A 69,597-nucleotide genomic window follows, 5' to 3' on the forward strand; every position below is an offset into this window, starting at 1 on the left:
TGCAGATTCAGAGTGCAGAGTGCAGATTCAGAGTGCAGATTCAGAGTGCAGATTCAGAGTGCAGATTCAGAGTGCAGATTCAGAGTGCAGAGTGCAGAGTGCAGATTCAGAGTGCAGATTCAGAGTGCAGATTCAGAGTGCAGATTCAGAGTGCAGAGTGCAGATTCAGAGTGCAGAGTGCAGATTCAGAGTGCAGTGTGCAGATTCAGAGTGCAGAGTGCAGATTCAGAGTGCAGAGTGCAGATTCAGAGTGCAGAGTGCAGAGTGCAGATTCAGAGTGCAGATTCAGAGTGCAGATTCAGAGTGCAGATTCAGAGTGCAGATTCAGAGTGCAGATTCAGAGTGCAGAGTGCAGATTCAGAGTGCAGAGTGCAGATTCAGAGTGCAGAGTGCAGATTCAGAGTGCAGATTCAGAGTGCAGAGTGCAGATTCAGAGTGCAGAGTGCAGAGTGCAGATTCAGAGTGCAGAGTGCAGATTCAGAGTGCAGATTCAGAGTGCAGAGTGAAGATTCAGAGTGCAGAGTGCAGATTCAGAGTGCAGAGTGCAGATTCAGAGTTCAGATTCAGAGTGCAGATTCAGAGTTCAGATTCAGAGTGCAGAGTGCAGATTCAGAGTGCAGATTCAAAGTGCAGAGTGCAGATTCAGAGTGCAGATTCAGAGTTCAGAGTGCAGATTCAGAGTTCAGATTCAGAGTGCAGATTCAGAGTTCAGAGTGCAGATTCAGAGTGCAGAGTGCAGATTCAGAGTGCAGAGTGCAGATTCAGAGTGCAGAGTGCAGATTCAGAGTGCAGAGTTCAGAGTGCAGATTCAGAGTGCAGAGTGCAGATTCAGAGTGCAGAGTGCAGATTTAGAGTGCAGAGTGCAGATTCAGAGTGCTGAGTGCAGATTCAGAGTGCAGAGTTCAGAGTGCAGATTCAGAGTGCAGAGTGCAGATTCAGAGTGCAGAGTGCAGATTCAGAGTGCAGAGTGCAGATTCAGAGTGCAGAGTGCAGATTCAGAGTGCAGATTCAGAGTGCAGATTCAGAGTGCAGATTCAGAGTTCAGATTCAGAGTGCAGATTCAGAGTGCAGAGTGCAGATTCAGAGTGCAGAGTGCAGATTCAGAGTGCAGAGTACAGATTCAGTGTGCAGAGTGCAGATTCAGAGTGCAGAGTGCAGATTCAGAGTGCAGAGTGCAGATTCAGAGTGCAGAGTTCAGATTCAGAGTGCAGAGTTCAGAGTGCAGATTCAGAGTGCAGATTCAGAGTGCAGATTCAGAGTGCAGATTCAGAGTGCATATTCAGAGTTCAGATTCAGAGTTCAGAGTGCAGATTCAGAGTTCAGATTCAGAGTGCAGATTCAGAGTGCAGAGTGCAGATTCAGAGTGCAGAGTGCAGATTCAGAGTGCAGAGTGCAGATTCAGAGTGCAGATTCAGAATGCAGAGTGCAGATTCAGAGTGCAGATTCAGAGTGCAGATTCAGAGTGCAGAGTGCAGATTCAGAGTGCAGAGTCAGAGTGCAGAGTGCAGATTCAGAGTGCAGAGTGCAGATTCAGAGTGCAGAGTGCAGATTCAGAGTGCAGAGTGCAGATTCAGAGTGCAGAGTGCAGATTCAGAGTGCAGAGTTCAGATTCAGAGTGCAGATTCAGAGTGCAGATTCAGAGTGCAGATTCAGAGTGCAGAGTGCAGATTCAGAGTGCAGAGTGCAGATTCAGAGTGAAGAGTGCAGATTCAGAGTGCAGAGTGCAGATTCAGAGTGCAGAGTGCAGATTCAGAGTGTAGATTCAGAGTGCAGAGTGCAGATTCAGAGTGCAGATTCAGAGTGCAGATTCAGAGTGCAGATTCAGAGTGCAGATTCAGAGTGCAGATTCAGAGTTCAGATTCAGAGTGCAGATTCAGAGTTCAGATTCAGAGTGCAGATTCAGAGTTCAGAGTGCAGATTCAGAGTGCAGAGTGCAGATTCAGAGTGCAGAGTGCAGATTCAGAGTGCAGAGTGCAGATTCAGAGTGCAGAGTTCAGAGTGCAGATTCAGAGTGCAGAGTGCAGATTCAGAGTGCAGAGTGCAGATTTAGAGTGCAGAGTGCAGATTCAGAGTGCTGAGTGCAGATTCAGAGTGCAGAGTTCAGAGTGCAGATTCAGAGTGCAGAGTGCAGATTCAGAGTGCAGAGTGCAGATTCAGAGTTCAGAGTGCAGATTCAGAGTGCAGATTTAGAGTGCAGATTCAGAGTTCAGATTCAGAGTTCAGAGTGCAGATTCAGAGTTCAGATTCAGAGTGCAGATTCGAAGTGCAGAGTGCAGATTCAGAGTGCAGAGTGCAGATTCAGAGTGCAGAGTGCAGATTCAGAGTGCAGAGTGCAGATTCAGAGTGCAGATTCAGAGTGCAGAGTGCAGATTCAGAGTGCAGATTCAGAGTGCAGAGTGCAGTTTCAGAATGCAGAGTCAGAGTGCAGAGTGCAGATTCAGAGTGCAGAGTGCAGATTCAGAGTGCAGAGTGCAGATTCAGAGTGCAGAGTGCAGATTCAGAGTTCAGATTCAGAGTGCAGATTCAGAGTTCAGATTCAGAGTGCAGAGTGCAGATTCAGAGTGCAGATTCAGAGTGCAGATTCAGAGTGCAGAGTGCAGAGTGCAGATTCAGAGTTCAGAGTGCAGATTCAGAGTGCAGAGTGCAGATTCAGAGTGCAGATTCAGAGTGCAGATTCAGAGTTCAGATTCAGAGTGCAGAGTGCAGATTCAGAGTGCAGATTCAGAGTGCAGAGTGCAGAGTGCAGATTCAGAGTTCAGAGTGCAGATTCAGAGTGCAGAGTGCAGATTCAGAGTGCAGATTCAGAGTGCAGATTCAGAGCTCAGAGTGCAGATTCAGAGTGCAGAGTGCAGATTCAGAGTGCAGAGTGCAGATTCAGAGTGCAGAGTGCAGATTCAGAGTGCAGAGTGCCGAGTGCAGATTCAGAGTGCAGATTCAGAGTGCAGATTCAGAGTGCAGAGTGCAGATTCAGAGTGCAGAGTGCAGATTCAGAGTGCAGATTCAGAGTGCAGATTCAGAGTGCAGAGTGCAGATTCAGAGTGCAGATTCAGAGTGCAGAGTGCAGATTCAGAGTGCAGATTCAGAGTGGAGAGTGCAGATTCAGAGTGAAGGGTGCAGATTAAGAGTGCAGATTCAGAGTGCAGATTCAGAGTGCAGAGTGCAGATTCAGAGTGCAGATTCATAGTGCAGAGTGCAGATTCAGAGTGCAGATTCAGAGTGCAGAGTGTAGATTCAGAGTGCAGATTCAGAGTGCAGAGTGCAGATTCAGAGTGCAGATTCAGAGTGCAGAGTGCAGATTCAGAGTGCAGATTCAGAGTGCAGATTCAGAGTGCAGATTCAGAGTGCAGATTCAGAGTGCAGAGTGCAGAGTGCAGATTCAGAGTGCAGATTCAGAGTGCAGATTCAGAGTGCAGAGTGCAGATTCAGAGTGCAGAGTGCAGATTCAGAGTGCAGTGTGCAGATTCAGAGTGCAGAGTGCAGATTCAGAGTGCAGAGTGCAGATTCAGAGTGCAGAGTGCAGAGTGCAGATTCAGAGTGCAGATTCAGAGTGCAGATTCAGAGTGCAGATTCAGAGTGCAGATTCAGAGTGCAGAGTGCAGATTCAGAGTGCAGAGTGCAGATTCAGAGTGCAGAGTGCAGATTCAGAGTGCAGATTCAGAGTGCAGAGTGCAGATTCAGAGTGCAGAGTGCAGAGTGCAGATTCAGAGTGCAGAGTGCAGATTCAGAGTGCAGATTCAGAGTGCAGAGTGAAGATTCAGAGTGCAGAGTGCAGATTCAGAGTGCAGAGTGCAGATTCAGAGTTCAGATTCAGAGTGCAGATTCAGAGTTCAGATTCAGAGTGCAGAGTGCAGATTCAGAGTGCAGATTCAAAGTGCAGAGTGCAGATTCAGAGTGCAGATTCAGAGTTCAGAGTGCAGATTCAGAGTGCAGATTCAGAGTTCAGAGTGCAGATTCAGAGTGCAGATTCAGAGTGCAGAGTGCAGATTCAGAGTGCAGATTCAGAGTGCAGAGTGCAGATTCAGAGTGCAGATTCAGAGTTCAGAGTGCAGATTCAGAGTGCAGAGTGCAGAGTGCAGAGTGCAGATTCAGAGTGCAGATTCAGAGTGCAGATTCAGAGTGCAGATTCAGAGTGCAGAGTGCAGATTCAGAGTGCAGATTCAGAGTTCAGATTCAGAGTACAGATTCAGAGTGCAGATTCAAGGTGCAGATTCAGAGTGCAGAGTGCAGATTCAGAGTGCAGAGTGCAGAGTGCAGATTCAGAGTGCAGAGTGCAGATTCAGAGTGCAGATTCAGAGTTCAGAGTGCAGATTCAGAGTGCAGATTCAGAGTGCAGAGTGCAGATTCAGAGTGCAGATTCAGAGTGCAGAGTGCAGAGTGCAGAGTGCAGATTCAGAGTGCAGAGTGCAGATTCAGAGTTCAGATTCAGAGTGCAGATTCAGAGTGCAGATTCAGATTGCAGATTCAGAGTGCAGAGTGCAGATTCAGAGTGCAGAGTTCAGAGTGCAGAGTGCAGATTCAGAGTGCAGAGTGCAGATTCAGAGTTCAGAGTGCAGATTCAGAGTGCAGATTCAGAGTGCAGAGTGCAGATTCAGAGTGCAGATTCAGAGTTCAGAGTGCAGATTCAGAGTGCAGATTCAGAGTGCAGAGTGCAGATTCAGAGTGCAGATTCAGAGTTCAGAGTGCAGATTCAGAGTGCAGAGTGCAGATTCAGAGTGCAGATTCAGAGTGCAGATTCAGAGTGCAGAGTGCAGATTCAGAGTGCAGATTCAGAGTGCAGAGTGCAGATTCAGAGTGCAGAGTGCAGATTCAGAGTGCAGAGTGCAGATTCAGAGTGCAGATTCAGAGTTCAGAGTGCAGATTCAGAGTGCAGATTCAGAGTTCAGAGTGCAGATTCAGAGTGCAGATTCAGAGTGCAGAGTGCAGATTCAGAGTGCAGAGTGCAGATTCAGAGTGCAGAGTGCAGATTCAGAGTGCAGAGTGCAGATTCAGAGTGCAGAGTGCAGAGTGCAGATTCAGAGTGCAGATTCAGAGTGCGGAGTGCAGATTCAGAGTGCAGATTCAGAGTGCAGATTCAGAGTGCAGAGTGCAGATTCAGAGTGCAGATTCAGAGTGCAGAGTGCAGATTCAGAGTGCAGATTCAGAGTGCAGAGTGCAGAGTGCAGATTCAGAGTGCAGAGTGCAGATTCAGAGTGCAGATTCAGAGTGCAGAGTGCAGATTCAGAGTGCAGAGTGCAGATGCAGAGTGCAGATTCAGAGTGCAGAGTGCAGATTCAGAGTGCAGATTCAGAGTGCAGATTCAGAGTGCAGAGTGCAGATTCAGAGTGCAGAGTGCAGAGTGCAGATTCAGAGTGCAGAGTGCAGATTCAGAGTGCAGAGTGCAGATTCAGAGTGCAGAGTCAGAGTGCAGATTCAGAGTGCAGTGTGCAGATTCAGAGTGCAGAGTGCACATTCAGAGTGCAGAGTGCAGATTCAGAGTGCAGAGTGCAGATTCAGAGTGCAGAGTGCAGATTCAGAGTGAAGATTCAGAGTGCAGATTCAGAGTGCAGATTCAGAGTGCAGAGTGCAGAGTGCAGAGTGCAGATTCAGAGTGCAGATTCAGAGTGCAGATTCAGAGTGCAGATTCAGAGTGCAGATTCAGAGTGCAGAGTGCAGATTCAGAGTGCAGAGTGCAGATTCAGAGTGCAGAGTGCAGATTCAGAGTGCAGATTCAGAGTGCAGATTCAGAGTGCAGAGTGCAGATTCAGAGGGCAGATTCAGAGTGCAGAGTGCAGATTCAGAGTGCAGATTCAGAGTGCAGATTTAGAGTGCAGATTCAGAGTGCAGAGTGCAGATTCAGAGTGCAGAGTGCAGATTCAGAGTGCAGAGTGCAGATTCAGAGTGCAGATTCAGAGTGCAGATTCAGAGTGCAGATTGAGAGTGCAGATTCAGAGTTCAGATTCAGAGTTCAGATTCAGAGTTCAGATTCAGAGTGCAGATTCAGAGTTTAGAGTGCAGATTCAGAGTGCAGAGTGCAGATTTAGAGTGCAGAGTGCAGATTCAGAGTGCAGAGTGCAGATTCAGAGTGCAGAGTTCAGATTCAGAGTGCAGATTCAGAGTGCAGATTCAGAGTGCAGATTCAGAGTGCAGAGTGCAGATTCAGAGTGCAGAGTGCAGAGTGCAGATTCAGAGTGCAGAGTGCAGATTCAGAGTGCAGATTCAGAGTTCAGAGTGCAGATTCAGAGTGCAGATTCAGAGTGCAGAGTGCAGATTCAGAGTGCAGATTCAGAGTGCAGAGTGCAGAGTGCAGAGTGCAGATTCAGAGTGCAGAGTGCAGATTCAGAGTTCAGATTCAGAGTGCAGATTCAGAGTGCAGATTCAGATTGCAGATTCAGAGTGCAGAGTGCAGATTCAGAGTGCAGAGTTCAGAGTGCAGAGTGCAGATTCAGAGTGCAGAGTGCAGATTCAGAGTTCAGAGCGCAGATTCAGAGTGCAGATTCAGAGTGCAGAGTGCAGATTCAGAGTGCAGATTCAGAGTTCAGAGTGCAGATTCAGAGTGCAGATTCAGAGTGCAGAGTGCAGATTCAGAGTGCAGATTCAGAGTTCAGAGTGCAGATTCAGAGTGCAGAGTGCAGATTCAGAGTGCAGATTCAGAGTGCAGATTCAGAGTGCAGAGTGCAGATTCAGAGTGCAGATTCAGAGTGCAGAGTGCAGATTCAGAGTGCAGAGTGCAGATTCAGAGTGCAGAGTGCAGATTCAGAGTGCAGATTCAGAGTTCAGAGTGCAGATTCAGAGTGCAGATTCAGAGTTCAGATTCAGAGTTCAGAGTGCAGATTCAGAGTGCAGATTCAGAGTGCAGAGTGCAGATTCAGAGTGCAGAGTGCAGATTCAGAGTGCAGAGTGCAGATTCAGAGTGCAGAGTGCAGATTCAGAGTGCAGAGTGCAGAGTGCAGATTCAGAGTGCAGATTCAGAGTGCGGAGTGCAGATTCAGAGTGCAGATTCAGAGTGCAGAGTGCAGATTCAGAGTGCAGATTCAGAGTGCAGAGTGCAGAGTGCAGATTCAGAGTGCAGAGTGCAGATTCAGAGTGCAGATTCAGAGTGCAGAGTGCAGATTCAGAGTGCAGAGTGCAGATTCAGAGTGCAGAGTGCAGATTCAGAGTGCAGATTCAGAGTGCAGATTCAGAGTGCAGAGTGCAGATTCAGAGTGCAGAGTGCAGAGTGCAGATTCAGAGTGCAGAGTGCAGATTCAGAGTGCAGAGTGCAGATTCAGAGTGCAGAGTCAGAGTGCAGATTCAGAGTGCAGAGTGCAGATTCAGAGTGCAGAGTGCACATTCAGAGTGCAGAGTGCAGATTCAGAGTGCAGAGTGCAGATTCAGAGTGCAGAGTGCAGATTCAGAGTGAAGATTCAGAGTGCAGATTCAGAGTGCAGATTCAGAGTGCAGAGTGCAGAGTGCAGAGTGCAGATTCAGAGTGCAGATTCAGAGTGCAGATTCAGAGTGCAGATTCAGAGTGCAGAGTGCAGATTCAGAGTGCAGAGTGCAGATTCAGAGTGAAGATTCAGAGTGCAGATTCAGAGTGCAGATTCAGAGTGCAGAGTGCAGAGTGCAGAGTGCAGATTCAGAGTGCAGATTCAGAGTGCAGATTCAGAGTGCAGATTCAGAGTGCAGAGTGCAGATTCAGAGTGCAGAGTGCAGATTCAGAGTGCAGAGTGCAGATTCAGAGTGCAGAGTGCAGATTCAGAGTGCAGATTCAGAGTGCAGATTCAGAGTGCAGATTCAGAGTTCAGATTCAGAGTGCAGATTCAGAGTGCAGAGTGCAGATTCAGAGTGCAGAGTGCAGATTCAGAGTGCAGAGTACAGATTCAGTGTGCAGAGTGCAGATTCAGAGTGCAGAGTGCAGATTCAGAGTGCAGAGTGCAGATTCAGAGTGCAGAGTTCAGATTCAGAGTGCAGAGTTCAGAGTGCAGATTCAGAGTGCAGATTCAGAGTGCAGATTCAGAGTGCAGATTTAGAGTGCAGATTCAGAGTTCAGATTCAGAGTTCAGAGTGCAGATTCAGAGTTCAGATTCAGAGTGCAGATTCAGAGTGCAGAGTGCAGATTCAGAGTGCAGAGTGCAGATTCAGAGTGCAGAGTGCAGATTCAGAGTGCAGATTCAGAGTGCAGAGTGCAGATTCAGAGTGCAGATTCAGAGTGCAGATTCAGAGTGCAGAGCGCAGATTCAGAGTGCAGATTTAGAGTGCAGAGTGCAGATTCAGAGTGCAGAGTGCAGATTCAGAGTGCTGAGTGCAGATTCAGAGTGCAGAGTGCAGATTCAGAGTGCAGAGTGCAGATTCAGAGTTCAGATTCAGAGTGCAGATTCAGAGTTCAGATTCAGAGTGCAGAGTGCAGATTCAGAGTGCAGATTCAGAGTGCAGATTCAGAGTGCAGAGTGCAGAGTGCAGAGTGCAGATTCAGAGTTCAGAGTGCAGATTCAGAGTGCAGAGTGCAGATTCAGAGTGCAGATTCAGAGTGCAGATTCAGAGCTCAGAGTGCAGATTCAGAGTGCAGAGTGCAGATTCAGAGTGCAGAGTGCAGATTCAGAGTGCAGAGTGCAGATTCAGAGTGCAGAGTGCAGATTCAGAGTGCAGAGTGCAGAGTGCAGATTCAGAGTGCAGATTCAGAGTGCAGATTCAGAGTTCAGAGTGCAGATTCAGAGTGCAGATTCAGAGTGCAGAGTGCAGATTCAGAGTGCAGATTCAGAGTGCAGAGTGCAGAGTGCAGATTCAGAGTGCAGAGTGCAGATTCAGAGTTCAGATTCAGAGTGCAGATTCAGAGTGCAGATTCAGATTGCAGATTCAGAGTGCAGAGTGCAGATTCAGAGTGCAGAGTTCAGAGTGCAGAGTGCAGATTCAGAGTGCAGAGTGCAGATTCAGAGTTCAGAGCGCAGATTCAGAGTGCAGATTCAGAGTGCAGAGTGCAGATTCAGAGTGCAGATTCAGAGTTCAGAGTGCAGATTCAGAGTGCAGATTCAGAGTGCAGAGTGCAGATTCAGAGTGCAGATTCAGAGTTCAGAGTGCAGATTCAGAGTGCAGAGTGCAGATTCAGAGTGCAGATTCAGAGTGCAGATTCAGAGTGCAGAGTGCAGATTCAGAGTGCAGATTCAGAGTGCAGAGTGCAGATTCAGAGTGCAGAGTGCAGATTCAGAGTGCAGAGTGCAGATTCAGAGTGCAGATTCAGAGTTCAGAGTGCAGATTCAGAGTGCAGATTCAGAGTTCAGAGTGCAGATTCAGAGTGCAGATTCAGAGTGCAGATTCAGAGTGCAGAGTGCAGATTCAGAGTGCAGAGTGCAGATTCAGAGTGCAGAGTGCAGATTCAGAGTGCAGAGTGCAGATTCAGAGTGCAGAGTGCAGAGTGCAGATTCAGAGTGCAGATTCAGAGTGCGGAGTGCAGATTCAGAGTGCAGATTCAGAGTGCAGAGTGCAGATTCAGAGTGCAGATTCAGAGTGCAGAGTGCAGAGTGCAGATTCAGAGTGCAGAGTGCAGATTCAGAGTGCAGATTCAGAGTGCAGAGTGCAGATTCAGAGTGCAGAGTGCAGATTCAGAGTGCAGAGTGCAGATTCAGAGTGCAGATTCAGAGTGCAGATTCAGAGTGCAGAGTGCAGATTCAGAGTGCAGAGTGCAGAGTGCAGATTCAGAGTGCAGAGTGCAGATTCAGAGTGCAGAGTGCAGATTCAGAGTGCAGAGTCAGAGTGCAGATTCAGAGTGCAGAGTGCAGATTCAGAGTGCAGAGTGCACATTCAGAGTGCAGAGTGCAGATTCAGAGTGCAGAGTGCAGATTCAGAGTGCAGAGTGCAGAGTGCAGATTCAGAGTGCAGATTCAGAGTGCAGATTCAGAGTGCAGAGTGCAGATTCAGAGTGCAGAGTGCAGATTCAGAGTGCAGATTCAGAGTGCAGATTCAGAGTGCAGAGTGCAGATTCAGAGTGCAGATTCAGAGTGCAGAGTGCAGATTCAGAGTGCAGATTCAGAGTGGAGAGTGCAGATTCAGAGTGAAGGGTGCAGATTAAGAGTGCAGATTCAGAGTGCAGATTCAGAGTGCAGAGTGCAGATTCAGAGTGCAGATTCAGAGTGCAGAGTGCAGATTCAGAGTGCAGATTCAGAGTGCAGAGTGCAGATTCAGAGTGCAGATTCAGAGTGCAGAGTGCAGATTCAGAGTGCAGATTCAGAGTGCAGATTCAGAGTGCAGAGTGCAGAGTGCAGATTCAGAGTGCAGATTCAGAGTGCAGATTCAGAGTGCAGAGTGCAGATTCAGAGTGCAGAGTGCAGATTCAGAGTGCAGTGTGCAGATTCAGAGTGCAGAGTGCAGATTCAGAGTACAGAGTGCAGATTCAGAGTGCAGAGTGCAGAGTGCAGATTCAGAGTGCAGATTCAGAGTGCAGATTCAGAGCGCAGATTCAGAGTGCAGATTCAGAGTGCAGATTCAGAGTGCAGAGTGCAGATTCAGAGTGCAGAGTGCAGATTCAGAGTGCAGAGTGCAGATTCAGAGTGCAGATTCAGAGTGCAGAGTGCAGATTCAGAGTGCAGAGTGCGGAGTGCAGATTCAGAGTGCAGAGTGCAGATTCAGAGTGCAGATTCAGAGTGCAGAGTGCAGATTCAGAGTGCAGATTCAGAGTGCAGATTCAGAGTGCAGATTCAGAGTGCAGATTCAGAGTGCAGAGTGCAGAGTGCAGATTCAGAATGCAGATTCAGAGTGCAGATTCAGAGTGCAGATTCAGAGTGCAGAGTGCAGATTCAGAGTGCAGAGTGCAGATTCAGAGTGCAGAGTGCAGATTCAGAGTGCAGAGTGCAGATTCAGAGTGCAGATTCAGAGTGCAGATTCAGAGTGCAGAGTGCAGATTCAGAGGGCAGATTCAGAGTGCAGAGTGCAGATTCAGAGTGCAGATTCAGAGTGCAGATTCAGAGTGCAGATTCAGAGTGCAGATTCAGAGTGCAGAGTGCAGATTCAGAGTGCAGAGTGCAGATTCAGAGTGCAGAATGCAGATTCAGAGTGCAGATTCAGAGTGCAGATTCAGAGTGCAGATTCAGAGTGCAGATTCAGAGTGCAGAGTGCAGATTCAGAGTGCAGAGTGCAGATTCAGAGTGAAGAGTGCAGATTCAGAGTGCAGAGTGCAGATTCAGAGTGCAGAGTGCAGATTCAGAGTGTAGATTCAGAGTGCAGAGTGCAGATTCAGAGTGCAGATTCAGAGTGCAGATTCAGAGTGCAGATTCAGAGTGCAGATTCAGAGTTTAGATTCAGAGTGCAGATTCAGAGTTCAGATTCAGAGTGCAGATTCAGAGTTCAGAGTGCAGATTCAGAGTGCAGAGTGCAGATTCAGAGTGCAGAGTGCAGATTCAGAGTGCAGAGTGCAGATTCAGAGTGCAGAGTTCAGAGTGCAGATTCAGAGTGCAGAGTGCAGATTCAGAGTGCAGAGTGCAGATTTAGAGTGCAGAGTGCAGATTCAGAGTGCTGAGTGCAGATTCAGAGTGCAGAGTTCAGAGTGCAGATTCAGAGTGCAGAGTGCAGATTCAGAGTGCAGAGTGCAGATTCAGAGTGCAGATTCAGAGTGCAGATTCAGAGTGCAGATTCAGAGTTCAGATTCAGAGTGCAGATTCAGAGTGCAGAGTGCAGATTCAGAGTGCAGAGTGCAGATTCAGAGTGCAGAGTACAGATTCAGTGTGCAGAGTGCAGATTCAGAGTGCAGAGTGCAGATTCAGAGTGCAGAGTGCAGATTCAGAGTGCAGAGTTCAGATTCAGAGTGCAGAGTTCAGAGTGCAGATTCAGAGTGCAGATTCAGAGTGCAGATTCAGAGTGCAGATTTAGAGTGCAGATTCAGAGTTCAGATTCAGAGTTCAGAGTGCAGATTCAGAGTTCAGATTCAGAGTGCAGATTCGAAGTGCAGAGTGCAGATTCAGAGTGCAGAGTGCAGATTCAGAGTGCAGAGTGCAGATTCAGAGTGCAGAGTGCAGATTCAGAGTGCAGATTCAGAGTGCAGAGTGCAGATTCAGAGTGCAGATTCAGAGTGCAGATTCAGAGTGCAGAGTGCAGTTTCAGAGTGCAGAGTCAGAGTGCAGAGTGCAGATTCAGAGTGCAGAGTGCAGATTCAGAGTGCAGAGTGCAGATTCAGAGTTCAGATTCAGAGTGCAGATTCAGAGTTCAGATTCAGAGTGCAGAGTGCAGATTCAGAGTGCAGATTCAGAGTGCAGATTCAGAGTGCAGAGTGCAGAGTGCAGATTCAGAGTTCAGAGTGCAGATTCAGAGTGCAGAGTGCAGATTCAGAGTGCAGATTCAGAGTGCAGATTCAGAGCTCAGAGTGCAGATTCAGAGTGCAGAGTGCAGATTCAGAGTGCAGAGTGCAGATTCAGAGTGCAGAGTGCAGATTCAGAGTGCAGAGTGCAGAGTGCAGATTCAGAGTGCAGATTCAGAGTGCAGATTCAGAGTGCAGAGTGCAGATTCAGAGTGCAGAGTGCAGATTCAGAGTGCAGATTCAGAGTGCAGATTCAGAGTGCAGAGTGCAGATTCAGAGTGCAGAGTGCAGATTCAGAGTGCAGATTCAGAGTGGAGAGTGCAGATTCAGAGTGAAGGGTGCAGATTAAGAGTGCAGATTCAGAGTGCAGATTCAGAGTGCAGAGTGCAGATTCAGAGTGCAGATTCAGAGTGCAGAGTGCAGATTCAGAGTGCAGATTCAGAGTGCAGAGTGTAGATTCAGAGTGCAGAGTGCAGATTCAGAGTGCAGATTCAGAGTGCAGAGTGCAGATTCAGAGTGCAGATTCAGAGTGCAGATTCAGAGTGCAGATTCAGAGTGCAGAGTGCAGAGTGCAGATTCAGAGTGCAGATTCAGAGTGCAGATTCAGAGTGCAGATTCAGAGTGCAGAGTGCAGATTCAGAGTGCAGAGTGCAGATTCAGAGTGCAGTGTGCAGATTCAGAGTGCAGAGTGCAGATTCAGAGTGCAGAGTGCAGATTCAGAGTGCAGAGTGCAGAGTGCAGATTCAGAGTGCAGATTCAGAGTGCAGATTCAGAGTGCAGATTCAGAGTGCAGATTCAGAGTGCAGATTCAGAGTGCAGAGTGCAGATTCAGAGTGCAGAGTGCAGATTCAGAGTGCAGAGTGCAGATTCAGAGTGCAGATTCAGAGTGCAGAGTGCAGACTCAGAGTGCAGAGTGCAGAGTGCAGATTCAGAGTGCAGAGTGCAGATTCAGAGTGCAGATTCAGAGTGCAGAGTGAAGATTCAGAGTGCAGAGTGCAGATTCAGAGTGCAGAGTGCAGATTCAGAGTTCAGATTCAGAGTGCAGATTCAGAGTTCAGATTCAGAGTGCAGAGTGCAGATTCAGAGTGCAGATTCAAAGTGCAGAGTGCAGATTCAGAGTGCAGATTCAGAGTTCAGAGTGCAGATTCAGAGTGCAGATTCAGAGTTCAGAGTGCAGATTCAGAGTGCAGATTCAGAGTGCAGAGTGCAGATTCAGAGTGCAGATTCAGAGTGCAGAGTGCAGATTCAGAGTGCAGATTCAGAGTTCAGAGTGCAGATTCAGAGTGCAGAGTGCAGAGTGCAGAGTGCAGATTCAGAGTGCAGATTCAGAGTGCAGATTCAGAGTGCAGATTCAGAGTGCAGAGTGCAGATTCAGAGTGCAGATTCAGAGTTCAGATTCAGAGTACAGATTCAGAGTGCAGATTCAAGGTGCAGATTCAGAGTGCAGAGTGCAGATTCAGAGTGCAGAGTGCAGAGTGCAGATTCAGAGTGCAGAGTGCAGATTCAGAGTGCATATTCAGAGTTCAGAGTGCAGATTCAGAGTGCAGATTCAGAGTGCAGAGTGCAGATTCAGAGTGCAGATTCAGAGTGCAGAGTGCAGATTCAGAGTTCAGATTCAGAGTGCAGAGTGCAGATTCAGAGTTCAGATTCAGAGTGCAGATTCAGAGTGCAGATTCAGATTGCAGATTCAGAGTGCAGAGTGCAGATTCAGAGTGCAGAGTTCAGAGTGCAGAGTGCAGATTCAGAGTGCAGAGTGCAGATTCAGAGTTCAGAGTGCAGATTCAGAGTGCAGATTCAGAGTGCAGAGTGCAGATTCAGAGTGCAGATTCAGAGTTCAGAGTGCAGATTCAGAGTGCAGATTCAGAGTGCAGAGTGCAGATTCAGAGTGCAGATTCAGAGTTCAGAGTGCAGATTCAGAGTGCAGAGTGCAGATTCAGAGTGCAGATTCAGAGTGCAGATTCAGAGTGCAGAGTGCAGATTCAGAGTGCAGATTCAGAGTGCAGAGTGCAGATTCAGAGTGCAGAGTGCAGATTCAGAGTGCAGAGTGCAGATTCAGAGTGCAGATTCAGAGTTCAGAGTGCAGATTCAGAGTGCAGATATAGAGTTCAGAGTGCAGATTCAGAGTGCAGATTCAGAGTGCAGATTCAGAGTGCAGAGTGCAGATTCAGAGTGCAGAGTGCAGATTCAGAGTGCAGAGTGCAGATTCAGAGTGCAGAGTGCAGATTCAGAGTGCAGAGTGCAGAGTGCAGATTCAGAGTGCAGATTCAGAGTGCGGAGTGCAGATTCAGAGTGCAGATTCAGAGTGCAGATTCAGAGTGCAGAGTGCAGATTCAGAGTGCAGATTCAGAGTGCAGAGTGCAGATTCAGAGTGCAGATTCAGAGTGCAGAGTGCAGAGTGCAGATTCAGAGTGCAGAGTGCAGATTCAGAGTGCAGATTCAGAGTGCAGAGTGCAGATTCAGAGTGCAGAGTGCAGATTCAGAGTGCAGAGTGCAGATTCAGAGTGCAGAGTGCAGATTCAGAGTGCAGATTCAGAGTGCAGATTCAGAGTGCAGAGTGCAGATTCAGAGTGCAGAGTGCAGAGTGCAGATTCAGAGTGCAGAGTGCAGATTCAGAGTGCAGAGTGCAGATTCAGAGTGCAGAGTCAGAGTGCAGATTCAGAGTGCAGAGTGCAGATTCAGAGTGCAGAGTGCACATTCAGAGTGCAGAGTGCAGATTCAGAGTGCAGAGTGCAGATTCAGAGTGCAGAGTGCAGATTCAGAGTGAAGATTCAGAGTGCAGATTCAGAGTGCAGATTCAGAGTGCAGAGTGCAGAGTGCAGAGTGCAGATTCAGAGTGCAGATTCAGAGTGCAGATTCAGAGTGCAGATTCAGAGTGCAGAGTGCAGATTCAGAGTGCAGAGTGCAGATTCAGAGTGCAGAGTGCAGATTCAGAGTGCAGAGTGCAGATTCAGAGTGCAGATTCAGAGTGCAGATTCAGAGTGCAGAGTGCAGATTCAGAGGGCAGATTCAGAGTGCAGAGTGCAGATTCAGAGTGCAGATTCAGAGTGCAGATTCAGAGTGCAGAGTGCAGATTCAGAGTGCAGAGTGCAGATTCAGAGTGCAGAGTGCAGATTCAGAGTGCAGAGTGCAGATTCAGAGTGCAGAGTGCAGAGTGCAGATTCAGAGTGCAGATTCAGAGTGCGGAGTGCAGATTCAGAGTGCAGATTCAGAGTGCAGATTCAGAGTGCAGAGTGCAGATTCAGAGTGCAGATTCAGAGGGCAGAGTGCAGATTCAGAGTGCAGATTCAGAGTGCAGATTCAGAGTGCAGATTCAGAGTGCAGATTCAGAGTGCAGAGTGCAGATTCAGAGTGCAGAGTGCAGATTCAGAGTGCAGAATGCAGATTCAGAGTGCAGATTCAGAGTGCAGATTCAGAGTGCAGATTCAGAGTGCAGATTCAGAGTGCAGAGTGCAGATTCAGAGTGCAGAGTGCAGATTCAGAGTGAAGAGTGCAGATTCAGAGTGCAGAGTGCAGATTCAGAGTGCAGAGTGCAGATTCAGAGTGTAGATTCAGAGTGCAGAGTGCAGATTCAGAGTGCAGATTCAGAGTGCAGATTCAGAGTGCAGATTCAGAGTGCAGATTCAGAGTTTAGATTCAGAGTGCAGATTCAGAGTTCAGATTCAGAGTGCAGATTCAGAGTTCAGAGTGCAGATTCAGAGTGCAGAGTGCAGATTCAGAGTGCAGAGTGCAGATTCAGAGTGCAGAGTGCAGATTCAGAGTGCAGAGTTCAGAGTGCAGATTCAGAGTGCAGAGTGCAGATTCAGAGTGCAGAGTGCAGATTTAGAGTGCAGAGTGCAGATTCAGAGTGCTGAGTGCAGATTCAGAGTGCAGAGTTCAGAGTGCAGATTCAGAGTGCAGAGTGCAGATTCAGAGTGCAGAGTGCAGATTCAGAGTGCAGATTCAGAGTGCAGATTCAGAGTGCAGATTCAGAGTTCAGATTCAGAGTGCAGATTCAGAGTGCAGAGTGCAGATTCAGAGTGCAGAGTGCAGATTCAGAGTGCAGAGTACAGATTCAGTGTGCAGAGTGCAGATTCAGAGTGCAGAGTGCAGATTCAGAGTGCAGAGTGCAGATTCAGAGTGCAGAGTTCAGATTCAGAGTGCAGAGTTCAGAGTGCAGATTCAGAGTGCAGATTCAGAGTGCAGATTCAGAGTGCAGATTTAGAGTGCAGATTCAGAGTTCAGATTCAGAGTTCAGAGTGCAGATTCAGAGTTCAGATTCAGAGTGCAGATTCGAAGTGCAGAGTGCAGATTCAGAGTGCAGAGTGCAGATTCAGAGTGCAGAGTGCAGATTCAGAGTGCAGAGTGCAGATTCAGAGTGCAGATTCAGAGTGCAGAGTGCAGATTCAGAGTGCAGATTCAGAGTGCAGATTCAGAGTGCAGAGTGCAGTTTCAGAGTGCAGAGTCAGAGTGCAGAGTGCAGATTCAGAGTGCAGAGTGCAGATTCAGAGTGCAGAGTGCAGATTCAGAGTGCAGAGTGCAGATTCAGAGTGCAGATTCAGAGTTCAGATTCAGAGTGCAGAGTGCAGATTCAGAGTGCAGATTCAGAGTGCAGATTCAGAGTGCAGAGTGCAGAGTGCAGATTCAGAGTTCAGAGTGCAGATTCAGAGTGCAGAGTGCAGATTCAGAGTGCAGATTCAGAGTGCAGATTCAGAGCTCAGAGTGCAGATTCAGAGTGCAGAGTGCAGATTCAGAGTGCAGAGTGCAGATTCAGAGTGCAGAGTGCAGATTCAGAGTGCAGAGTGCAGAGTGCAGATTCAGAGTGCAGATTCAGAGTGCAGATTCAGAGTGCAGAGTGCAGATTCAGAGTGCAGAGTGCAGATTCAGAGTGCAGATTCAGAGTGCAGATTCAGAGTGCAGAGTGCAGATTCAGAGTGCAGAGTGCAGATTCAGAGTGCAGATTCAGAGTGGAGAGTGCAGATTCAGAGTGAAGGGTGCAGATTAAGAGTGCAGATTCAGAGTGCAGATTCAGAGTGCAGAGTGCAGATTCAGAGTGCAGATTCAGAGTGCAGAGTGCAGATTCAGAGTGCAGATTCAGAGTGCAGAGTGTAGATTCAGAGTGCAGAGTGCAGATTCAGAGTGCAGATTCAGAGTGCAGAGTGCAGATTCAGAGTGCAGATTCAGAGTGCAGATTCAGAGTGCAGATTCAGAGTGCAGAGTGCAGAGTGCAGATTCAGAGTGCAGATTCAGAGTGCAGATTCAGAGTGCAGATTCAGAGTGCAGAGTGCAGATTCAGAGTGCAGAGTGCAGATTCAGAGTGCAGTGTGCAGATTCAGAGTGCAGAGTGCAGATTCAGAGTGCAGAGTGCAGATTCAGAGTGCAGAGTGCAGAGTGCAGATTCAGAGTGCAGATTCAGAGTGCAGATTCAGAGTGCAGATTCAGAGTGCAGATTCAGAGTGCAGATTCAGAGTGCAGAGTGCAGATTCAGAGTGCAGAGTGCAGATTCAGAGTGCAGAGTGCAGATTCAGAGTGCAGATTCAGAGTGCAGAGTGCAGACTCAGAGTGCAGAGTGCAGAGTGCAGATTCAGAGTGCAGAGTGCAGATTCAGAGTGCAGATTCAGAGTGCAGAGTGAAGATTCAGAGTGCAGAGTGCAGATTCAGAGTGCAGAGTGCAGATTCAGAGTTCAGATTCAGAGTGCAGATTCAGAGTTCAGATTCAGAGTGCAGAGTGCAGATTCAGAGTGCAGATTCAAAGTGCAGAGTGCAGATTCAGAGTGCAGATTCAGAGTTCAGAGTGCAGATTCAGAGTGCAGATTCAGAGTTCAGAGTGCAGATTCAGAGTGCAGATTCAGAGTGCAGAGTGCAGATTCAGAGTGCAGATTCAGAGTGCAGAGTGCAGATTCAGAGTGCAGATTCAGAGTTCAGAGTGCAGATTCAGAGTGCAGAGTGCAGAGTGCAGAGTGCAGATTCAGAGTGCAGATTCAGAGTGCAGATTCAGAGTGCAGATTCAGAGTGCAGAGTGCAGATTCAGAGTGCAGATTCAGAGTTCAGATTCAGAGTACAGATTCAGAGTGCAGATTCAAGGTGCAGATTCAGAGTGCAGAGTGCAGATTCAGAGTGCAGAGTGCAGAGTGCAGATTCAGAGTGCAGAGTGCAGATTCAGAGTGCATATTCAGAGTTCAGAGTGCAGATTCAGAGTGCAGATTCAGAGTGCAGAGTGCAGATTCAGAGTGCAGATTCAGAGTGCAGAGTGCAGATTCAGAGTTCAGATTCAGAGTGCAGAGTGCAGATTCAGAGTTCAGATTCAGAGTGCAGATTCAGAGTGCAGATTCAGATTGCAGATTCAGAGTGCAGAGTGCAGATTCAGAGTGCAGAGTTCAGAGTGCAGAGTGCAGATTCAGAGTGCAGAGTGCAGATTCAGAGTTCAGAGTGCAGATTCAGAGTGCAGATTCAGAGTGCAGAGTGCAGATTCAGAGTGCAGATTCAGAGTTCAGAGTGCAGATTCAGAGTGCAGATTCAGAGTGCAGAGTGCAGATTCAGAGTGCAGATTCAGAGTTCAGAGTGCAGATTCAGAGTGCAGAGTGCAGATTCAGAGTGCAGATTCAGAGTGCAGATTCAGAGTGCAGAGTGCAGATTCAGAGTGCAGATTCAGAGTGCAGAGTGCAGATTCAGAGTGCAGAGTGCAGATTCAGAGTGCAGAGTGCAGATTCAGAGTGCAGATTCAGAGTTCAGAGTGCAGATTCAGAGTGCAGATATAGAGTTCAGAGTGCAGATTCAGAGTGCAGATTCAGAGTGCAGATTCAGAGTGCAGAGTGCAGATTCAGAGTGCAGAGTGCAGATTCAGAGTGCAGAGTGCAGATTCAGAGTGCAGAGTGCAGATTCAGAGTGCAGAGTGCAGAGTGCAGATTCAGAGTGCAGATTCAGAGTGCGGAGTGCAGATTCAGAGTGCAGATTCAGAGTGCAGATTCAGAGTGCAGAGTGCAGATTCAGAGTGCAGATTCAGAGTGCAGAGTGCAGATTCAGAGTGCAGATTCAGAGTGCAGAGTGCAGAGTGCAGATTCAGAGTGCAGAGTGCAGATTCAGAGTGCAGATTCAGAGTGCAGAGTGCAGATTCAGAGTGCAGAGTGCAGATTCAGAGTGCAGAGTGCAGATTCAGAGTGCAGAGTGCAGATTCAGAGTGCAGATTCAGAGTGCAGATTCAGAGTGCAGAGTGCAGATTCAGAGTGCAGAGTGCAGAGTGCAGATTCAGAGTGCAGAGTGCAGATTCAGAGTGCAGAGTGCAGATTCAGAGTGCAGAGTCAGAGTGCAGATTCAGAGTGCAGAGTGCAGATTCAGAGTGCAGAGTGCACATTCAGAGTGCAGAGTGCAGATTCAGAGTGCAGAGTGCAGATTCAGAGTGCAGAGTGCAGATTCAGAGTGAAGATTCAGAGTGCAGATTCAGAGTGCAGATTCAGAGTGCAGAGTGCAGAGTGCAGAGTGCAGATTCAGAGTGCAGATTCAGAGTGCAGATTCAGAGTGCAGATTCAGAGTGCAGAGTGCAGATTCAGAGTGCAGAGTGCAGATTCAGAGTGCAGAGTGCAGATTCAGAGTGCAGAGTGCAGATTCAGAGTGCAGATTCAGAGTGCAGATTCAGAGTGCAGAGTGCAGATTCAGAGGGCAGATTCAGAGTGCAGAGTGCAGATTCAGAGTGCAGATTCAGAGTGCAGATTCAGAGTGCAGAGTGCAGATTCAGAGTGCAGAGTGCAGATTCAGAGTGCAGAGTGCAGATTCAGAGTGCAGAGTGCAGATTCAGAGTGCAGAGTGCAGAGTGCAGATTCAGAGTGCAGATTCAGAGTGCGGAGTGCAGATTCAGAGTGCAGATTCAGAGTGCAGATTCAGAGTGCAGAGTGCAGATTCAGAGTGCAGATTCAGAGGGCAGAGTGCAGATTCAGAGTGCAGATTCAGAGTGCAGAGTGCAGAGTGCAGATTCAGAGTGCAGAGTGCAGATTCAGAGTGCAGATTCAGAGTGCAGAGTGCAGATTCAGAGTGCAGAGTGCAGATTCAGAGTGCAGAGTGCAGATTCAGAGTGCAGAGTGCAGAGTGCAGATTCAGAGTGCAGATTCAGAGTGCAGATTCAGAGTGCAGAGTGCAGATTCAGAGTGCAGAGTGCAGAGTGCAGATTCAGAGTGCAGAGTGCAGATTCAGAGTGCAGAGTGCAGATTCAGAGTGCAGAGTCAGAGTGCAGATTCAGAGTGCAGAGTGCAGATTCAGAGTGCAGAGTGCACATTCAGAGTGCAGAGTGCAGATTCAGAGTGCAGAGTGCAGATTCAGAGTGCAGAGTGCAGATTCAGAGTGAAGATTCAGAGTGCAGATTCAGAGTGCAGATTCAGAGTGCAGAGTGCTGAGTGCAGAGTGCAGATTCAGAGTGCAGATTCAGAGTGCAGATTCAGAGTGCAGAGTGCAGATTCAGAGTGCAGAGTGCAGATTCAGAGTGCAGAGTGCAGATTCAGAGTGCAGAGTGCAGATTCAGAGTGCAGATTCAGAGTGCAGATTCAGAGTGCAGAGTGCAGATTCAGAGGGCAGATTCAGAGTGCAGAGTGCAGATTCAGAGTGCAGATTCAGAGTGCAGATTTAGAGTGCAGATTCAGAGTGCAGAGTGCAGATTCAGAGTGCAGAGTGCAGATTCAGAGTGCAGAGTGCAGATTCAGAGTGCAGAGTGCAGATTCAGAGTGCAGATTCAGAGTGCAGATTCAGAGTGCAGATTCAGAGTGCAGATTGAGAGTGCAGATTCAGAGTTCAGATTCAGAGTTCAGATTCAGAGTTCAGATTCAGAGTGCAGATTCAGAGTTTAGAGTGCAGATTCAGAGTGCAGAGTGCAGATTCAGAGTGCAGAGTGCAGATTCAGAGTGCAGAGTGCAGATTCAGAGTGCAGAGTTCAGATTCAGAGTGCAGATTCAGAGTGCAGATTCAGAGTGCAGATTCAGAGTGCAGAGTGCAGATTCAGAGTGCAGAGTGCAGAGTGCAGATTCAGAGTGCAGAGTGCAGATTCAGAGTGCAGATTCAGAGTTCAGAGTGCAGATTCAGAGTGCAGATTCAGAGTGCAGAGTGCAGATTCAGAGTGCAGATTCAGAGTGCAGAGTGCAGAGTGCAGAGTGCAGATTCAGAGTGCAGAGTGCAGATTCAGAGTTCAGATTCAGAGTGCAGATTCAGAGTGCAGATTCAGATTGCAGATTCAGAGTGCAGAGTGCAGATTCAGAGTGCAGAGTTCAGAGTGCAGAGTGCAGATTCAGAGTGCAGAGTGCAGATTCAGAGTTCAGAGTGCAGATTCAGAGTGCAGATTCAGAGTGCAGAGTGCAGATTCAGAGTGCAGAGTGCAGATTCAGAGTTCAGATTCAGAGTGCAGATTCAGAGTGCAGAGTGCAGATTCAGAGTGCAGATTCAGAGTTCAGAGTGCAGATTCAGAGTGCAGAGTGCAGATTCAGAGTGCAGATTCAGAGTGCAGATTCAGAGTGCAGAGTGCAGATTCAGAGTGCAGATTCAGAGTGCAGAGTGCAGATTCAGAGTGCAGAGTGCAGATTCAGAGTGCAGAGTGCAGATTCAGAGTGCAGATTCAGAGTTCAGAGTGCAGATTCAGAGTGCAGATTCAGAGTTCAGAGTGCAGATTCAGAGTGCAGATTCAGAGTGCAGATTCAGAGTGCAGAGTGCAGATTCAGAGTGCAGAGTGCAGATTCAGAGTGCAGAGTGCAGATTCAGAGTGCAGAGTGCAGAGTGCAGATTCAGAGTGCAGATTCAGAGTGCGGAGTGCAGATTCAGAGTGCAGATTCAGAGTGCAGATTCAGAGTGCAGAGTGCAGATTCAGAGTGCAGATTCAGAGTGCAGAGTGCAGATTCAGAGTGCAGATTCAGAGTGCAGAGTGCAGAGTGCAGATTCAGAGTGCAGAGTGCAAATTCAGAGTGCAGATTCAGAGTGCAGAGTGCAGATTCAGAGTGCAGAGTGCAGATTCAGAGTGCAGAGTGCAGATTCAGAGTGCAGAGTGCAGAGTGCAGATTCAGAGTGCAGATTCAGAGTGCAGATTCAGAGTGCAGAGTGCAGATTCAGAGTGCAGAGTGCAGAGTGCAGATTCAGAGTGCAGAGTGCAGATTCAGAGTGCAGAGTCAGAGTGCAGATTCAGAGTGCAGAGTGCAGATTCAGAGTGCAGAGTGCACATTCAGAGTGCAGAGTGCAGATTCAGAGTGCAGAGTGCAGATTCAGAGTGCAGAGTGCAGATTCAGAGTGAAGATTAGGAGTGCAGATTCAGAGTGCAGATTCAGAGTGCAGAGTGCAGAGTGCAGAGTGCAGATTCAGAGTGCAGATTCAGAGTGCAGATTCAGAGTGCAGAGTGCAGATTCAGAGTGCAGAGTGCAGATTCAGAGTGCAGAGTGCAGATTCAGAGTGCAGAGTGCAGATTCAGAGTGCAGATTCAGAGTGCAGATTCAGAGTGCAGAGTGCAGATTCAGAGGGCAGATTCAGAGTGCAGAGTGCAGATTCAGAGTGCAGATTCAGAGTGCAGATTTAGAGTGCAGATTCAGAGTGCAGAGTGCAGATTCAGAGTGCAGAGTGCAGATTCAGAGTGCAGAGTGCAGATTCAGAGTGCAGAGTGCAGATTCAGAGTGCAGATTCAGAGTGCAGATTCAGAGTGCAGATTCAGAGTGCAGATTGAGAGTGCAGATTCAGAGTTCAGATTCAGAGTTCAGATTCAGAGTTCAGATTCAGAGTGCAGATTCAGAGTTTAGAGTGCAGATTCAGAGTGCAGAGTGCAGATTCAGAGTGCAGAGTGCAGATTCAGAGTGCAGAGTGCAGATTCAGAGTGCAGAGTTCAGATTCAGAGTGCAGATTCAGAGTGCAGATTCAGAGTGCAGATTCAGAGTGCAGAGTGCAGATTCAGAGTGCAGAGTGCAGATTCAGAGTGAAGAGTGCAGATTCAGAGTGCAGAGTGCAGATTCAGAGTGCAGAGTGCAGATTCAGAGTGCAGATTCAGAGTGCAGAGTGCAGATTCAGAGTGCAGATTCAGAGTGCAGATTCAGAGTGCAGATTCAGAGTGCAGATTCAGAGTTCAGATTCAGAGTGCAGATTCAGAGTTCAGATTCAGAGTGCAGATTCAGAGTTCAGAGTGCAGATTCAGAGTGCAGAGTGCAGATTCAGAGTGCAGAGTGCAGATTCAGAGTGCAGAGTGCAGATTCAGAGTGCAGAGTTCAGAGTGCAGATTCAGAGTGCAGAGTGCAGATTCAGAGTGCAGAGTGCAGATTTAGAGTGCAGAGTGCAGATTCAGAGTGCTGAGTGCAGATTCAGAGTGCAGAGTTCAGAGTGCAGATTCAGAGTGCAGAGTGCAGATTCAGAGTGCAGAGTGCAGATTCAGAGTGCAGAGTGCAGATTCAGAGTGCAGAGTGCAGATTCAGAGTGCAGATTCAGAGTGCAGATTCAGAGTGCAGATTCAGAGTTCAGATTCAGAGTGCAGATTCAGAGTGCAGAGTGCAGATTCAGAGTGCAGAGTGCAGATTCAGAGTGCAGAGTACAGATTCAGTGTGCAGAGTGCAGATTCAGAGTGCAGAGTGCAGATTCAGAGTGCAGAGTGCAGATTCAGAGTGCAGAGTTCAGATTCAGAGTGCAGAGTTCAGAGTGCAGATTCAGAGTGCAGATTCAGAGTGCAGATTCAGAGTGCAGATTCAGAGTGCATATTCAGAGTTCAGATTCAGAGTTCAGAGTGCAGATTCAGAGTTCAGATTCAGAGTGCAGATTCAGAGTGCAGAGTGCAGATTCAGAGTGCAGAGTGCAGATTCAGAGTGCAGAGTGCAGATTCAGAGTGCAGATTCAGAGTGCAGAGTGCAGATTCAGAGTGCAGATTCAGAGTGCAGAGTGCAGATTCAGAGTGCAGAGTCAGAGTGCAGAGTGCAGATTCAGAGTGCAGAGTGCAGATTCAGAGTGCAGAGTGCAGATTCAGAGTGCAGAGTGCAGATTCAGAGTGCAGAGTGCAGATTCAGAGTGCAGAGTTCAGATTCAGAGCGCAGATTCAGAGTGCAGATTCAGAGTGCAGATTCAGAGTGCAGATTCAGAGTGCAGAGTGCAGATTCAGAGTGAAGAGTGCAGATTCAGAGTGCAGAGTGCAGATTCAGAGTGCAGAGTGCAGATTCAGAGTGTAGATTCAGAGTGCAGAGTGCAGATTCAGAGTGCAGATTCAGAGTGCAGATTCAGAGTGCAGATTCAGAGTGCAGATTCAGAGTGCAGATTCAGAGTTCAGATTCAGAGTGCAGATTCAGAGTTCAGAGTGCAGATTCAGAGTTCAGAGTGCAGATTCAGAGTGCAGAGTGCAGATTCAGAGTGCAGAGTGCAGATTCAGAGTGCAGAGTGCAGATTCAGAGTGCAGAGTTCAGAGTGCAGATTCAGAGTGCAGAGTGCAGATTCAGAGTGCAGAGTGCAGATTTAGAGTGCAGAGTGCAGATTCAGAGTGCTGAGTGCAGATTCAGAGTGCAGAGTTCAGAGTGCAGATTCAGAGTGCAGAGTGCAGATTCAGAGTGCAGAGTGCAGATTCAGAGTGCAGAGTGCAGATTCAGAGTGCAGAGTGCAGATTCAGAGTGCAGAGTGCAGATTCAGAGTGCAGATTCAGAGTGCAGATTCAGAGTGCAGATTCAGAGTTCAGATTCAGAGTGCAGATTCAGAGTGCAGAGTGCAGATTCAGAGTGCAGAGTGCAGATTCAGAGTGCAGAGTACAGATTCAGTGTGCAGAGTGCAGATTCAGAGTGCAGAGTGCAGATTCAGAGTGCAGAGTGCAGATTCAGAGTGCAGAGTTCAGATTCAGAGTGCAGAGTTCAGAGTGCAGATTCAGAGTGCAGATTCAGAGTGCAGATTCAGAGTGCAGATTTAGAGTGCAGATTCAGAGTTCAGATTCAGAGTTCAGAGTGCAGATTCAGAGTTCAGATTCAGAGTGCAGATTCGAAGTGCAGAGTGCAGATTCAGAGTGCAGAGTGCAGATTCAGAGTGCAGAGTGCAGATTCAGAGTGCAGAGTGCAGATTCAGAGTGCAGATTCAGAGTGCAGAGTGCAGATTCAGAGTGCAGATTCAGAGTGCAGAGTGCAGTTTCAGAATGCAGAGTCAGAGTGCAGAGTGCAGATTCAGAGTGCAGAGTGCAGATTCAGAGTGCAGAGTGCAGATTCAGAGTGCAGAGTGCAGATTCAGAGTTCAGATTCAGAGTGCAGATTCAGAGTTCAGATTCAGAGTGCAGAGTGCAGATTCAGAGTGCAGATTCAGAGTGCAGATTCAGAGTGCAGAGTGCAGAGTGCAGATTCAGAGTTCAGAGTGCAGATTCAGAGTGCAGAGTGCAGATTCAGAGTGCAGATTCAGAGTGCAGATTCAGAGTTCAGATTCAGAGTGCAGAGTGCAGATTCAGAGTGCAGATTCAGAGTGCAGAGTGCAGAGTGCAGATTCAGAGTTCAGAGTGCAGATTCAGAGTGCAGAGTGCAGATTCAGAGTGCAGATTCAGAGTGCAGATTCAGAGCTCAGAGTGCAGATTCAGAGTGCAGAGTGCAGATTCAGAGTGCAGAGTGCAGATTCAGAGTGCAGAGTGCAGAGTGCAGATTCAGAGTGCAGATTCAGAGTGCAGATTCAGAGTGCAGAGTGCAGATTCAGAGTGCAGAGTGCAGATTCAGAGTGCAGATTCAGAGTGCAGAGTGCAGATTCAGAGTGCAGATTCAGAGTGCAGAGTGCAGATTCAGAGTGCAGATTCAGAGTGGAGAGTGCAGATTCAGAGTGAAGGGTGCAGATTAAGAGTGCAGATTCAGAGTGCAGATTCAGAGTGCAGAGTGCAGATTCAGAGTGCAGATTCAGAGTGCAGAGTGCAGATTCAGAGTGCAGATTCAGAGTGCAGAGTGTAGATTCAGAGTGCAGATTCAGAGTGCAGAGTGCAGATTCAGAGTGCAGATTCAGAGTGCAGAGTGCAGATTCAGAGTGCAGATTCAGAGTGCAGATTCAGAGTGCAGATTCAGAGTGCAGATTCAGAGTGCAGAGTGCAGAGTGCAGATTCAGAGTGCAGATTCAGAGTGCAGATTCAGAGTGCAGATTCAGAGTGCAGAGTGCAGATTCAGAGTGCAGAGTGCAGATTCAGAGTGCAGTGTGCAGATTCAGAGTGCAGAGTGCAGATTCAGAGTGCAGAGTGCAGATTCAGAGTGCAGAGTGCAGAGTGCAGATTCAGAGTGCAGATTCAGAGTGCAGATTCAGAGTGCAGATTCAGAGTGCAGATTCAGAGTGCAGATTCAGAGTGCAGAGTGCAGATTCAGAGTGCAGAGTGCAGATTCAGAGTGCAGAGTGCAGATTCAGAGTGCAGATTCAGAGTGCAGAGTGCAGATTCAGAGTGCAGAGTGCAGAGTGCAGATTCAGAGTGCAGAGTGCAGATTCAGAGTGCAGATTCAGAGTGCAGAGTGAAGATTCAGAGTGCAGAGTGCAGATTCAGAGTGCAGAGTGCAGATTCAGAGTTCAGATTCAGAGTGCAGATTCAGAGTTCAGATTCAGAGTGCAGAGTGCAGATTCAGAGTGCAGATTCAAAGTGCAGAGTGCAGATTCAGAGTGCAGATTCAGAGTTCAGAGTGCAGATTCAGAGTTCAGATTCAGAGTGCAGATTCAGAGTTCAGAGTGCAGATTCAGAGTGCAGAGTGCAGATTCAGAGTGCAGAGTGCAGATTCAGAGTGCAGAGTGCAGATTCAGAGTGCAGAGTTCAGAGTGCAGATTCAGAGTGCAGAGTGCAGATTCAGAGTGCAGAGTGCAGATTTAGAGTGCAGAGTGCAGATTCAGAGTGCTGAGTGCAGATTCAGAGTGCAGAGTTCAGAGTGCAGATTCAGAGTGCAGAGTGCAGATTCAGAGTGCAGAGTGCAGATTCAGAGTGCAGAGTGCAGATTCAGAGTGCAGAGTGCAGATTCAGAGTGCAGATTCAGAGTGCAGATTCAGAGTGCAGATTCAGAGTTCAGATTCAGAGTGCAGATTCAGAGTGCAGAGTGCAGATTCAGAGTGCAGAGTGCAGATTCAGAGTGCAGAGTACAGATTCAGTGTGCAGAGTGCAGATTCAGAGTGCAGAGTGCAGATTCAGAGTGCAGAGTGCAGATTCAGAGTGCAGAGTTCAGATTCAGAGTGCAGAGTTCAGAGTGCAGATTCAGAGTGCAGATTCAGAGTGCAGATTCAGAGTGCAGATTCAGAGTGCATATTCAGAGTTCAGATTCAGAGTTCAGAGTGCAGATTCAGAGTTCAGATTCAGAGTGCAGATTCAGAGTGCAGAGTGCAGATTCAGAGTGCAGAGTGCAGATTCAGAGTGCAGAGTGCAGATTCAGAGTGCAGATTCAGAATGCAGAGTGCAGATTCAGAGTGCAGATTCAGAGTGCAGATTCAGAGTGCAGAGTGCAGATTCAGAGTGCAGAGTCAGAGTGCAGAGTGCAGATTCAGAGTGCAGAGTGCAGATTCAGAGTGCAGAGTGCAGATTCAGAGTGCAGAGTGCAGATTCAGAGTGCAGAGTGCAGATTCAGAGTGCAGAGTTCAGATTCAGAGTGCAGATTCAGAGTGCAGATTCAGAGTGCAGATTCAGAGTGCAGAGTGCAGATTCAGAGTGCAGAGTGCAGATTCAGAGTGAAGAGTGCAGATTCAGAGTGCAGAGTGCAGATTCAGAGTGCAGAGTGCAGATTCAGAGTGTAGATTCAGAGTGCAGAGTGCAGATTCAGAGTGCAGATTCAGAGTGCAGATTCAGAGTGCAGATTCAGAGTGCAGATTCAGAGTGCAGATTCAGAGTTCAGATTCAGAGTGCAGATTCAGAGTTCAGATTCAGAGTGCAGATTCAGAGTTCAGAGTGCAGATTCAGAGTGCAGAGTGCAGATTCAGAGTGCAGAGTGCAGATTCAGAGTGCAGAGTGCAGATTCAGAGTGCAGAGTTCAGAGTGCAGATTCAGAGTGCAGAGTGCAGATTCAGAGTGCAGAGTGCAGATTTAGAGTGCAGAGTGCAGATTCAGAGTGCTGAGTGCAGATTCAGAGTGCAGAGTTCAGAGTGCAGATTCAGAGTGCAGAGTGCAGATTCAGAGTGCAGAGTGCAGATTCAGAGTTCAGAGTGCAGATTCAGAGTGCAGATTTAGAGTGCAGATTCAGAGTTCAGATTCAGAGTTCAGAGTGCAGATTCAGAGTTCAGATTCAGAGTGCAGATTCGAAGTGCAGAGTGCAGATTCAGAGTGCAGAGTGCAGATTCAGAGTGCAGAGTGCAGATTCAGAGTGCAGAGTGCAGATTCAGAGTGCAGATTCAGAGTGCAGAGTGCAGATTCAGAGTGCAGATTCAGAGTGCAGAGTGCAGTTTCAGAATGCAGAGTCAGAGTGCAGAGTGCAGATTCAGAGTGCAGAGTGCAGATTCAGAGTGCAGAGTGCAGATTCAGAGTGCAGAGTGCAGATTCAGAGTTCAGATTCAGAGTGCAGATTCAGAGTTCAGATTCAGAGTGCAGAGTGCAGATTCAGAGTGCAGATTCAGAGTGCAGATTCAGAGTGCAGAGTGCAGAGTGCAGATTCAGAGTTCAGAGTGCAGATTCAGAGTGCAGAGTGCAGATTCAGAGTGCAGATTCAGAGTGCAGATTCAGAGTTCAGATTCAGAGTGCAGAGTGCAGATTCAGAGTGCAGATTCAGAGTGCAGAGTGCAGAGTGCAGATTCAGAGTTCAGAGTGCAGATTCAGAGTGCAGAGTGCAGATTCAGAGTGCAGATTCAGAGTGCAGATTCAGAGCTCAGAGTGCAGATTCAGAGTGCAGAGTGCAGATTCAGAGTGCAGAGTGCAGATTCAGAGTGCAGAGTGCAGATTCAGAGTGCAGAGTGCCGAGTGCAGATTCAGAGTGCAGATTCAGAGTGCAGATTCAGAGTGCAGAGTGCAGATTCAGAGTGCAGAGTGCAGATTCAGAGTGCAGATTCAGAGTGCAGATTCAGAGTGCAGAGTGCAGATTCAGAGTGCAGATTCAGAGTGCAGAGTGCAGATTCAGAGTGCAGATTCAGAGTGGAGAGTGCAGATTCAGAGTGAAGGGTGCAGATTAAGAGTGCAGATTCAGAGTGCAGATTCAGAGTGCAGAGTGCAGATTCAGAGTGCAGATTCAGAGTGCAGAGTGCAGATTCAGAGTGCAGATTCAGAGTGCAGAGTGTAGATTCAGAGTGCAGATTCAGAGTGCAGAGTGCAGATTCAGAGTGCAGATTCAGAGTGCAGAGTGCAGATTCAGAGTGCAGATTCAGAGTGCAGATTCAGAGTGCAGATTCAGAGTGCAGATTCAGAGTGCAGAGTGCAGAGTGCAGATTCAGAGTGCAGATTCAGAGTGCAGATTCAGAGTGCAGAGTGCAGATTCAGAGTGCAGAGTGCAGATTCAGAGTGCAGTGTGCAGATTCAGAGTGCAGAGTGCAGATTCAGAGTGCAGAGTGCAGATTCAGAGTGCAGAGTGCAGAGTGCAGATTCAGAGTGCAGATTCAGAGTGCAGATTCAGAGTGCAGATTCAGAGTGCAGATTCAGAGTGCAGAGTGCAGATTCAGAGTGCAGAGTGCAGATTCAGAGTGCAGAGTGCAGATTCAGAGTGCAGATTCAGAGTGCAGAGTGCAGATTCAGAGTGCAGAGTGCAGAGTGCAGATTCAGAGTGCAGAGTGCAGATTCAGAGTGCAGATTCAGAGTGCAGAGTGAAGATTCAGAGTGCAGAGTGCAGATTCAGAGTGCAGAGTGCAGATTCAGAGTTCAGATTCAGAGTGCAGATTCAGAGTTCAGATTCAGAGTGCAGAGTGCAGATTCAGAGTGCAGATTCAAAGTGCAGAGTGCAGATTCAGAGTGCAGATTCAGAGTTCAGAGTGCAGATTCAGAGTGCAGATTCAGAGTTCAGAGTGCAGATTCAGAGTGCAGATTCAGAGTGCAGAGTGCAGATTCAGAGTGCAGATTCAGAGTGCAGAGTGCAGATTCAGAGTGCAGATTCAGAGTTCAGAGTGCAGATTCAGAGTGCAGAGTGCAGAGTGCAGAGTGCAGATTCAGAGTGCAGATTCAGAGTGCAGATTCAGAGTGCAGATTCAGAGTGCAGAGTGCAGATTCAGAGTGCAGATTCAGAGTTCAGATTCAGAGTACAGATTCAGAGTGCAGATTCAAGGTGCAGATTCAGAGTGCAGAGTGCAGATTCAGAGTGCAGAGTGCAGAGTGCAGATTCAGAGTGCAGAGTGCAGATTCAGAGTGCAGATTCAGAGTTCAGAGTGCAGATTCAGAGTGCAGATTCAGAGTGCAGAGTGCAGATTCAGAGTGCAGATTCAGAGTGCAGAGTGCAGAATGCAGAGTGCAGATTCAGAGTGCAGAGTGCAGATTCAGAGTTCAGATTCAGAGTGCAGATTCAGAGTGCAGATTCAGATTGCAGATTCAGAGTGCAGAGTGCAGATTCAGAGTGCAGAGTTCAGAGTGCAGAGTGCAGATTCAGAGTGCAGAGTGCAGATTCAGAGTTCAGAGTGCAGATTCAGAGTGCAGATTCAGAGTGCAGAGTGCAGATTCAGAGTGCAGATTCAGAGTTCAGAGTGCAGATTCAGAGTGCAGATTCAGAGTGCAGAGTGCAGATTCAGAGTGCAGATTCAGAGTTCAGAGTGCAGATTCAGAGTGCAGAGTGCAGATTCAGAGTGCAGATTCAGAGTGCAGATTCAGAGTGCAGAGTGCAGATTCAGAGTGCAGATTCAGAGTGCAGAGTGCAGATTCAGAGTGCAGAGTGCAGATTCAGAGTGCAGAGTGCAGATTCAGAGTGCAGATTCAGAGTTCAGAGTGCAGATTCAGAGTGCAGATTCAGAGTTCAGAGTGCAGATTCAGAGTGCAGATTCAGAGTGCAGAGTGCAGATTCAGAGTGCAGAGTGCAGATTCAGAGTGCAGAGTGCAGATTCAGAGTGCAGAGTGCAGATTCAGAGTGCAGAGTGCAGAGTGCAGATTCAGAGTGCAGATTCAGAGTGCGGAGTGCAGATTCAGAGTGCAGATTCAGAGTGCAGATTCAGAGTGCAGAGTGCAGATTCAGAGTGCAGATTCAGAGTGCAGAGTGCAGATTCAGAGTGCAGATTCAGAGTGCAGAGTGCAGAGTGCAGATTCAGAGTGCAGAGTGCAGATTCAGAGTGCAGATTCAGAGTGCAGAGTGCAGATTCAGAGTGCAGAGTGCAGATGCAGAGTGCAGATTCAGAGTGCAGAGTGCAGATTCAGAGTGCAGATTCAGAGTGCAGATTCAGAGTGCAGAGTGCAGATTCAGAGTGCAGAGTGCAGAGTGCAGATTCAGAGTGCAGAGTGCAGATTCAGAGTGCAGAGTGCAGATTCAGAGTGCAGAGTCAGAGTGCAGATTCAGAGTGCAGTGTGCAGATTCAGAGTGCAGAGTGCACATTCAGAGTGCAGAGTGCAGATTCAGAGTGCAGAGTGCAGATTCAGAGTGCAGAGTGCAGATTCAGAGTGAAGATTCAGAGTGCAGATTCAGAGTGCAGATTCAGAGTGCAGAGTGCAGAGTGCAGAGTGCAGATTCAGAGTGCAGATTCAGAGTGCAGATTCAGAGTGCAGATTCAGAGTGCAGAGTGCAGATTCAGAGTGCAGAGTGCAGATTCAGAGTGCAGAGTGCAGATTCAGAGTGCAGAGTGCAGATTCAGAGTGCAGATTCAGAGTGCAGATTCAGAGTGCAGAGTGCAGATTCAGAGGGCAGATTCAGAGTGCAGAGTGCAGATTCAGAGTGCAGATTCAGAGTGCAGATTTAGAGTGCAGATTCAGAGTGCAGAGTGCAGATTCAGAGTGCAGAGTGCAGATTCAGAGTGCAGAGTGCAGATTCAGAGTGCAGATTCAGAGTGCAGATTCAGAGTGCAGATTGAGAGTGCAGATTCAGAGTTCAGATTCAGAGTTCAGATTCAGAGTTCAGATTCAGAGTGCAGATTCAGAGTTTAGAGTGCAGATTCAGAGTGCAGAGTGCAGATTTAGAGTGCAGAGTGCAGATTCAGAGTGCAGAGTGCAGATTCAGAGTGCAGAGTTCAGATTCAGAGTGCAGATTCAGAGTGCAGATTCAGAGTGCAGATTCAGAGTGCAGAGTGCAGATTCAGAGTGCAGAGTGCAGAGTGCAGATTCAGAGTGCAGAGTGCAGATTCAGAGTGCAGATTCAGAGTTCAGAGTGCAGATTCAGAGTGCAGATTCAGAGTGCAGAGTGCAGATTCAGAGTGCAGATTCAGAGTGCAGAGTGCAGAGTGCAGAGTGCAGATTCAGAGTGCAGAGTGCAGATTCAGAGTTCAGATTCAGAGTGCAGATTCAGAGTGCAGATTCAGATTGCAGATTCAGAGTGCAGAGTGCAGATTCAGAGTGCAGAGTTCAGAGTGCAGAGTGCAGATTCAGAGTGCAGAGTGCAGATTCAGAGTTCAGAGCGCAGATTCAGAGTGCAGATTCAGAGTGCAGAGTGCAGATTCAGAGTGCAGATTCAGAGTTCAGAGTGCAGATTCAGAGTGCAGATTCAGAGTGCAGAGTGCAGATTCAGAGTGCAGATTCAGAGTTCAGAGTGCAGATTCAGAGTGCAGAGTGCAGATTCAGAGTGCAGATTCAGAGTGCAGATTCAGAGTGCAGAGTGCAGATTCAGAGTGCAGATTCAGAGTGCAGAGTGCAGATTCAGAGTGCAGAGTGCAGATTCAGAGTGCAGAGTGCAGATTCAGAGTGCAGATTCAGAGTTCAGAGTGCAGATTCAGAGTGCAGATTCAGAGTTCAGAGTGCAGATTCAGAGTGCAGATTCAGAGTGCAGATTCAGAGTGCAGAGTGCAGATTCAGAGTGCAGAGTGCAGATTCAGAGTGCAGAGTGCAGATTCAGAGTGCAGAGTGCAGATTCAGAGTGCAGAGTGCAGAGTGCAGATTCAGAGTGCAGATTCAGAGTGCGGAGTGCAGATTCAGAGTGCAGATTCAGAGTGCAGAGTGCAGATTCAGAGTGCAGATTCAGAGTGCAGAGTGCAGAGTGCAGATTCAGAGTGCAGAGTGCAGATTCAGAGTGCAGATTCAGAGTGCAGAGTGCAGATTCAGAGTGCAGAGTGCAGATTCAGAGTGCAGAGTGCAGATTCAGAGTGCAGATTCAGAGTGCAGATTCAGAGTGCAGAGTGCAGATTCAGAGTGCAGAGTGCAGAGTGCAGATTCAGAGTGCAGAGTGCAGATTCAGAGTGCAGAGTGCAGATTCAGAGTGCAGAGTCAGAGTGCAGATTCAGAGTGCAGAGTGCAGATTCAGAGTGCAGAGTGCACATTCAGAGTGCAGAGTGCAGATTCAGAGTGCAGAGTGCAGATTCAGAGTGCAGAGTGCAGATTCAGAGTGAAGATTCAGAGTGCAGATTCAGAGTGCAGATTCAGAGTGCAGAGTGCAGAGTGCAGAGTGCAGATTCAGAGTGCAGATTCAGAGTGCAGATTCAGAGTGCAGATTCAGAGTGCAGAGTGCAGATTCAGAGTGCAGAGTGCAGATTCAGAGTGAAGATTCAGAGTGCAGATTCAGAGTGCAGATTCAGAGTGCAGAGTGCAGAGTGCAGAGTGCAGATTCAGAGTGCAGATTCAGAGTGCAGATTCAGAGTGCAGATTCAGAGTGCAGAGTGCAGATTCAGAGTGCAGAGTGCAGATTCAGAGTGCAGAGTGCAGATTCAGAGTGCAGAGTGCAGATTCAGAGTGCAGATTCAGAGTGCAGATTCAGAGTGCAGAGTGCAGATTCAGAGGGCAGATTCAGAGTGCAGAGTGCAGATTCAGAGTGCAGATTCAGAGTGCAGATTTAGAGTGCAGATTCAGAGTGCAGAGTGCAGATTCAGAGTGCAGAGTGCAGATTCAGAGTGCAGAGTGCAGATTCAGAGTGCAGATTCAGAGTGCAGATTCAGAGTGCAGATTGAGAGTGCAGATTCAGAGTTCAGATTCAGAGTTCAGATTCAGAGTTCAGATTCAGAGTGCAGATTCAGAGTTTAGAGTGCAGATTCAGAGTGCAGAGTGCAGATTTAGAGTGCAGAGTGCAGATTCAGAGTGCAGAGTGCAGATTCAGAGTGCAGAGTTCAGATTCAGAGTGCAGATTCAGAGTGCAGATTCAGAGTGCAGATTCAGAGTGCAGAGTGCAGATTCAGAGTGCAGAGTGCAGAGTGCAGATTCAGAGTGCAGAGTGCAGATTCAGAGTGCAGATTCAGAGTTCAGAGTGCAGATTCAGAGTGCAGATTCAGAGTGCAGAGTGCAGATTCAGAGTGCAGATTCAGAGTGCAGAGTGCAGAGTGCAGAGTGCAGATTCAGAGTGCAGAGTGCAGATTCAGAGTTCAGATTCAGAGTGCAGATTCAGAGTGCAGATTCAGATTGCAGATTCAGAGTGCAGAGTGCAGATTCAGAGTGCAGAGTTCAGAGTGCAGAGTGCAGATTCAGAGTGCAGAGTGCAGATTCAGAGTTCAGAGCGCAGATTCAGAGTGCAGATTCAGAGTGCAGAGTGCAGATTCAGAGTGCAGATTCAGAGTTCAGAGTGCAGATTCAGAGTGCAGATTCAGAGTGCAGAGTGCAGATTCAGAGTGCAGATTCAGAGTTCAGAGTGCAGATTCAGAGTGCAGAGTGCAGATTCAGAGTGCAGATTCAGAGTGCAGATTCAGAGTGCAGAGTGCAGATTCAGAGTGCAGATTCAGAGTGCAGAGTGCAGATTCAGAGTGCAGAGTGCAGATTCAGAGTGCAGAGTGCAGATTCAGAGTGCAGATTCAGAGTTCAGAGTGCAGATTCAGAGTGCAGATTCAGAGTTCAGAGTGCAGATTCAGAGTGCAGATTCAGAGTGCAGATTCAGAGTGCAGAGTGCAGATTCAGAGTGCAGAGTGCAGATTCAGAGTGCAGAGTGCAGATTCAGAGTGCAGAGTGCAGATTCAGAGTGCAGAGTGCAGAGTGCAGATTCAGAGTGCAGATTCAGAGTGCGGAGTGCAGATTCAGAGTGCAGATTCAGAGTGCAGAGTGCAGATTCAGAGTGCAGATTCAGAGTGCAGAGTGCAGAGTGCAGATTCAGAGTGCAGAGTGCAGATTCAGAGTGCAGATTCAGAGTGCAGAGTGCAGATTCAGAGTGCAGAGTGCAGATTCAGAGTGCAGAGTGCAGATTCAGAGTGCAGATTCAGAGTGCAGATTCAGAGTGCAGAGTGCAGATTCAGAGTGCAGAGTGCAGAGTGCAGATTCAGAGTGCAGAGTGCAGATTCAGAGTGCAGAGTGCAGATTCAGAGTGCAGAGTCAGAGTGCAGATTCAGAGTGCAGAGTGCAGATTCAGAGTGCAGAGTGCACATTCAGAGTGCAGAGTGCAGATTCAGAGTGCAGAGTGCAGATTCAGAGTGCAGAGTGCAGATTCAGAGTGAAGATTCAGAGTGCAGATTCAGAGTGCAGATTCAGAGTGCAGAGTGCAGAGTGCAGATTCAGAGTGCAGATTCAGAGTGCAGATTCAGAGTGCAGATTCAGAGTGCAGAGTGCAGATTCAGAGTGCAGAGTGCAGATTCAGAGTGCAGAGTGCAGATTCAGAGTGCAGAGTGCAGATTCAGAGTGCAGATTCAGAGTGCAGATTCAGAGTGCAGAGTGCAGATTCAGAGGGCAGATTCAGAGTGCAGAGTGCAGATTCAGAGTGCAGATTCAGAGTGCAGATTTAGAGTGCAGATTCAGAGTGCAGAGTGCAGATTCAGAGTGCAGAGTGCAGATTCAGAGTGCAGAGTGCAGATTCAGAGTGCAGAGTGCAGATTCAGAGTGCAGATTCAGAGTGCAGATTCAGAGTGCAGATTCAGAGTGCAGATTGAGAGTGCAGATTCAGAGTTCAGATTCAGAGTTCAGATTCAGAGTTCAGATTCAGAGTGCAGATTCAGAGTTTAGAGTGCAGATTCAGAGTGCAGAGTGCAGATTCAGAGTGCAGAGTGCAGATTCAGAGTGCAGAGTGCAGATTCAGAGTGCAGAGTTCAGATTCAGAGTGCAGATTCAGAGTGCAGATTCAGAGTGCAGATTCAGAGTGCAGAGTGCAGATTCAGAGTGCAGAGTGCAGATTCAGAGTGAAGAGTGCAGATTCAGAGTGCAGAGTGCAGATTCAGAGTGCAGAGTGCAGATTCAGAGTGCAGATTCAGAGTGCAGAGTGCAGATTCAGAGTGCAGATTCAGAGTGCAGATTCAGAGTGCAGATTCAGAGTACAGATTCAGAGTGCAGATTCAGAGTGCAGATTCAGAGTGCATATTCAGAGTTCAGATTCAGAGTTCAGAGTGCAGATTCAGAGTTCAGATTCAGAGTGCAGATTCACAGTGCAGAGTGCAGATTCAGAGTGCAGAGTGCAGATTCAGAGTGCAGAGTGCAGATTCAGAGTGCAGAGTGCAGATTCAGAGTGCAGATTCAGAGTGCAGAGTGCAGATTCAGAGTGCAGATTCAGAGTGCAGATTCAGAGTGCAGAGTGCAGATTCAGAGTGCAGAGTCAGAGTGCAGAGTGCAGATTCAGAGTGCAGAGTGCAGATTCAGAGTGCAGAGTGCAGATTCAGAGTGCAGAGTGCAGATTCAGAGTGCAGAGTGCAGATTCAGAGTGCAGAGTTCAGATTCAGAGTGCAGATTCAGAGTGCAGATTCAGAGTGCAGAGTGCAGATTCAGAGTGAAGAGTGCAGATTCAGAGTGCAGAGTGCAGATTCAGAGTGCAGAGTGCAGATTCAGAGTGTAGATTCAGAGTGCAGAGTGCAGATTCAGAGTGCAGATTCAGAGTGCAGATTCAGAGTGCAGATTCAGAGTGCAGATTCAGAGTGCAGATTCAGAGTTCAGATTCAGAGTGCAGATTCAGAGTTCAGATTCAGAGTGCAGATTCAGAGTTCAGAGTGCAGATTCAGAGTGCAGAGTGCAGATTCAGAGTGCAGAGTGCAGATTCAGAGTGCAGAGTGCAGATTCAGAGTGCAGAGTTCAGAGTGCAGATTCAGAGTGCAGAGTGCAGATTCAGAGTGCAGAGTGCAGATTTAGAGTGCAGAGTGCAGATTCAGAGTGCTGAGTGCAGATTCAGAGTGCAGAGTTCAGAGTGCAGATTCAGAGTGCAGAGTGCAGATTCAGAGTGCAGAGTGCAGATTCAGAGTGCAGAGTGCAGATTCAGAGTGCAGATTCAGAGTGCAGATTCAGAGTTCAGATTCAGAGTGCAGATTCAGAGTGCAGAGTGCAGATTCAGAGTGCAGAGTGCAGATTCAGAGTGCAGAGTACAGATTCAGTGTGCAGAGTGCAGATTCAGAGTGCAGAGTGCAGATTCAGAGTGCAGAGTGCAGATTCAGAGTGCAGAGTTCAGATTCAGAGTGCAGAGTTCAGAGTGCAGATTCAGAGTGCAGATTCAGAGTGCAGATTCAGAGTGCAGATTTAGAGTGCAGATTCAGAGTTCAGATTCAGAGTTCAGAGTGCAGATTCAGAGTTCAGATTCAGAGTGCAGATTCGAAGTGCAGAGTGCAGATTCAGAGTGCAGAGTGCAGATTCAGAGTGCAGAGTGCAGATTCAGAGTGCAGAGTGCAGATTCAGAGTGCAGATTCAGAGTGCAGAGTGCAGATTCAGAGTGCAGATTCAGAGTGCAGAGTGCAGTTTCAGAATGCAGAGTCAGAGTGCAGAGTGCAGATTCAGAGTGCAGAGTGCAGATTCAGAGTGCAGAGTGCAGATTCAGAGTGCAGAGTGCAGATTCAGAGTTCAGATTCAGAGTGCAGATTCAGAGTTCAGATTCAGAGTGCAGAGTGCAGATTCAGAGTGCAGATTCAGAGTGCAGATTCAGAGTGCAGAGTGCAGAGTGCAGATTCAGAGTTCAGAGTGCAGATTCAGAGTGCAGAGTGCAGATTCAGAGTGCAGATTCAGAGTGCAGATTCAGAGCTCAGAGTGCAGATTCAGAGTGCAGATTCAGAGTGCAGAGTGCAGATTCAGAGTGCAGAGTGCAGATTCAGAGTGCAGAGTGCAGAGTGCAGATTCAGAGTGCAGATTCAGAGTGCAGATTCAGAGTGCAGAGTGCAGATTCAGAGTGCAGAGTGCAGATTCAGAGTGCAGATTCAGAGTGCAGATTCAGAGTGCAGAGTGCAGATTCAGAGTGCAGATTCAGAGTGCAGAGTGCAGATTCAGAGTGCAGATTCAGAGTGGAGAGTGCAGATTCAGAGTGAAGGGTGCAGATTAAGAGTGCAGATTCAGAGTGCAGATTCAGAGTGCAGAGTGCAGATTCAGAGTGCAGATTCAGAGTGCAGAGTGCAGATTCAGAGTGCAGATTCAGAGTGCAGAGTGTAGATTCAGAGTGCAGATTCAGAGTGCAGAGTGCAGATTCAGAGTGCAGATTCAGAGTGCAGAGTGCAGATTCAGAGTGCAGATTCAGAGTGCAGATTCAGAGTGCAGATTCAGAGTGCAGATTCAGAGTGCAGATTCAGAGTGCAGAGTGCAGATTCAGAGTGCAGATTCAGAGTGCAGATTCAGAGTGCAGATTCAGAGTGCAGAGTGCAGATTCAGAGTGCAGAGTGCAGATTCAGAGTGCAGATTCAGAGTGCAGATTCAGAGTGCAGATTCAGAGTGCAGAGTGCAGATTCAGAGTGCAGATTCAGAGTGCAGATTCAGAGTGCAGATTCAGAGTGCAGATTCAGAGTGCAGATTCAGAGTGCAGAGTGCAGATTCAGAGTGCAGATTCAGAGTGCAGAGTGCAGATTCAGAGTGCAGAGTGCAGATTCAGAGTGCAGTGTGCAGATTCAGAGTGCAGAGTGCAGATTCAGAGTGCAGAGTGCAGATTCAGAGTGCAGAGTGCAGAGTGCAGATTCAGAGTGCAGATTCAGAGTGCAGATTCAGAGTGCAGAGTGCAGATTCAGAGTGCAGAGTGCAGATTCAGAGTGCAGAGTGCAGATTCAGAGTGCAGAGTGCAGATTCAGAGTGCAGATTCAGAGTGCAGAGTGCAGATTCAGAGTGCAGATTCAGAGTTCAGAGTGCAGATTCAGAGTGCAGAGTGCAGATTCAGAGTGCAGATTCAGAGTGCAGATTCAGAGTGCAGAGTGCAGATTCAGAGTGCAGATTCAGAGTGCAGAGTGCAGATTCAGAGTGCAGAGTGCAGATTCAGAGTGCAGAGTGCAGATTCAGAGTGCAGATTCAGAGTTCAGAGTGCAGATTCAGAGTGCAGATTCAGAGTTCAGAGTGCAGATTCAGAGTGCAGATTCAGAGTGCAGAGTGCAGATTCAGAGTGCAGAGTGCAGATTCAGAGTGCAGAGTGCAGATTCAGAGTGCAGAGTGCAGATTCAGAGTGCAGAGTGCAGAGTGCAGATTCAGAGTGCAGATTCAGAGTGCGGAGTGCAGATTCAGAGTGCAGATTCAGAGTGCAGATTCAGAGTGCAGAGTGCAGATTCAGAGTGCAGATTCAGAGTGCAGAGTGCAGATTCAGAGTGCAGATTCAGAGTGCAGAGTGCAGAGTGCAGATTCAGAGTGCAGAGTGCAGATTCAGAGTGCAGATTCAGAGTGCAGAGTGCAGATTCAGAGTGCAGAGTGCAGATGCAGAGTGCAGATTCAGAGTGCAGAGTGCAGAGTGCAGATTCAGAGTGCAGATTCAGAGTGCAGATTCAGAGTGCAGAGTGCAGATTCAGAGTGCAGAGTGCAGAGTGCAGATTCAGAGTGCAGAGTGCAGATTCAGAGTGCAGAGTGCAGATTCAGAGTGCAGAGTCAGAGTGCAGATTCAGAGTGCAGTGTGCAGATTCAGAGTGCAGAGTGCACATTCAGAGTGCAGAGTGCAGATTCAGAGTGCAGAGTGCAGATTCAGAGTGCAGAGTGCAGATTCAGAGTGAAGATTCAGAGTGCAGATTCAGAGTGCAGATTCAGAGTGCAGAGTGCAGAGTGCAGAGTGCAGATTCAGAGTGCAGATTCAGAGTGCAGATTCAGAGTGCAGATTCAGAGTGCAGAGTGCAGATTCAGAGTGCAGAGTGCAGATTCAGAGTGCAGAGTGCAGATTCAGAGTGCAGAGTGCAGATTCAGAGTGCAGATTCAGAGTGCAGATTCAGAGTGCAGAGTGCAGATTCAGAGGGCAGATTCAGAGTGCAGAGTGCAGATTCAGAGTGCAGATTCAGAGTGCAGATTTAGAGTGCAGATTCAGAGTGCAGAGTGCAGATTCAGAGTGCAGAGTGCAGATTCAGAGTGCAGAGTGCAGATTCAGAGTGCAGATTCAGAGTGCAGATTCAGAGTGCAGATTGAGAGTGCAGATTCAGAGTTCAGATTCAGAGTTCAGATTCAGAGTTCAGATTCAGAGTGCAGATTCAGAGTTTAGAGTGCAGATTCAGAGTGCAGAGTGCAGATTTAGAGTGCAGAGTGCAGATTCAGAGTGCAGAGTGCAGATTCAGAGTGCAGAGTTCAGATTCAGAGTGCAGATTCAGAGTGCAGATTCAGAGTGCAGATTCAGAGTGCAGAGTGCAGATTCAGAGTGCAGAGTGCAGAGTGCAGATTCAGAGTGCAGAGTGCAGATTCAGAGTGCAGATTCAGAGTTCAGAGTGCAGATTCAGAGTGCAGAGTGCAGATTCAGAGTGCAGATTCAGAGTGCAGAGTGCAGAGTGCAGAGTGCAGATTCAGAGTGCAGAGTGCAGATTCAGAGTTCAGATTCAGAGTGCAGATTCAGAGTGCAGATTCAGATTGCAGATTCAGAGTGCAGAGTGCAGATTCAGAGTGCAGAGTTCAGAGTGCAGAGTGCAGATTCAGAGTGCAGAGTGCAGATTCAGAGTTCAGAGCGCAGATTCAGAGTGCAGATTCAGAGTGCAGAGTGCAGATTCAGAGTGCAGATTCAGAGTTCAGAGTGCAGATTCAGAGTGCAGATTCAGAGTGCAGAGTGCAGATTCAGAGTGCAGATTCAGAGTTCAGAGTGCAGATTCAGAGTGCAGAGTGCAGATTCAGAGTGCAGATTCAGAGTGCAGATTCAGAGTGCAGAGTGCAGATTCAGAGTGCAGATTCAGAGTGCAGAGTGCAGATTCAGAGTGCAGAGTGCAGATTCAGAGTGCAGAGTGCAGATTCAGAGTGCAGATTCAGAGTTCAGAGTGCAGATTCAGAGTGCAGATTCAGAGTTCAGAGTGCAGATTCAGAGTGCAGATTCAGAGTGCAGATTCAGAGTGCAGAGTGCAGATTCAGAGTGCAGAGTGCAGATTCAGAGTGCAGAGTGCAGATTCAGAGTGCAGAGTGCAGATTCAGAGTGCAGAGTGCAGAGTGCAGATTCAGAGTGCAGATTCAGAGTGCGGAGTGCAGATTCAGAGTGCAGATTCAGAGTGCAGAGTGCAGATTCAGAGTGCAGATTCAGAGTGCAGAGTGCAGAGTGCAGATTCAGAGTGCAGAGTGCAGATTCAGAGTGCAGATTCAGAGTGCAGAGTGCAGATTCAGAGTGCAGAGTGCAGATTCAGAGTGCAGAGTGCAGATTCAGAGTGCAGATTCAGAGTGCAGAGTGCAGATTCAGAGTGCAGAGTGCAGAGTGCAGATTCAGAGTGCAGAGTGCAGATTCAGAGTGCAGAGTGCAGATTCAGAGTGCAGAGTCAGAGTGCAGATTCAGAGTGCAGAGTGCAGATTCAGAGTGCAGAGTGCACATTCAGAGTGCAGAGTGCAGATTCAGAGTGCAGAGTGCAGATTCAGAGTGCAGAGTGCAGATTCAGAGTGAAGATTCAGAGTGCAGATTCAGAGTGCAGATTCAGAGTGCAGAGTGCAGAGTGCAGATTCAGAGTGCAGATTCAGAGTGCAGATTCAGAGTGCAGATTCAGAGTGCAGAGTGCAGATTCAGAGTGCAGAGTGCAGATTCAGAGTGCAGAGTGCAGATTCAGAGTGCAGAGTGCAGATTCAGAGTGCAGATTCAGAGTGCAGATTCAGAGTGCAGAGTGCAGATTCAGAGGGCAGATTCAGAGTGCAGAGTGCAGATTCAGAGTGCAGATTCAGAGTGCAGATTTAGAGTGCAGATTCAGAGTGCAGAGTGCAGATTCAGAGTGCAGAGTGCAGATTCAGAGTGCAGAGTGCAGATTCAGAGTGCAGATTCAGAGTGCAGATTCAGAGTGCAGATTCAGAGTGCAGATTGAGAGTGCAGATTCAGAGTTCAGATTCAGAGTTCAGATTCAGAGTTCAGATTCAGAGTGCAGATTCAGAGTTTAGAGTGCAGATTCAGAGTGCAGAGTGCAGATTCAGAGTGCAGAGTGCAGATTCAGAGTGCAGAGTGCAGATTCAGAGTGCAGAGTTCAGATTCAGAGTGCAGATTCAGAGTGCAGATTCAGAGTGCAGATTCAGAGTGCAGAGTGCAGATTCAGAGTGCAGAGTGCAGATTCAGAGTGAAGAGTGCAGATTCAGAGTGCAGAGTGCAGATTCAGAGTGCAGAGTGCAGATTCAGAGTGCAGATTCAGAGTGCAGAGTGCAGATTCAGAGTGCAGATTCAGAGTGCAGATTCAGAGTGCAGATTCAGAGTGCAGATTCAGAGTTCAGATTCAGAGTGCAGATTCAGAGTTCAGATTCAGAGTGCAGATTCAGAGTTCAGAGTGCAGATTCAGAGTGCAGAGTGCAGATTCAGAGTGCAGAGTGCAGATTCAGAGTGCAGAGTGCAGATTCAGAGTGCAGAGTTCAGAGTGCAGATTCAGAGTGCAGAGTGCAGATTCAGAGTGCAGAGTGCAGATTTAGAGTGCAGAGTGCAGATTCAGAGTGCTGAGTGCAGATTCAGAGTGCAGAGTTCAGAGTGCAGATTCAGAGTGCAGAGTGCAGATTCAGAGTGCAGAGTGCAGATTCAGAGTGCAGAGTGCAGATTCAGAGTGCAGATTCAGAGTGCAGATTCAGAGTGCAGATTCAGAGTTCAGATTCAGAGTGCAGATTCAGAGTGCAGAGTGCAGATTCAGAGTGCAGAGTGCAGATTCAGAGTGCAGAGTACAGATTCAGTGTGCAGAGTGCAGATTCAGAGTGCAGAGTGCAGATTCAGAGTGCAGAGTGCAGATTCAGAGTGCAGAGTTCAGATTCAGAGTGCAGAGTTCAGAGTGCAGATTCAGAGTGCAGATTCAGAGTGCAGATTCAGAGTGCAGATTCAGAGTGCATATTCAGAGTTCAGATTCAGAGTTCAGAGTGCAGATTCAGAGTTCAGATTCAGAGTGCAGATTCAGAGTGCAGAGTGCAGATTCAGAGTGCAGAGTGCAGATTCAGAGTGCAGAGTGCAGATTCAGAGTGCAGAGTGCAGATTCAGAGTGCAGATTCAGAGTGCAGAGTGCAGATTCAGAGTGCAGATTCAGAGTGCAGATTCAGAGTGCAGAGTGCAGATTCAGAGTGCAGAGTCAGAGTGCAGAGTGCAGATTCAGAGTGCAGAGTGCAGATTCAGAGTGCAGAGTGCAGATTCAGAGTGCAGAGTGCAGATTCAGAGTGCAGAGTGCAGATTCAGAGTGCAGAGTTCAGATTCAGAGTGCAGATTCAGAGTGCAGATTCAGAGTGCAGATTCAGAGTGCAGAGTGCAGATTCAGAGTGAAGAGTGCAGATTCAGAGTGCAGAGTGCAGATTCAGAGTGCAGAGTGCAGATTCAGAGTGTAGATTCAGAGTGCAGAGTGCAGATTCAGAGTGCAGATTCAGAGTGCAGATTCAGAGTGCAGATTCAGAGTGCAGATTCAGAGTGCAGATTCAGAGTTCAGATTCAGAGTGCAGATTCAGAGTTCAGATTCAGAGTGCAGATTCAGAGTTCAGAGTGCAGATTCAGAGTGCAGAGTGCAGATTCAGAGTGCAGAGTGCAGATTCAGAGTGCAGAGTGCAGATTCAGAGTGCAGAGTTCAGAGTGCAGATTCAGAGTGCAGAGTGCAGATTCAGAGTGCAGAGTGCAGATTTAGAGTGCAGAGTGCAGATTCAGAGTGCTGAGTGCAGATTCAGAGTGCAGAGTTCAGAGTGCAGATTCAGAGTGCAGATTGCAGATTCAGAGTGCAGAGTGCAGATTCAGAGTGCAGAGTGCAGATTCAGAGTGCAGAGTGCAGATTCAGAGTGCAGATTCAGAGTGCAGATTCAGAGTGCAGATTCAGAGTTCAGATTCAGAGTGCAGATTCAGAGTGCAGAGTGCAGATTCAGAGTGCAGAGTGCAGATTCAGAGTGCAGAGTACAGATTCAGTGTGCAGAGTGCAGATTCAGAGTGCAGAGTGCAGATTCAGAGTGCAGAGTGCAGATTCAGAGTGCAGAGTTCAGATTCAGAGTGCAGAGTTCAGAGTGCAGATTCAGAGTGCAGATTCAGAGTGCAGATTCAGAGTGCAGATTTAGAGTGCAGATTCAGAGTTCAGATTCAGAGTTCAGAGTGCAGATTCAGAGTTCAGATTCAGAGTGCAGATTCGAAGTGCAGAGTGCAGATTCAGAGTGCAGAGTGCAGATTCAGAGTGCAGAGTGCAGATTCAGAGTGCAGAGTGCAGATTCAGAGTGCAGATTCAGAGTGCAGAGTGCAGATTCAGAGTGCAGATTCAGAGTGCAGAGTGCAGTTTCAGAATGCAGAGTCAGAGTGCAGAGTGCAGGTTCAGAGTGCAGAGTGCAGATTCAGAGTGCAGAGTGCAGATTCAGAGTGCAGAGTGCAGATTCAGAGTTCAGATTCAGAGTGCAGATTCAGAGTTCAGATTCAGAGTGCAGAGTGCAGATTCAGAGTGCAGATTCAGAGTGCAGAGTGCAGAGTGCAGATTCAGAGTTCAGAGTGCAGATTCAGAGTGCAGAGTGCAGATTCAGAGTGCAGATTCAGAGTGCAGATTCAGAGCTCAGAGTGCAGATTCAGAGTGCAGATTCAGAGTGCAGAGTGCAGATTCAGAGTGCAGAGTGCAGATTCAGAGTGCAGAGTGCAGAGTGCAGATTCAGAGTGCAGATTCAGAGTGCAGATTCAGAGTGCAGAGTGCAGATTCAGAGTGCAGAGTGCAGATTCAGAGTGCAGATTCAGAGTGCAGATTCAGAGTGCAGAGTGCAGATTCAGAGTGCAGATTCAGAGTGCAGAGTGCAGATTCAGAGTGCAGATTCAGAGTGGAGAGTGCAGATTCAGAGTGAAGGGTGCAGATTAAGAGTGCAGATTCAGAGTGCAGATTCAGAGTGCAGAGTGCAGATTCAGAGTGCAGATTCAGAGTGCAGAGTGCAGATTCAGAGTGCAGATTCAGAGTGCAGATTCAGAGTGCAGATTCAGAGTGCAGATTCAGAGTGCAGATTCAGAGTTCAGATTCAGAGTGCAGATTCAGAGTTCAGATTCAGAGTGCAGATTCAGAGTTCAGAGTGCAGATTCAGAGTGCAGAGTGCAGATTCAGAGTGCAGAGTGCAGATTCAGAGTGCAGAGTGCAGATTCAGAGTGCAGAGTTCAGAGTGCAGATTCAGAGTGCAGAGTGCAGATTCAGAGTGCAGAGTGCAGATTTAGAGTGCAGAGTGCAGATTCAGAGTGCTGAGTGCAGATTCAGAGTGCAGAGTTCAGAGTGCAGATTCAGAGTGCAGAGTGCAGATTCAGAGTGCAGAGTGCAGATTCAGAGTGCAGAGTGCAGATTCAGAGTGCAGAGTGCAGATTCAGAGTGCAGATTCAGAGTGCAGATTCAGAGTGCAGATTCAGAGTTCAGATTCAGAGTGCAGATTCAGAGTGCAGAGTGCAGATTCAGAGTGCAGAGTGCAGATTCAGAGTGCAGAGTACAGATTCAGTGTGCAGAGTGCAGATTCAGAGTGCAGAGTGCAGATTCAGAGTGCAGAGTGCAGATTCAGAGTGCAGAGTTCAGATTCAGAGTGCAGAGTTCAGAGTGCAGATTCAGAGTGCAGATTCAGAGTGCAGATTCAGAGTGCAGATTCAGAGTGCAGATTTAGAGTGCAGATTCAGAGTTCAGATTCAGAGTTCAGAGTGCAGATTCAGAGTTCAGATTCAGAGTGCAGATTCGAAGTGCAGAGTGCAGATTCAGAGTGCAGAGTGCAGATTCAGAGTGCAGAGTGCAGATTCAGAGTGCAGAGTGCAGATTCAGAGTGCAGATTCAGAGTGCAGAGTGCAGATTCAGAGTGCAGATTCAGAGTGCAGAGTGCAGTTTCAGAATGCAGAGTCAGAGTGCAGAGTGCAGGTTCAGAGTGCAGAGTGCAGATTCAGAGTGCAGAGTGCAGATTCAGAGTGCAGAGTGCAGATTCAGAGTTCAGATTCAGAGTGCAGATTCAGAGTTCAGATTCAGAGTGCAGAGTGCAGATTCAGAGTGCAGATTCAGAGTGCAGAGTGCAGAGTGCAGATTCAGAGTTCAGAGTGCAGATTCAGAGTGCAGAGTGCAGATTCAGAGTGCAGATTCAGAGTGCAGATTCAGAGCTCAGAGTGCAGATTCAGAGTGCAGATTCAGAGTGCAGAGTGCAGATTCAGAGTGCAGAGTGCAGATTCAGAGTGCAGAGTGCAGAGTGCAGATTCAGAGTGCAGATTCAGAGTGCAGATTCAGAGTGCAGAGTGCAGATTCAGAGTGCAGAGTGCAGATTCAGAGTGCAGATTCAGAGTGCAGATTCAGAGTGCAGAGTGCAGATTCAGAGTGCAGATTCAGAGTGCAGAGTGCAGATTCAGAGTGCAGATTCAGAGTGGAGAGTGCAGATTCAGAGTGAAGGGTGCAGATTAAGAGTGCAGATTCAGAGTGCAGATTCAGAGTGCAGAGTGCAGATTCAGAGTGCAGATTCAGAGTGCAGAGTGCAGATTCAGAGTGCAGATTCAGAGTGCAGAGTGTAGATTCAGAGTGCAGATTCAGAGTGCAGAGTGCAGATTCAGAGTGCAGATTCAGAGTGCAGAGTGCAGATTCAGAGTGCAGATTCAGAGTGCAGATTCAGAGTGCAGATTCAGAGTGCAGATTCAGAGTGCAGATTCAGAGTGCAGAGTGCAGATTCAGAGTGCAGATTCAGAGTGCAGATTCAGAGTGCAGAGTGCAGATTCAGAGTGCAGAGTGCAGATTCAGAGTGCAGATTCAGAGTGCAGATTCAGAGTGCAGATTCAGAGTGCAGAGTGCAGATTCAGAGTGCAGATTCAGAGTGCAGATTCAGAGTGCAGATTCAGAGTGCAGATTCAGAGTGCAGATTCAGAGTGCAGAGTGCAGATTCAGAGTGCAGATTCAGAGTGCAGATTCAGAGTGCAGATTCAGAGTGCAGAGTGCAGATTCAGAGTGCAGAGTGCAGATTCAGAGTGCAGTGTGCAGATTCAGAGTGCAGAGTGCAGATTCAGAGTGCAGAGTGCAGATTCAGAGTGCAGAGTGCAGAGTGCAGATTCAGAGTGCAGATTCAGAGTGCAGATTCAGAGTGCAGATTCAGAGTGCAGAGTGCAGAGTGCAGATTCAGAGTGCAGAGTGCAGATTCAGAGTGCAGAGTGCAGATTCAGAGTGCAGATTCAGAGTGCAGAGTGCAGATTCAGAGTGCAGAGTGCAGAGTGCAGATTCAGAGTGCAGAGTGCAGATTCAGAGTGCAGATTCAGAGTGCAGAGTGAAGATTCAGAGTGCAGAGTGCAGATTCAGAGTGCAGAGTGCAGATTCAGAGTTCAGATTCAGAGTGCAGATTCAGAGTTCAGATTCAGAGTGCAGAGTGCAGATTCAGAGTGCAGATTCAAAGTGCAGAGTGCAGATTCAGAGTTCAGAGTGCAGATTCAGAGTGCAGATTCAGAGTTCAGAGTGCAGATTCAGAGTGCAGATTCAGAGTGCAGAGTGCAGATTCAGAGTGCAGATTCAGAGTGCAGAGTGCAGATTCAGAGTGCAGATTCAGAGTTCAGAGTGCAGATTCAGAGTGCAGATTCAGAGTGCAGAGTGCAGAGTGCAGAGTGCAGATTCAGAGTGCAGATTCAGAGTGCAGATTCAGAGTGCAGAGTGCAGATTCAGAGTGCAGATTCAGAGTTCAGATTCAGAGTACAGATTCAGAGTGCAGATTCAAGGTGCAGATTCAGAGTGCAGAGTGCAGATTCAGAGTGCAGAGTGCAGAGTGCAGATTCAGAGTTCAGAGTGCAGATTCAGAGTGCAGATTCAGAGTGCAGAGTGCAGATTCAGAGTGCAGATTCAGAGTGCAGAGTGCAGAGTGCAGAGTGCAGATTCAGAGTGCAGAGTGCAGATTCAGAGTTCAGATTCAGAGTGCAGATTCAGAGTGCAGATTCAGAGTGCAGAGTGCAGATTCAGAGTGCAGAGTGCAGAGTGCAGAGTGCAGATTCAGAGTGCAGAGTGCAGATTCAGAGTTCAGAGTGCAGATTCAGAGTGCAGATTCAGAGTGCAGAGTGCAGATTCAGAGTGCAGATTCAGAGTTCAGAGTGCAGATTCAGAGTGCAGATTCAGAGTGCAGAGTGCAGATTCAGAGTGCATATTCAGAGTTCAGAGTGCAGATTCAGAGTGCAGAGTGCAGATTCAGAGTGCAGATTCAGAGTGCAGATTCAGAGTGCAGAGTGCAGATTCAGAGTGCAGATTCAGAGTGCAGAGTGCAGATTCAGAGTGCAGAGTGCAGATTCAGAGTGCAGAGTGCAGATTCAGAGTGCAGATTCAGAGTTCAGAGTGCAGATTCAGAGTGCAGATTCAGAGTTCAGAGTGCAAATTCAGAGTGCAGATTTAGAGTGCAGATTCAGAGTGCAGAGTGCAGATTCAGAGTGCAGAGTGCAGAGTGCAGATTCAGAGTGCAGATTCAGAGTGCGGAGTGCAGATTCAGAGTGCAGATTCAGAGTGCAGATTCAGAGTGCAGAGTGCAGATTCAGAGTGCAGATTCAGAGTGCAGAGTGCAGATTCAGAGTGCAGATTCAGAGTGCAGAGTGCAGATTCAGAGTGCAGAGTGCAGATTCAGAGTGCAGATTCAGAGTGCAGAGTGCAGATTCAGAGTGCAGAGTGCAGATTCAGAGTGCAGATTCAGAGTGCAGAGTGCAGAGTGCAGATTCAGAGTGCAGATTCAGAGTGCAGATTCAGAGTGCAGAGTGCAGATTCAGAGTGCAGAGTGCAGAGTGCAGATTCAGAGTGCAGAGTGCAGATTCAGAGTGCAGAGTGCAGATTCAGAGTGCAGAGTCAGAGTGCAGATTCAGAGTGCAGAGTGCAGATTCAGAGTGCAGAGTGCACATTCAGAGTGCAGAGTGCAGATTCAGAGTGCAGAGTGCAGATTCAGAGTGCAGAGTGCAGATTCAGAGTGAAGATTCAGAGTGCAGATTCAGAGTGCAGATTCAGAGTGCAGAGTGCAGAGTGCAGAGTGCAGATTCAGAGTGCAGATTCAGAGTGCAGATTCAGAGTGCAGATTCAGAGTGCAGAGTGCAGATTCAGAGTGCAGAGTGCAGATTCAGAGTGCAGAGTGCAGATTCAGAGTGCAGAGTGCAGATTTAGAGTGCAGATTCAGAGTGCAGATTCAGAGTGCAGAGTGCAGATTCAGAGGGCAGATTCAGAGTGCAGAGTGCAGATTCAGAGTGCAGATTCAGAGTGCAGATTCAGAGTGCAGAGTGCAGATTCAGAGTGCAGAGTGCAGATTCAGAGTGCAGAGTGCAGATTCAGAGTGCAGATTCAGAGTGCAGATTGAGAGTGCAGATTCAGAGTGCAGATTGAGAGTGCAGATTCAGAGTTCAGATTCAGAGTTCAGATTCAGAGTTCAGATTCAGAGTGCAGATTCAGAGTTTAGAGTGCAGATTCAGAGTGCATAGTGCAGATTCAGAGTGCAGAGTGCAGATTCAGAGTGCAGAGTGCAGATTCAGAGTGCAGAGTTCAGATTCAGAGTGCAGATTCAGAGTGCAGATTCAGAGTGCAGAGTGCAGATTCAGAGTGCAGAGTGCAGATTCAGAGTGAAGAGTGCAGATTCAGAGTGCAGAGTGCAGATTCAGAGTGCAGAGTGCAGATTCAGAGTGCAGATTCAGAGTGCAGAGTGCAGATTCAGAGTGCAGATTCAGAGTGCAGATTCAGAGTGCAGATTCAGAGTGCAGATTCAGAGTGCAGATTCAGAGTTCAGATTCAGAGTGCAGATTCAGAGTTCAGATTCAGAGTGCAGATTCAGAGTTCAGAGTGCAGATTCAGAGTGCAGAGTGCAGATTCAGAGTGCAGAGTGCAGATTCAGAGTGCAGAGTGCAGATTCAGAGTGCAGAGTTCAGAGTGCAGATTCAGAGTGCAGAGTGCAGATTCAGAGTGCAGAGTGCAGATTTAGAGTGCAGAGTGCAGATTCAGAGTGCTGAGTGCAGATTCAGAGTGCAGAGTTCAGAGTGCAGATTCAGAGTGCAGAGTGCAGATTCAGAGTGCAGAGTGCAGATTCAGAGTGCAGAGTGCAGATTCAGAGTGCAGATTCAGAGTGCAGATTCAGAGTGCAGATTCAGAGTTCAGATTCAGAGTGCAGATTCAGAGTGCAGAGTGCAGATTCAGAGTGCAGAGTGCAGATTCAGAGTGCAGAGTACAGATTCAGTGTGCAGAGTGCAGATTCAGAGTGCAGAGTGCAGATTCAGAGTGCAGAGTGCAGATTCAGAGTGCAGAGTTCAGATTCAGAGTGCAGAGTTCAGAGTGCAGATTCAGAGTGCAGATTCAGAGTGCAGATTCAGAGTGCAGATTCAGAGTGCATATTCAGAGTTCAGATTCAGAGTTCAGAGTGCAGATTCAGAGTTCAGATTCAGAGTGCAGATTCAGAGTGCAGAGTGCAGATTCAGAGTGCAGAGTGCAGATTCAGAGTGCAGAGTGCAGATTCAGAGTGCAGAGTGCAGATTCAGAGTGCAGATTCAGAGTGCAGATTCAGAGTGCAGAGTGCAGATTCAGAGTGCAGAGTCAGAGTGCAGAGTGCAGATTCAGAGTGCAGAGTGCAGATTCAGAGTGCAGAGTGCAGATTCAGAGTGCAGAGTGCAGATTCAGAGTGCAGAGTGCAGAGTGCAGATTCAGAGTGCAGATTCAGAGTGCGGAGTGCAGATTCAGAGTGCAGATTCAGAGTGCAGATTCAGAGTGCAGAGTGCAGATTCAGAGTGCAGATTCAGAGTGCAGAGTGCAGATTCAGAGTGCAGATTCAGAGTGCAGAGTGCAGATTCAGAGTGCAGAGTGCAGATTCAGAGTGCAGATTCAGAGTGCAGAGTGCAGATTCAGAGTGCAGAGTGCAGATTCAGAGTGCAGATTCAGAGTGCAGAGTGCAGAGTGCAGATTCAGAGTGCAGATTCAGAGTGCAGATTCAGAGTGCAGAGTGCAGATTCAGAGTGCAGAGTGCAGAGTGCAGATTCAGAGTGCAGAGTGCAGATTCAGAGTGCAGAGTGCAGATTCAGAGTGCAGAGTCAGAGTGCAGATTCAGAGTGCAGAGTGCAGATTCAGAGTGCAGAGTGCACATTCAGAGTGCAGAGTGCAGATTCAGAGTGCAGAGTGCAGATTCAGAGTGCAGAGTGCAGATTCAGAGTGAAGATTCAGAGTGCAGATTCAGAGTGCAGATTCAGAGTGCAGAGTGCAGAGTGCAGAGTGCAGATTCAGAGTGCAGATTCAGAGTGCAGATTCAGAGTGCAGATTCAGAGTGCAGAGTGCAGATTCAGAGTGCAGAGTGCAGATTCAGAGTGCAGAGTGCAGATTCAGAGTGCAGAGTGCAGATTTAGAGTGCAGATTCAGAGTGCAGATTCAGAGTGCAGAGTGCAGATTCAGAGGGCAGATTCAGAGTGCAGAGTGCAGATTCAGAGTGCAGATTCAGAGTGCAGATTCAGAGTGCAGAGTGCAGATTCAGAGTGCAGAGTGCAGATTCAGAGTGCAGAGTGCAGATTCAGAGTGCAGATTCAGAGTGCAGATTGAGAGTGCAGATTCAGAGTGCAGATTGAGAGTGCAGATTCAGAGTTCAGATTCAGAGTTCAGATTCAGAGTTCAGATTCAGAGTGCAGATTCAGAGTTTAGAGTGCAGATTCAGAGTGCATAGTGCAGATTCAGAGTGCAGAGTGCAGATTCAGAGTGCAGAGTGCAGATTCAGAGTGCAGAGTTCAGATTCAGAGTGCAGATTCAGAGTGCAGATTCAGAGTGCAGAGTGCAGATTCAGAGTGCAGAGTGCAGATTCAGAGTGAAGAGTGCAGATTCAGAGTGCAGAGTGCAGATTCAGAGTGCAGAGTGCAGATTCAGAGTGCAGATTCAGAGTGCAGAGTGCAGATTCAGAGTGCAGATTCAGAGTGCAGATTCAGAGTGCAGATTCAGAGTGCAGATTCAGAGTGCAGATTCAGAGTTCAGATTCAGAGTGCAGATTCAGAGTTCAGATTCAGAGTGCAGATTCAGAGTTCAGAGTGCAGATTCAGAGTGCAGAGTGCAGATTCAGAGTGCAGAGTGCAGATTCAGAGTGCAGAGTGCAGATTCAGAGTGCAGAGTTCAGAGTGCAGATTCAGAGTGCAGAGTGCAGATTCAGAGTGCAGAGTGCAGATTTAGAGTGCAGAGTGCAGATTCAGAGTGCTGAGTGCAGATTCAGAGTGCAGAGTTCAGAGTGCAGATTCAGAGTGCAGAGTGCAGATTCAGAGTGCAGAGTGCAGATTCAGAGTGCAGAGTGCAGATTCAGAGTGCAGATTCAGAGTGCAGATTCAGAGTGCAGATTCAGAGTTCAGATTCAGAGTGCAGATTCAGAGTGCAGAGTGCAGATTCAGAGTGCAGAGTGCAGATTCAGAGTGCAGAGTACAGATTCAGTGTGCAGAGTGCAGATTCAGAGTGCAGAGTGCAGATTCAGAGTGCAGAGTGCAGATTCAGAGTGCAGAGTTCAGATTCAGAGTGCAGAGTTCAGAGTGCAGATTCAGAGTGCAGATTCAGAGTGCAGATTCAGAGTGCAGATTCAGAGTGCATATTCAGAGTTCAGATTCAGAGTTCAGAGTGCAGATTCAGAGTTCAGATTCAGAGTGCAGATTCAGAGTGCAGAGTGCAGATTCAGAGTGCAGAGTGCAGATTCAGAGTGCAGAGTGCAGATTCAGAGTGCAGAGTGCAGATTCAGAGTGCAGATTCAGAGTGCAGATTCAGAGTGCAGAGTGCAGATTCAGAGTGCAGAGTCAGAGTGCAGAGTGCAGATTCAGAGTGCAGAGTGCAGATTCAGAGTGCAGAGTGCAGATTCAGAGTGCAGAGTGCAGATTCAGAGTTCAGATTCAGAGTGCAGATTCAGAGTTCAGATTCAGAGTGCAGAGTGCAGATTCAGAGTGCAGATTCAGAGTGCAGATTCAGAGTGCAGAGTGCAGAGTGCAGAGTGCAGATTCAGAGTTCAGAGTGCAGATTCAGAGTGCAGAGTGCAGATTCAGAGTGCAGATTCAGAGTGCAGATTCAGAGCTCAGAGTGCAGATTCAGAGTGCAGAGTGCAGATTCAGAGTGCAGAGTGCAGATTCAGAGTGCAGAGTGCAGATTCAGAGTGCAGAGTGCAGATTCAGAGTGCAGAGTGCAGATTCAGAGTGCAGAGTGCAGATTCAGAGTGCAGATTCAGAGTGCAGATTCAGAGTGCAGAGTGCAGATTCAGAGTGCAGAGTGCAGATTCAGAGTGCAGATTCAGAGTGCAGATTCAGAGTGCAGAGTGCAGATTCAGAGTGCAGATTCAGAGTGCAGAGTGCAGATTCAGAGTGCAGATTCAGAGTGGAGAGTGCAGATTCAGAGTGAAGGGTGCAGATTAAGAGTGCAGATTCAGAGTGCAGAGTGCAGATTCAGAGTGCAGATTCAGAGTGCAGAGTGCAGATTCAGAGTGCAGATTCAGAGTGCAGAGTGCAGATTCAGAGTGCAGATTCAGAGTACAGAGTGCAGATTCAGAGTGCAGATTCAGAGTGCAGAGTGCAGATTCAGAGTGCAGATTCAGAGTGCAGATTCAGAGTGCAGATTCAGAGTGCAGAGTGCAGAGTGCAGATTCAGAGTGCAGATTCAGAGTGCAGATTCAGAGTGCAGATTCAGAGTGCAGATTCAGAGTGCAGAGTGCAGATTCAGAGTGCAGAGTGCAGATTCAGAGTGCAGTGTGCAGATTCAGAGTGCAGAGTGCAGATTCAGAGTGCAGAGTGCAGATTCAGAGTGCAGAGTGCAGAGTGCAGATTCAGAGTGCAGATTCAGAGTGCAGATTCAGAGTGCAGATTCAGAGTGCAGATTCAGAGTGCAGAGTGCAGATTCAGAGTGCAGAGTGCAGATTCAGAGTGCAGAGTGCAGAGTGCAGATTCAGAGTGCAGATTCAGAGTGCAGAGTGCAGATTCAGAGTGCAGAGTGCAGAGTGCAGAGTGCAGATTCAGAGTGCAGAGTGCAGATTCAGAGTGCAGATTCAGAGTGCAGAGTGCAGATTCAGAGTGCAGAGTGCAGATTCAGAGTGCAGAGTGCAGATTCAGAGTTCAGATTCAGAGTGCAGATTCAGAGTTCAGATTCAGAGTGCAGAGTGCAGATTCAGAGTGCAGATTCAGAGTTCAGAGTGCAGATTCAGAGTGCAGAGTGCAGATTCAGAGTGCAGATTCAGAGTGCAGAGTGCAGATTCAGAGTGCAGATTCAGAGTTCAGAGTGCAGATTCAGAGTGCAGAGTGCAGAGTGCAGATTCAGAGTGCAGATTCAGAGTGCAGATTCAGAGTGCAGATTCAGAGTGCAGAGTGCAGATTCAGAGTGCAGATTCAGAGTTCAGATTCAGAGTGCAGATTCAGAGTGCAGATTCAAGGTGCAGATTCAGAGTGCAGAGTGCAGATTCAGAGTGCAGAGTGCAGAGTGCAGATTCAGAGTGCAGAGTGCAGATTCAGAGTGCAGATTCAGAGTTCAGAGTGCAGATTCAGAGTGCAGATTCAGAGTGCAGAGTGCAGATTCAGAGTGCAGATTCAGAGTGCAGAGTGCAGAGTGCAGAGTGCAGATTCAGAGTGCAGAGTGCAGATTCAGAGTTCAGATTCAGAGTGCAGATTCAGAGTGCAGATTCAGAGTGCAGATTCAGAGTGCAGATTCAGAGTGCAGAGTGCAGATTCAGAGTGCAGAGTGCAGAGTGCAGAGTGCAGATTCAGAGTGCAGAGTGCAGATTCAGAGTTCAGAGTGCAGATTCAGAGTGCAGATTCAGAGTGCAGAGTGCAGATTCAGAGTGCAGATTCAGAGTTCAGAGTGCAGATTCAGAGTGCAGATTCAGAGTGCAGAGTGCAGATTCAGAGTGCAGATTCAGAGTTCAGAGTGCAGATTCAGAGTGCAGAGTGCAGATTCAGAGTGCAGATTCAGAGTGCAGATTCAGAGTGCAGAGTGCAGATTCAGAGTGCAGATTCAGAGTGCAGAGTGCAGATTCAGAGTGCAGAGTGCAGATTCAGAGTGCAGAGTGCAGATTCAGAGTGCAGATTCAGAGTTCAGAGTGCAGATTCAGAGTGCAGATTCAGAGTTCAGAGTGCAGATTCAGAGTGCAGATTCAGAGTGCAGATTCAGAGTGCAGAGTGCAGATTCAGAGTGCAGAGTGCAGATTCAGAGTGCAGAGTGCAGATTCAGAGTGCAGAGTGCAGAGTGCAGATTCAGAGTGCAGATTCAGAGTGCAGATTCAGAGTGCAGAGTGCAGATTCAGAGTGCAGATTCAGAGTGCAGAGTGCAGATTCAGAGTGCAGATTCAGAGTGCAGAGTGCAGATTCAGAGTGCAGATTCAGAGTGCAGAGTGCAGAGTGCAGATTCAGAGTGCAGAGTGCAGATTCAGAGTGCAGATTCAGAGTGCAGAGTGCAGATTCAGAGTGCAGAGTGCAGATTCAGAGTGCAGAGTGCAGATTCAGAGTGCAGAGTCCAGATTCAGAGTGCAGATTCAGAGTCACCAGGCAGGCTTTGACAACAAGGTAGACCAGAGCGCGGGGGAGCTTAGCCTGTAAGGGTATGAACGCCATGTTCCCTGTAATTAAGAAGCAGCCTATTCAACACTTAAGACAGTAATGTCATCCCATCTGCCAAGGGCTGCGCTGGCTGGCAGCGCGCCCCTGCCTGCTGCTGCTTCTGTTACCCACCTGATCCTCGGAGACCCGCTTTGATGGAGCGTTTGCAAACACAAGTTTCTTCGCCGGGCCAATAGGTCTCGCTTGTGGGACCTTATAAGTATTTAGTTTTGCAGCACAATATCCTTGTTGCATAATCGGATATTGTGCTGCAAAAACAAAATACTTATAAGGTCCCCAAGCGAGACCTATTGGCAATGCCAATGCTTGTTGTTTCCTTTGCAGCCTGTTATAAAACTACGTGTTCCATGATGCTTAGCGAGCATCTTGCTTGCACAAAGTAATGCCGACAGGAAGGCAACAGTAGGATGGGGTTTTGCTATAAATAAAGCTTATGCCCTCACCGTGCAGCTTGTTATTCCTGGAGTGAAGCAGTGGTAGCTGAGAGCGGTTCCAGCGTGATAGTTTGGGGAGCAGTAAGGCTGCACTTTCACCCCAATTCCTCATCTGGCTCCGCTTGCAACGCTCTCATTGGTGTTAATGAAGAGAGGTTGCGAAAGGTGAATTTGCTGTGCACAGCGAGTTCAATGTGACACAGTTGGTTTCTTGACAGTGCAGCTTGTGCGCATGTTGGATAGGGCCATATTTTTATTTCAAGATAAATCGATGGGCCCTATTGTTGAAGTGATCGTGAGTGCATTATTTGGAAGTGCTTCTAGTGCCTAGTACATTGTGGTTGTGACTGCATCATTTGGAAGCGCTCCTAGCGCCTACTACATAATGACATAACTTGGAACTAATGCATCCAGTTAGTTTGATGCAGCACTAATGATAAGTTGGCATTTTGACATTGACATATCGCTTGTGGCAAAAAAGAAGCACATGCGCAGCTTGGAATGGAAACAGATTCATTGTTCATGTTGCTGCTTTAACAAGGGTATAATGAAGAAGTGCCTATGTGAATGCCTCTCCTGTGATGCAAGGCCATAGATTTTCAATTGGTGTGTATTGTATTTAAACCAAGATATATACTGCTTTCATGGTATAACAAAGAGGTTAGAATACTACCTACTCCCGTGTTCTATCAGAGAAGCATCAGTAGAAGATAACATATTTCTGGATTTAGGACGAGACACAGGATTATAGGTATAAGGCACATGCCCCTCATTTTCAGGCATAGTGTGCCAAGTAATACATATAAATATATATATATATATATTGCAAGGTGAGAATTAGGATCACTGATGTTTTCTCATTCTCTTTAGGTCTCCTTCCCAGCAGTTCCCTTCCCACTCCCTTTCCTTCACTTGATCACCTCAAAATTCTGTACTACTCAGGCTTTCAGAATTGAGGCTATCGAGAGATGGACATCATTGAGCATGGAACTAATCCTCAGAATTCCACTGGCTGACAAGGTTTTGAGGATGGGCTTAAGTGCTTTGCTGCTTGGCAGCAGTTCTTTGGTGAAGGCATGGTGGGGGCAATGGTCAGATGGAGCCACAAGTGGATAGTCTTCATGGTTGGAACTATTTTGATGTTGTTGATGGAAAGCAAGAAGGTAAGTGTTCATTTGTTGGCTGAGATTGGAAGTTTTATTTATGATGGGAATGTGGTCTAGTTGAGGGTCTAAGTTGCTGAAGGCAGCAGGAGGGGTAGTGTAGTCGTTGATGATTGCAAAGATTTCCTTGCTACTGTGTGATGTTGTGATTTGCGAGAGCTGTGACCTTGGTGTTCCATATCTGCAGGTGGTAGCATCTAGTGATGATTTGATGATGCTTTTGTTTGGGGTATCTCAACTTGTTCTCCATTTGTGCTCTAATTGCTTCCAGTGGTGTTTTGTCTGCCTGAATTTCTCTGTGTAGCAGCTGGCCTGTGGTTGGGTTCTTGCCGTTGATTTGCGCTTGAGGGTACCAGGGCATTGGCGCATAGAGTGATCCAGCTGTTGACTTTTTTATGGCTTTCAGCCAGTCTCTGGTGTACTTGGGCTGGTGCTTGGAGAGGGCAGATCACCCACTCTTCTTCTGAGATGTCCAGCTGCAGCAGGCAGTTCCAGTGGTAGTAGAGCATAGTGTGGAATAGGGCCTAAATAGGTCGAGTTTGTGGAGGGGTAAGAAGGGTGTGGGAATGGAAGAGTTTAGGCAGGGACACCACCAAAAGGTATGACCATTGCACTCACAAATTATACTTTATGAGTTGCTACTGCCCTAAAGGGGACAAAACAATGGTTAATGTACTCATGCCCAGTCTCAGAGTAAGTCTACCGCACAAGGCCACTCACAGGTATTGCATCCCACTCCAAAAGAAAATAATGCATGGACTTAATATAAAACCCATGTGAAATTTTAATTCTATACATTACGTGTATTTGTCTCAAATGCACGCAGGATTATTAATTAATTACAGTATATATTAAAACATTTATAATTATGTTATTTAAAAATAAATTAAAATGTCAAACTTTTACAAAAATTGCGAGCGTCATTTTACTTTACGTTATATTTTACAATATGATAAAAAATGATAACTGCAATTATTGTCCTATTCTTTCCCATAGGAGATCTCCCCGCTGGTAGTAGAGATTTTCACCTTAGTGGCAGAGATTCCCACAAATGTGCTTGAGATCTCCACTTATGTGTGATAAGTTACAATAGTAACACTCATACATTTGGCCCACTACCTTATCGCATGTAAATTTGCCCTTGAAAAAGGTTTTTAACCAGGAGTAGTAAATGTACTCCAAAGTGTAAGAGTAAATTTAAATTACAATTTGTAATTTCCTTTGTGAATACTCCTTTTGGTGTGGATCTTTGTGAATGCCACAAAATGGCCTGATTGAAATGAACCAGCAACCTCAAATTTGGTTTTCATGGAAGCATATTATTCGGACAGGTGAACATTATTTGTTTTTGTGATATTACTGTGAAGAATTCTTGCTGGATTGAAGCTTGGAAATATTGTGGTTGAGATTCTGTCCACCTATCAGTGTTTGGCATTAAGAGTCTACATGACAAATGTCCTGTAATTAGCCAAATTAGTGAACGGGATCATTTTAGTATGTTACTAGTGGTACTGAAAATTAATATTATTTTATCTGTATTACTTTTATCATAGAATATGAACTCTGCTGTATGTTAGAGAATGGGGGATGTTTATTTCTTCAGCAATTTTGGGTGCTGCTGCAGCCAGTTTTTCTGCCTTCTTTTTCCATTTCTTCTTTTTTTAAGGATTTGCACATGTTTTATTTGTCTAGCTAATTTAGGTGGGATTTGCGGGGGGTCTGGTGATATAGTTCATCTCTTGTAGAAAGCTGTTGAGGTGGAGGCCACATCTTTTAAGAGATGTACTATACCGATTATTTCTACTGCTGCCTTTGACAGTAAATGGTTTTGTTTTCTGACAATTTCCGGGTATTGATTAATAAAAGTAACTTACCCACAACAACCACTGGAACAGTATGTAGTACATTTCAATGCAAGACCCATTTAGAATAATTTAGGGCCCAATTACGAGTTTGGTGGTGCGGTTCCAGATCTGCCAGAACAGCACCACCAAATCCATGGTGAGGCCTCCCATCAAATTAGTGGTTTCCTTTTGTCTGGTGGACTTGTTTTTGGCATTCCCATGGCGGTGCCTCTAAAATCTGGCACTGCAATGGGAATGCCAAAAAGTAGTTCCTGCATGGCATGGACTGAAAATGTTGTGCCCCCCTGTGTGGAGGAACCGCCTTGAAAACCCTGGTGTAGAGGAAACTCTTAATATGCTTTGCAGGACCACAGCATATCGATTCCTATCACTGTTGCAACACCGCCAGGGAACAACGGTTCCCTGGCAGCCGCGGCGATGCTGTGATGTTCCCACTGCCCAGCTCATAATAGGGAATGGGCTGCTCCCCAATGAGTCTGGTGGTACTCAGCCCCTAAATGTGTCTCATATAAGTCAACAATGTGTTCTTCTTTTGTGCGGTTGTATAGGTTGGTTCAGTTGACTATTTGGGAACAGAAAATGATTCACATTTTAATGAAATTAAATATATTTATCGACATAAGTAGCCATTTTTTGTCATATGTTATCTTTACTTGAGTTTTCTTACATAGATAAAAAATATATAGTTTTGACTTAGTAGTTCTTGCATTAAGCTGATATATACCTATTTTTATAATATTTGTAATAAGAATGGCATTTGGTTGAAGCTTCTATAATGGAATATAACATAGTTTTTATATTCTAAATATCATTTAATCTTAAGTAAAGTTGGTTTTAGGCAAAACATTTTTTTCTGTTTTTAAAAAGGGTTATTAGTTGGGGACAGCTGCGGTCTGTGTAGGTAACAGTGGTAGGGCAGTGGAGCCAGGTGGGGGGGATTTCGAGGGACAATGCCAAGGGAAAATGAATTATTTATTTAATTTTCCCTCTGCTTCGGCCCACAAAATCCCCCCCACCCCTGTTACCTGCACGGACCTCAGCTGGTTGGGGAGGATGTAAATCCTACCCAGGTGATAAGTCCAAAAATCCTGTCAGGTCAAAAACACAGTTTCAATAATTTATACCCAGGCTCAACCCCTGATAGCTATGGCTCACTGCAGACAAGCTTAACTTTGGAAAATGCGAGGATTTAGGGATACTAAAACAGTAAAAAAACTTGAAAAACAACAGAATACAAATCCTGCAATCAATTTCTAAAACTTGATAATAATCGAATTGTGCCTGCAAATTTTTCACTTTTTATGGCAACAGCACCAAGAACAAGTAAAGCACCTATTAGAAATCTCTCTATGTGGTTGCTGGGAGCTAGGCAGAATCTCAGGTCAACCATGATGCAGCACAGGACAGATGCACCAAGCAGTTCATTCTGATCAAAGTTTTTACTTTCTGACTTAGGGCCTCATGACAATGCCGGCGTTCTTATCGCCGACAGCATGTCAGTGGTGGTCCAATCACCGACAGCCCTTCGGCTGATGGCCGTATTTTGATACTGGCATCAAGACCCATAGCTGTCAGATACAACATTGTCGCCTCTGCCAGAATCATAGATCCTGATGGTGCAGGTCAGAGGACCGTCCCAGAACGGTGGTGGTGCAGAGGATTACGTCAGGATTACGATATCCCTTTCCAACAGCCTTTTCATGATGGGGGCTCACCATAAAAAGGTTGTAGGAAAGGGATCGGAGCCCCAAACAGGGCTCCTGGCCATCATAGCCCAATTAAAAGGGTCCCTGGAGACCAAAGTAGTGAGACATTCTGACTGCCATCCCAGCAGTGGGATCACTGCATGCTTGCTGGACAGTCTTCAGGCCACTACAATACCGGCAGGCGGTCCGATCTCCCGACTGTAATCAGGCTCTAAGGGCCTTACTATGAGTATGGCGCTCCTCAGAAAAGCTGTACTTGAGGTGGTGGTCAGACCGCTGCAACCACTGAGGGTCTGTTCGCAGTATTCGGACTGCCACAAGACTGCTGTGATCAAAGATCCTGCTGCGTTGGTGATCTGCAACTGGCCCCTTTATGATGGCAGTGCCTATGCTGGAACCGCTGAGCATATTACGAGTTGGCTTTCCACCACCCATTTCATGGTGGGAAGTCCGCCGTGAAAAGGGTGGGAGAAAAGCAACTAAGAGGCCTTGTAAGGGCCTCCTGTCCACTTCTGGACCTTGAGGTGCATGTTGGGAGGCACATTTTGTGCCCCATGGAATTGCACCCCTGTTTCTACATGGTGCACCATGCATGCCACCCCATGCAGGAATGTGCTGCAGGCACTGTCAAGTGGTGGAATGCTGTTATGGCTCTCCTATGAGGCAATCACTGTGAGACCACCGCAGCACCACCCGCCTGCCCTGGATTACACTTGCAATCCGGTGTACAGGCACACAGTAGGTTTGGCGGTCCTCCTGTTGGCCTGCCACCCCTGCGCCGACAGGAGGACTGCCAAACTCATAAAAAGGCCCTTAGCCTTTTTCATGGAAGTTGAAATGCTTCACTTGGAAAATGTTGCACACACTTTCTGCATAAGTCCAGCTGAAGCTGTTAATTTTGGTGGGAAAAGATTTGAGTGGCAACACTAAAATTGTGTTGCTGCAGAAGTCCTCTCATCAGACAAATACTTTTTGTGCCTTAGGCCAGTCAAGATTTCTATCTTGTGACTTAGGACTTGATTTAGATCTTGGCAGGACTCCTCTTGCCGTCGCCTTTTTTTTTTTTATTTGTTTTTATTTTATAACAACACAGCAAGTAGGACAATTCTTCATAAGACTGTCACATCAGTTATATAGACACAATAGCAGGCCTTCGCAATTACATTCACTGTAAAATCTCAAGTAGTAAACATAACATTACTCACATATCATCTCCCCAGCTATACATCCAAGCAATTATTATAAGTTTAGTTCCTCATTTCCCTCAGCGATGCTCGGCGGTTCACAGATGTCACCTCTGAACGTGTTCCACTCACCCCATATCTTACCCCACTTGCCTGGGCAACCACGATGGATATATACAGCCTTTTCCACCGCCATTGCCCGATCCATATCTTTACACCAATTATGCAGTGTCGGCGACATTGCAGAGCCCCAAAGCCTGGCGATATTGCGTTTTGCCATCAGCATGCCCAACATCACCCAGTCCTGCTGTCGGTGGTTCAAGTCATTTGGTTCCCATATGTTTAGTAAACATCGCCGAGGCTCTGGCAGCAGGGAGATGCCTATTGTTTGGGAGATCGTGCGCATCACTGCTGTCCAGTATAGCGATATTAGCCTACACTCCCAGATAGTGTGAAAAAACGTCCCCTCCTCCCCGCAATTACGTAGGCAAAATGTATGCACAGCTCTTCCTATCTTGTGTAGAAGTGTTCTAGTATAGTACGTACGGTGCAATATTTTGAGTTGGATCAGTTTCAGTCTAGAGGGGATCGCAGCTTCACGTGGAGAGGCAAGGGCCTCTTGCCATTCAGAGTCGTCAAGTGGGCCTATCTCCTCAGACCAGTTTTGTTTCAGTGTGGCTGTAGCGTCTGGGAGGTTATTAATTAGTTTTCTGTATGTGAGGGAAGTGGCCCTTTCTTGCATGTGTTCGGTCAAAAGCATATCCTCGAGAGGAGTGGATTCCTCGAGGACAGGTCCAAGCGGTATAGTCGATTGTAGCGCATGTTTAACTTGAAGATAACTAAATATCTTTGTTTGTGACATTTCATATTGTGTTTGTAAATGGGCGAAGTCTACCACCTTACCCTTCTTCCATAAATCTCCTACCACTGAAATACCAATGTTATCCCAGGCCTGAAATCCCTTACTATTTCGGAGGAAGCCCAGCCTGCTGGAATTCCACAGTGGTGTCATTTGGGTGATGGTTCGCAAGCATTTGAGCCGTCTGTTGGCCCGGTACCAGAGCTGCACGGAGTGCTGTGCCGGGCCTATCAGATCTGAGGGTGGACAGGGGCTGTATAGATTGCCCAGCAGTCCCCTGCCTTCCAATGAGTGTCTGTCCGCAAGGTACGTAGGTTCAGTTTGCGGGGCATGCAACCAAAAATTAATCTGTTTGATATGTGCCGCCCAATAATAGAGTTCTACATTTGGAAGGGCAATTCCCCCATCGTACCAGCTTCTAGTCAATTTATCTTGCGCTATTCGGGGCGGCCCTCCACCCCATAGCAGGTGAGATACTAATGTCGTAATCGTTTTGAAGTATCGTGCAGGGACTAAGGAGGGAGTATTCTCAAGAACATAAAGAAAGCGGGGGAGAGCCATCATCTTATACAATACTGCCTTTCCTAGGAGCGTAAGAGGGAGAGTCTGCCATACCTTTACATCACGTTTGAATCGTTCCAAAAGGGGGCTGAGATTTAGACTATAAAATTAATCAGGGTCAGGTGTTATATAGATACCCAGGTATTTGAATGCAGATGTGGTAGCCCTTAATGGGCAGGTCAATGGCAGAATAGGCGGTGGGCCAGAAAGGGTAAACAGGATGGATTTAGTCCAGTTAATCTTGTATCCCGATACTCTACCGAACTTTTCACACACGTTCAGTAATTCGAGAATTGATTTTTTCGGGGAGGTGAGATACAAAAGAATATCGTCCGCATATAGGGATATACGGTCCTCCCAAATGTCAGTCCATCGGAGCCCATTGATGGAAGGTTCCCATCTGATCCAGATCGCAAGTGGTTCCAGGATCAGTGCGAATATCAATGGGGACAGTGGGCATCCCTGTCTCGTGCCTCTGCCAAGTGGGAAGTCTCGGGAAATGTGTCCATTTGCAACAATATGCGCTAGTGGCTTAGTGTACAGTAAGCGAACCCAGGCACAGAATTTGGGACAAAAATCCATATGTTGGAGCACTGCGAACAAGCAGGGCCATTCGACTGTGTCGAACGCCATAGTGGCACCTAGGGAGAGGATAACAGCAGGGTCTTTGAGGTAGGGGGCACGTGCCAAGACTGCATGAAGCCGTCGGAGGTTAAGGGCCGTGCATCGATGTGGCATGAAGCCAGATTGGTCCGGGTGCACCAATGTCGCTAGATGAGGGGTGAGTTGTAGTGCTAGCAGTTTCGCGAGAATCTTAGGCTCCGGGTTGATGAGTGAGATCGGACGGTATGAGGCACAGTCCGTCTCAGGTCTGCCAGGCTTATGGATCGCAACAATCGTGGCCAGCCGCTGATCTCGTGGCAGCTCTCCTAATTTTAGACTGTCGGAGATCATACTTAGGAAGTAGGGGGCTGTCGATAGTATTAGTCTCTTATGCAATTCAACCGGGAGCCCGTTCGGTCCTAGTGCCTTGCCAGACGCTAAGGCATAAGTAGCTGCCTGCACTTCATCGGTGGTAATGTTAGCCTCTAAGAGGAGCGTCGCCTCCGGGGAAAGCTTGGGTATTGACAGATCTTTGATATATTCATATGCCTCAGCAGTTGAGTAGGCTGCCTGGGGAGCATACATTTGTTCATAGTGGTCAGCTAGGAGATTGACTATATCATCAGGGTCGGAAATCGGGGAGCCTGTAGGAGAGATTAGCTGTGGAATGACTTTACGTGCTTTCTCCTTCCGATCCAGCTAAGCCAGCATTTTCCCTGCCTTGTCTCCCTGTTCATATACCCTGTGTCTAGTGGCTTGTATCTTAGTTAGTGCTAGTTCTCGCTGGTGGGCCAAAAGTTCCGTTTGTTTTAGGCGAGCCGCACTGGCGGCTCCCGGAGAAGGGTGGGCCTCCTGCTCTTCTATGGCTACGGTAAGTTCAGCCTCGAGGCTCTCTAGTTCCGCCTGACGCTCCCGTTTGTGTCCCAGAATGGATGCCATAGCCTGTCCCCGGAGGACCTGGTTTTCTTGGAAGAATTGTTTAGTGGTACGTGCGAGGGTTGACTGAATGGGCGGAATCTGAAGGAAGCTAGCATGCACTCCGTAACTTTCTTTTTGACAATCTTCCAGCCCACCGCCTTGGCTGTCCACCCACTTGATTTAGATGTTGGCTGGACACTGGAGGGGAGACCACTGCAGTCCAGCTGCCTCCGCCAGAATCTTTATCCCACGACAACAGCGTCAGAGGCAGAAACTGCTGTTGGAGGTAGCCCCGCCAAGATTCCAGCCGAGAGATTGTGATGTGCCTTTTCGTCAAGGCAGCTGTGGCGGGGAAGCCTCCAAGTTTGAGTTAGCAGATCAGAAGAAAAAGAGGTGAACATCACCTTTTTTTGGGGTCTCACTATCGATTCTGTCTTGAATGCCAGTGCCCAGGTCCATCCTATGCTGCTGCTACTTAATCACAAAGCTCAGCCAACCCGTTGTTGCCGGGATCTAAGGTAGGCTTTTGTGGTGGGTGTGGGTGTACATTCGATAGTTTGTGCATGTTGTTGGTGTGCAATGCTATATGTAAAAATATGGGCAGAACACATTACATACATATACATGTTGACAGATTCAAAACATATATGTGTATTGAGAAGATAATAAGTAGTACTTATCCCGTCTCCAAACCATCATGGCCTCACTCCATCATGACACAACTGCCAGTACACAGCCAGCACAACGGAAACATGTAAATCTGCCTTATGGAAACGCGCCACCATGATGGTGACAGAGTACTGTAAGCCAACAGAGAAGACCATTCTCCTGTCTATTGCCGAAGCATCAAAATGTGCCGGTTGGACCACTGTCAGCATGACTGAGTACTTGGGATTTGCTGCCATGGTGGGACTGTGGTAGCATCACTCAGATCTAAATCAGGCCCTTAGCCTCTTTATTGGAGCTCAAAATCTTCCAGCAGGGCAAGAATGAAGTTGTATCTGGCAAAGTCCTTCCAAAATCAGAGAGTTGTGCCCTGCTGATGCTCCAGAGGTCCTGTAAATCCATTTATAGGGATTCCAGGTCCTCCTAACCTGCATTTAGTGGCCAAGATGTACTCCAGCAGAGACCCACCCGTGTAAAGTCCAGTCCAGTTCCAGTTGAAAATGGTCATCTGGTCAGTCAGTCACAGAACATTATACCAAGAAACACTATTGCCAATTAACATCCAACTGGTAAAAGGTTACTGCCCCTGGATGGAGCTTGTGGCACCTTTGTGGGTGTGTTTAAGGTAATGAGCAATCCCCACCCACTCAGCCACTCTAAATTGTCTCCAGAGCTAACTCCCTCCTCCACTGAGACTAAGGTGGCTAAGGTGCATTTTGGGATTAAACAACCACTCTTCTTCAAGCGTGCCTTATTACTAAACTATAAAAGTACAGGCCTCCCCTGGTTACCTTTAAGTAAGTGAAGTCCCTAGGCACTCATAAACGGTACTGCGTGGGTTAAGCTGGGCCATATTCTTTTCCCAAGCCACCCACCAAATCCCAATGTCATTGTCACTGCTCTGAGGGCAGCATTTCACACCATATCAAACTAACTCTGAAATCGTAACACAGGCAAGCATCACAAATGTGTCTGCAGGGTATTCGGATAGTGAAATTATAACTTTTTTTAAAAGTCATTTTTCCTACATATTTATGAAAAAATCCAACCTCACCATTGACTTGGATTTTTAATAAATATAAAAAACAGTGCTTAAACTTAGGGGCCCATTATGATGTCGGGCGGATTGCAATCCGCCCGACATCCATGTCCTGATTCCCCCCCGCCAGATTAGGATGGCGGAGGGGACAGCGGCAGACGGAAAGACCGTCCGCCGCTTTACCGCCGCGGTCGCCTTGCGACCGCGGCGGTAATAGATTAATATGGTGGCGGTGTCCAATGGACACGGCCAGCCATATTACAATGGCAATATGTAGGGGCCTTTCCGCGGCGGTAATGCCGCCACGGAAAGGCAGGCGGCGATTGCTGTGGGGCCCCCAGGTGATGGCAGAGATGGAGGGGGACATGGGGGGTACCTATGGTACCCCCCCACATTTGCATATGCAAGGCGGCAGGCACCGCGCTGTGCCTGCCGCTTTGCATATGCAAATGCGTGCTGACATGTTTATCATTGTGGCGGGCAGTGCTGAGTGCACCGCCCGCCACATTGATATACATGTAGGATGTGCCTGCCACTGTGGCGGGCACATCCTAATTCCCCCTACGGGACCCCCGCTATTATGTTGGGCGGTCCCGATCTCCGTTAGGGTGGCGGGCGGACAAAGTCTGCCCGCCATCCTAATGACCCCCTTAGTCTCTTGCTTCTTCCAAACCTGAGATGCAGGGTTAACACATTTATTTTGCTTTAACTTTTTCTTTATAGAACCGGTTACTCCCTAATGGTAAAAATTGTTCTCTGGTAGAACATCAGGGAAAACAATATTGCAATAGACAAATATTGGCCAAAAAATATTGAAAATCTTAATATTGCTACTCTGTACTTAAATAAAGAAGTGCACTAATATCGACTACAAAAATATCACAGCCAAAAATATCTAAAGTACCTAAACATCAAAAACAGAAAATAAAGGTGGAAGGAATATTGTACCAACATTAAATGATATCAAGTGCATCAAAAACACCCAAAAATAAACTATATCTTTAATGTTAAATAAAATGATAATATTATTTCAGATGCACTACAATACTATTTTAAAAAGTGACGAATAATAAACAAAGCTATAAAATATAGATTAAAATGTTTTAAAAGCAAAAAAAATGGACAATTTGAAAATAATACTTTAATATCGACAAAGCTGTCATAAAATTAAATATACAATGACTAAAATGTTAAATGTAAAACATTAATATAATAAAATAGATTCCATTTATGTATATATAACATAAAATATATGTATAACATGCAAACACACTAATTAGAGGTCACGAAATAGGAAAAGCAAACCAATTCAAACATCAAAACAAAAAAACAAATACATGTAAACTTAAAGCAAATTAACTTAGTAAAACATTCTACAAATTCAAAAAAGTTTTAAAAAGGCACATAAACATGCAAGCAATTAAAACAAAAAACATAGCAGGAAAAACATAATCTACTGAATTGCTGCTGCAAAACAAATGAAAAATCCACCTTCAACAAAAAAGGAACATCTTTCAAAGTAAGTAGAATTCAAAATGTGTTGATGATAGCTAACAAATCTGCACTCCTTTACTTTAACAAACTAACTCATATTTCCTGTCTGTTTATATTTCTTAAATATAGATAATACATATGTACTATTACAGCCAAAAGAAAACAACAAGCATGACAAGCATAGTTTGACAAGTAAAAAGTAGAAAAAGAAATGAAAAACTAATTTATAGTTAAAATAAACCTAAAATAAATGAATCACAAAAATATTTAATTATTAAATATGTAGCACTTACAAATAATTTTTTCAACAGAAAAAAATCAAACACGTGAAACAAATATTTTTGAAGAAAAAAATAAAACCTCTACAAATTTCTCTGAAAAAATACCACATCTAATCTGTAAGTACAAATATGAAAAAATGTAATACATGTTTAAATAATGATATTAGATAGATAGAATGAGTTTTTTTAGCAATTATTTTATTATTCTAAAACTCACAGATACAAATGTCAGCAAGCGCCATATGTATCAAATCAGAGAACCGAAAATTGGTATTAAATCATATGGGATATACGTGCAGCAAAGAAAGGGCAAACAGTGAGGAAATACACTGGAAATGTATGACGTTCTATTCTAATGCATGCTATGGGAGGGCTGCTACAAAGCACGGCCGTTCTGGGAACAGCAACCCACCCTGGCAGATTGCTGCTTGACCAGCCCCAGGAGCGGGGGGTGACTAGTGAGAAGCACCACTCTCGCTATTGTTACAGGCGGCCAATATTCCACTGCTTCAAACCAGCCCCCAGTAACAAAATCACTGGTACAAAACCTGCCCCATACCCTCCGGCGCACGCCTGGTGCCCGCTAGGGTCAGTCCGACCCTGGGGATTGGATTAGAAGACCTAACTGAAGAACCTGGTTGAGGGATATAGCTGAAGGCACGATGTCTGGTTTAGAAGCTGATATGTCTGACATGGATGTTGGTAGTTGAATTGTTGAAAGAATGTCACAGAAATTAGATGAGGGCACAATAGTATTATGCAGTTTAAGGTTTCTCAATTTCCCCATATAATAATTACTGGAGAAAGAATGAGCAAAGACTGAGGAGAAGTTCCATTAACATTACAGTATCCAAGAGTATGTATGTTGTGCCTCAGACAAAAGCATAGGAGAAATACACTTGAGGTAAACCAAATGAGTGTGCATGAATTAGAACAGGAACTGAACTGAAGTTATCATTAAAATAAATCTTGACATTCCAAATAAAAGCCGGAATAA

The sequence above is a fragment of the Lissotriton helveticus genome, chromosome 9 (genome assembly GCF_964261635.1).
Source record: "Lissotriton helveticus chromosome 9, aLisHel1.1, whole genome shotgun sequence".
Lineage (NCBI taxonomy): Eukaryota > Metazoa > Chordata > Amphibia > Caudata > Salamandridae > Lissotriton > Lissotriton helveticus.